The sequence below is a fragment of the Sminthopsis crassicaudata genome, chromosome 2, assembly GCF_048593235.1.
Source record: "Sminthopsis crassicaudata isolate SCR6 chromosome 2, ASM4859323v1, whole genome shotgun sequence".
NCBI lineage: Eukaryota > Metazoa > Chordata > Mammalia > Dasyuromorphia > Dasyuridae > Sminthopsis > Sminthopsis crassicaudata.
This window is the reverse complement of record NC_133618.1, coordinates 629,759,131-629,822,509: the sequence shown is the minus strand read 5'-3', so window position 1 is coordinate 629,822,509 and position 63,379 is coordinate 629,759,131. Positions and strand designations below refer to the sequence as shown.

At 35.7% G+C, this 63,379-nt stretch overlaps 1 protein-coding gene across 2 annotated transcripts; it reads left to right on the top strand.

Moving 5' to 3' along the window:
• Window positions 1–18,426: 18,426 nt before the first annotated feature.
• On the top strand, window positions 18,427–58,868 carry LOC141558751 (cytochrome P450 2C23-like). Of its 2 annotated transcripts, XM_074296428.1 has the most exons (9): window positions 18,427–18,937; window positions 35,462–35,624; window positions 35,947–36,096; window positions 36,424–36,584; window positions 40,705–40,881; window positions 54,427–54,568; window positions 56,084–56,271; window positions 57,633–57,774; window positions 58,249–58,868. In XM_074296428.1, the coding sequence occupies exons 1-9, from the start codon at window positions 18,758–18,760 to the stop codon at window positions 58,428–58,430; spliced, it is 1,485 nt and encodes a 494-aa protein (XP_074152529.1). In that variant the 5' UTR covers window positions 18,427–18,757; the 3' UTR covers window positions 58,431–58,868. The 2 variants fall into 2 exon arrangements, with proteins under 2 accessions (XP_074152529.1, XP_074152530.1); XM_074296429.1 differs by lacking the exon at window positions 35,947–36,096 and having other exon boundaries at window positions 18,736–18,937.
• Window positions 58,869–63,379: the final 4,511 nt, after the last annotated feature.

Genomic DNA, 63,379 nt, shown 5'->3' with positions numbered 1-63,379 from the left:
AGTTCTCTATATATTTTGGAAATGAGACCTTTGTCAGAACCTTTACTTTTAAAAATATTTTCCCAATTTGTTACTTCCCTTCTAATCTTATTTGCATTAGTATTGTTTGTACAGAAACTTTTTAGTTTGATGTAATCAAAATCTTCTATTTTGTGATCAATAATGATCTCTAGTTCTTCTCTGGTCATAAATTCCTTCCTCCTCCACAGGTCTGAGAGGTAGACTATTTTCTGTTTCTCTAATCTATTTATGATCTCATTATTTATGCCTAAATCATGGACCCATTTTGATCTTATCTTGGTATATGGTGTTAAGTGTGGATCCATGTCTAATTTCTGCCATATTAATTTCCAGTTTTCCCAACAGTTTTTTCCAAATAATGAATTTTTATCCCTAATGTTGGTATCTTTGGGTTTGTCAAAGATTAGATTGCTATAGATGTAGCCTTTTTTGTCCTTTGTATCTAATCTGTTCCACTGATCTACCGGTCTATTTCTTAGCCAATACCAAATGGTTTTGGTGACTGCTGCTATATAATATAGCTTTAGATCAGGTACACTTAGACCACCTTCCTCTGAGTTTTTTTTTTCCATTAGTTCCCTTGCAATTCTCGACCTTTTATTCTTCCATATGAATTTTGTTGTTATTTTTTCTAGGTCAGTAAAATAGTTTCTTGGGAGTCTGATTGGTATAGCACTAATAAATAGATTAGTTTGGGGAATATTGTCATCTTTATTATATTCGTTCGGCCTATCCAAGAGCACTGAATGTCTTTCCAATTATTTAAATCTGACTTTATTTTTGTAGCAAGTGTTTTGTAATTTTGCTCATATAATTCCTGACTTTCCTTTGGTAGATATATTCCCAAAATTTTATACTATCAACAGTTATTTTGAATGGAATTTCTCTTTGTATCTCTTGCTGTTGGATTTTGTTGGTAATATATAAAAATGCTGAGGATTTATGTGGATTTATTTTGAATCCTGCCACTTTGCTAAAATTCTGAATTATTTCTAATAGCTTTTTAGCAGAGTCTTTGGGGTTCTCTAAGTATACCATCATGTCATCTGCAAAGAGTGATAGTTTGATTTCCTCATTTCCTACTCTAATTCCTTGAATCTCTTTCTCGGCTCTTATTGCTGAGGCTAGCATTTCTAGTACTATATTGAATAGTAATGGTGATAGTGGGCAACCTTGTTTCATTCCTGATCTTACTGGGAAAGGTTGCAGTTTATTTCTATTGCATATTATGCTTACTGACGGTCTTAAATATATGCTCCTGATTATTCTAAGGAATAGTCCATTTATTCCTATACTCTCAAGAGTTTTTAGTAGGAATGGATGTTGGATTTTGTCAAATGCTTTTTCTGCATCTATTGAGATGATTATATGGTTTTTATTAATTTGATTATTAATATGGTCAATTATATTAATAGTTTTCCTAATATTAAACCAGCCCTGCATTCCTGGAATAAATCCTACTTGATCATAGTGTATTATCCTGGAGATGATTTTCTGAAGTCTTTTTGCTAATATCTTATTTAAGATTTTAGCATCAATATTCATTAAGGAAATTGGTCTATAATTTTCTTTCTCAGTTTTCGATCGACCTGGTTTAGGTATCAGTACCATGTCTGTGTCATAAAAGGAGTTTGGCAGGACTCCTTCATCCCCTATTTTTTCAAATAACTTATATAACATTGGGGCTAGTTGTTCTTTAAATGTTTGGTAGAATTCACGTGTAAATCCATCTGGTCCTGGGGATTTTTTCTTAGGGAGTTGATTAATAGCTTGTTCTATTTCTTTTTCTGAAATGGGACTATTTAAGCAATTTATCTCCTCCTCTGTTAATCTAGGGAGCCTATATTTTTGGAGGAAGTCATCCATTTCACTTAAGTTATCAAATTTATTGGCATAAAGTTGGGCAAAGTAACTCCTTATTATTTCTCTAATTTCCTCTTCATTGGTGGAAAGATCCCCCTTTTCATTTGTAAGACTAACAATTTGATTTTCCTCTTTCTTTTTTCTGATCAGATTTACCAAAGGTTTATCTATTTTAGTGGCTTTTTCATAAAACCAACTCTTGGTTTTATTTATTAATTCAATAGTTTTTTTACTTTCAATATTATTGATTTCTCCTTTTAATTTTTGTATTTCAAGTTTAATTTTTGGTTGGGGATTTTTAATTTGGTCTTTTTCTAGCTTTTTAAGCTGCAAGCCCAATTTGTTAATCTTCTCTTTCTCTATTTTCTTCAAATAAGCCTCTAAAGATATAAAATTTCCCCTTATTACTGCTTTAGCTGCCTCCCACAGATTTTGGTATGATGTCTCATCATTGTCATTATCTTGGGTGAAATCATTAATTGTTTCTATAATTTGCTGTTTCACCCAGTCATTCTTTAAGATGAGATTGTTCATTTTCCAATTACTTTTTGGTCTAATTACCCCTAACTTTTTACTGAATGTAGCTTTTATTGCATTGTGATCTGAGGAGAAGGCATTTATTATTTCTGCCTTCCTACATTTAATTTTGAGATCTTTATGTCCTAATATATGGTCTATTTTTGTATAGGATCCATGAACTGCTGAGAAGAAAGTATATTCCTTTCTATTGCCATTCAGTTTTCTCCAAAGGTCTATCATACCTAGTTTTTTTATGTTCTATTTACTTTTTTAATTTCTTTCTTATTTGTTTTGTGGTTTGATTTGTCTAAATCTGAGAGTGCAAGGTTGAGATCTCCCACTATTATAGTTTTACTGTCTATTTCTTCTTGCAATTCTCTTAACTTTTCCTTTAGAAAGTTAGATGCTATACCACTTGGTGCATATATGCTTAGTATTGATATGGCTTCATTATTTATGCTACCTTTCAGCAGGATATAGTTTCCTTCCTTATCTTTTTTAACTAGATCAACTTCTGCTTTTGCTTGATCTGAGATAAGGATAGCTATCCCTGCTTTTTTGGCTTTACCTGAAGCATAATAGGCTCTGCTCCAACCTTTTACCTTTACTCTGTATGTATCTCCCTGCTTTAAGTGTGTTTCCTGTAGACAATATATTGTAGGGTTCTGATTTTTGATCCAGTCTGCTATCCGTCTCCGTTTGATAGGAGCGTTCATCCCATTCACATTTACAGTTAAAATTACTAATTCTGTATTTCCTGCCATTATATTATCCCCAGATTATGCTTTTTCCCTTGACCCCCCTGAACCCCTTCCCCGATATTTAATTTATAGACCCCCCTTTGTGACGCTCAGCCCTCCCTTTTTTTAGTATCCCTCTCCCTCCCTCCAAGTCCCTTCACTTATTCTCCTTTTCCTTTTCCCTTTTCCTCTCCCCCCTTTTAATGAGGTGAGAGAAAATTCTCTGAAAAACAAATATGTCAATTATTTCCTCTTTGAGCCTCTTCTGATGAGAGTAAGATTTACACAATGATTCTCCTCCTCACTAAATTCCCTCAGATATGGTGTATTTTCTATGCCTCTTCCTGGGATGTAGTTTCCCTCTTTTTATCATTCCTTCCCCTTTTTCTGAAACGACAGGAATATACCACATTTAAATGTAAGTACATATGGAATCAATAAAAAATAAATACACTGAGTTTGGGATGGGATACTAACAGTAAGAAAAATAAGGCAGGGCTGCTTGAAGGAGATAGCAGCCAAGCATGGGAGAATATTAGGGCTGCTAAGAGTTGAGGAAAGAGCATTCTAGTATTGGGGTCAGAGTGAATAAAGCCAGAAAGGCAAATAATGGAATATTGGGTATAGGAAACAACAAGCAGGCCAGTTTGGCTGTAGCATAGAGGTTGTGAGAGGAATGAAGGTGAGAAAGACTAGAAAAGAGAGGCTGGAACCAGATTTTTGAAGGTCTTTATATGTCAAACAGATTAGTTTGTGCTTTGTTTTGGAGCCCTGAAATTTCCTGATCATGTGAGTGATCCAGTAAGTCTTGTACTTTATGCATAACAACTTTGCATATTTCTGAAAAATGGATTGAAGGGCTTGATTCTTGGAGAACTGTTAGTAGAGAATTGTCATTATCCAAAAGGGAGATGAAAGTGATCTGAATTAGGGTGGCTGTGATGTCAATATAATTAAAAAAAAGAGTTCACAATAATGCCATAATGAGGAAACAGCACATTTATTTTCTGCTTTTCCCTCTTCTCTTCTCTCCTCCTTCACCTCCACATTGTCATGAATAATTTGGGAAGTTCAGATCCTATTCAGCACTGGTTAGCACTCCCAAAATTATTTTCCTTCTAGGGGATATTTAATTCATTGGATTATTCTACAAATGAAGGAAAAACATAAGTTTTCATCAAGTATCTACTAAGTACTAAATACCTTACAAATATCTTATTTGACCATAGGAGGCAGATGTTATTATTATACCCATCTTACAGTTGAAGAAATGGAAGCAGAAAGAAATGAAAGGAAATGTTTAGGCTTACACTTCTATAAAGTTGTCTTTCTGATTTCAGAATCAGTACTCAATTCATATCATCCTTTAGCTTCCTTTATCAGTCTGATTGGAACTATGTAAAACTGGAAGATAGTTAACTTCTGAAGTCCTCATGGCAACTTTGTAAATTTTCATAAAAAAGGGAGAATATGAGATATTGTAAGTACTTTATTTTGTTTTCTGAATTCATTTGTGGGGTTGGGGGAGGCTTCTGTAAGTTTTTCAATTTTCTCTAGGAACAGAATTCAGGCTATCCTCTTCCTGATTAATTAATCAAAATTTGTTTTGATTTGAAGTACTGTTAAGGGAAATAATTATAGCTAGAATTTATGACAATAGCTAGTATTTATATAATGTTTTAAAGTTAACAACTTGCTTTAGAAACATAGTATTTTATCTTTATAACTACCCTGGGAGAAAAATAAAATTGTCCCCATTTTGCAAATGAGGAAACTGGGACAGACACTGATGATATAACTTATCCAGAGTTACACAGCTAGGTTGTAAAGTTGGCTTTGAACTTTTTGACTCAAAGTTTTGCTCTGCACCACATTTCTCCTGATTAGAATTGATTTCGTTTGGATTTGTTTGCATATTACCTCCCCATTAGATTGTAATGTCTTTGACTCAGCAAAGTGCCTGGCACATAATAGATACTTGGTAAACATTTAGCAATTGATTATGATCATCATTCTAAAATATACTATCCTTTTCCAAATAGGGAAGCCTAGATCAGCAACTCATCACCTAGCAAAGCAGAACTCTCCCAATCTCAAATAAAGGAAGTCTCAGACTAAACAAAGCCCAGTTATTAGAATATCAATGATTTCTTTTTTTTTCATATTTTTTGGGTTTTTTAAAATTAATTTTATAATTATAATTTTTTTTTGACAGTACATGTGCATGGGTATTTTTGTTTTTACAACATTATCCCTTGTATTTATTTTAACAAATTTTCTCCTCACTCCTTTTACTCCCTCCCCTAGATGACAGGCAATCCCATACAAATTAAATGTGTTACAGTATATCCTAGATACAATATATGTATGTAAAACCAAATTTCTTGTTGCAAGGTAAGAATTGGATTCCAAAGGTATAAGTAACCTGGATAGAAAGACAATACTGCAAACATTTTACACTCAATTCCCAGTATTACTTTTCTGGATGTAGCTGTTTCTGTCCATCATTGATCAACTGGAACTGAATTAGATCTTCTTTATGTTGAAGATATCCACTTCAATCAGAATATATCTTCATATAATATCGTTGTTGAAGTGTATAGTGATCTCCTGGTTCTGCTCATTTCACTTAGTATCAGTTCATTTAACTCTCTCCAAGCCTCTCTGTAATCATCCTGCTGGTCATTTCTTACAGAGCAATAATATTCCATAACATTCATACACCATAATTTAGCCAATCATTCTCCAATTGATGGGCATTCATTCATTTTCCAGTTTTTAGCCACTACAAAAAGAGCTGCCACAAACATTTTGGCACATACAGGTCCCTTTCCCTTCTTTAGTATTTCTTTGGGATATAAGCCCAGTAGTAGCACTGCTGGATCAAAGAGTATGCACAGTTTGATAACTTTTTGGGCATAATTCCAGATTGTTCTCCAGAATGGCTGGATTCTTTCACAACTCCACCAACAATGCATCAGTGTCCCAATTTTCCCATATCCCCTCCAACATTGGCTAGGATGCCACTAAGTGTCCATTAATGGATCCATAAATTTCTAGTTTTGCAGAATCTTCTACAGTTTAGGGCTCAACAACCAAGATCACCTTCATTCTACAACTGAACATAGTATATCAATCTGCCAAGGAACTATGATTGTATTCATGAAATCCCAGAGCTGCTCAGAATACAGCTCACCATAATTCATTTGTGATAGTTACCTAATCTCCTTGGGCATCATGTGACTCGCCTGTGGCCACATAGTGTTATAGCATGCTAAGCAGAATTCAGACCTATATTACTGAGACTCCGAGTCTCAGTATTCTATCCACTATATCACATTGCCATCTCTTCCTATGGCTCACACCTTCTGCATCCACACTTTTCTCTTGATTTCATCCCTCCCCCTTTCCCCAGATCCTCACTCCATCTCTTTCATCATTTTCTTTCTTTCAGCCTGTTGATCCAAGAGAGAAGTTGCTCCATTTTAAATTGACCTCCATGCCAACCTTACTTGTTGCCTTGCCCTATGGAGACATGTATTATTCCTGCCACTTGCCTTCTCTGTTTCTACAGGCTTGCTACTGAGAATAGAATCCTTCTCTGACTCCCACCTTCCCTCTCTACAGCATCTATTCTAAGGTGTTTTTTTTCCTACTGATACCTCTCACATCATCTCCAGTCTTTTACCAGAAAACTGAACTCAGTATTTCACTGAAAAAATTTGAGGTTATTTAATTTTCTTTGCTCAAAAATAATGGTTTTGCTGATATTAAAGGGTCTATTAATAAAAAATTCTGTGGCTTTAATCTGTCTTTATCTTTTGACTTCTTTGAAATATTTGATATTATTGGCCATAATCTCCTTCTGACTCATAGTTCTCTCTGGATTTTCTTGACCCTCTATCTCTCTTCTAGATCTCTTTCTCCTCATCCCTGCCTTCCCATTGTGGTAAAGATCACTTGAAACAGAAGTCTATGCTCTAGGAACAAGTTTAGAATGTTATGACCAGTAAGGGTGAGAGATGAGTGGGAACAGTAGCCATGAAAATACTACTTTAGCGGTGTTAGTTATGTCATAGAAACACTAGAGCCATCATTCACAATTCTGATATAAGAGACAGAAGTGCTTTGAATTGACCAGGAAATTACATTTTAATGAGAAGACAAGTCCTTGGGAAACTGCAAAAGACATTATTGGAGTAGGCAAGAGATAGAGATCAAAATGGAGAATAATAAAAAGTGATTAAGTTATTCCTAAACATTGACATCTATTCCAGATCTTATAGTTTTAGGCCATGTTATTTGGGCTGCTAAGAGGTTAAATGATTTCCCTAGGGTCACATAGAGGAAACATGAACCCAAGTCTCTCATGACCAAGGTCAGCTGTGAGTTCATTATATTATGCTGCCATACTCCTTTTCAGTTTCCCTTGTTGGGTCTTCATCCAGGTTATCCCTACCAACCATAGGTACCCCCCAAAATTATATTACAAGCATTCTTCTTTTTTCTCTATATACTTTTTTTGGCCGAAGGACCAAGGAAGAAGGGCCATGGATAAATAAAAATGTCTGTGACAGTTTCATAATAAGGACAGTTTCACAATACCCACTACTTATTGTATATATTTCAATCTGGATGTCCTATAGACATTTCAAATTTAACATGTCCATAACTTTCCTTAAACCTTCCCTCCTGAACTTCCTTTTAATGTTGAGATCAGCACCATCTTTTTAGATAACCAGATTTTCAATCCCAGTTCCCCCTCTCCTATTAATCCCCAATAACCAATTGTTTCAATCTTCATGACATTTGTTATACATCTTCTCTCTACTCACACAGCTACCACTCTGCTTCAGGCCTTTGTTAGCTAATGTCTGTCATTATACAATATCCTTCTAATTGGTTACCCTGACTTATCTTTCTCCCCACTTCAATCCAAGTTGTCAAGTCCCACTGACAAATAGATTTCCTAAATTACAAGTTTGATCATGTGTATAAAGAACCCTAATTTAAATATAAAATGTTCTGTTTGACTTTTAAGATCCATCACTATCTCACGACTTTTAAGATACTGTGCTAAGTGCTGAAGATACTATCTCACGTTTTTCTATATTTCCAATCTTCTCATTTTTCCCCTTGTAAGTTCTTTTAGGGTAGATAGAAATTGTATTTTATTTACTTTTGTATCTTCAGCACTTAGCACAGTACCTAGCAGGTAGGATTTTAGCTAGGACCTCAAGAAAGAAAAAAAAAAAACAATAGATGGAGATGAGAAAGGAGAACATTGTGCTATAACCAGAAAAGTTGCCTGGAGCTGAGATAGTGTCAGCTTTGTTGAAAATCAGTGTCACTAGATGAAAAAAATATGTGTTAAGGGAATATGGTATAAGAAGACTGGAAAGTCAGGAGAAGCTAGATTTCAATGGGTTTTGAATGGCAAACAGATTAGTCTGTATTTAATCATAGACATCATAGGAAGCTAATGAAATTCATTGAGTGGTGTGTGTGTGTGTGTGTGTGTGTGTGTGTGTGTGTGTGTGTGACCTGATTAGACCAACATTTTAGGAAAATTACTTTAGGAAAATCTCTCCCATTGAGTGGAGGATGGATTGAAGAGGGGAGAGAGTTGAGGCAGGCAGAACCAACAGCAATCTACATGCAACTTTCCAGGTATGAAGTGCTGAAGGCCTGCCTCTGCATGATGGGAATGTCAGAGGAGAGAAAGGGATGTGTATGAGGCAAGTTACAAAGGTGAGGTGGAGTAGAGGCAGCATTCCCCGAGGAACACTTCAACGTGCCCCTCTTAACAACTTAAAAATAATGTATCAAATTGAATTCTGGAATAGCAAAGCTGAGAAAAACTTGAACTGATGCAGAATAAACAGATGAGAAAAACTGTATGAATAGTGAATGTGACATATCTACTAAATGGAGAAAATTCATGGTGTATAAAAGACTTCAGAGAAATTATAAATTGACAAAGTATTGAAGTGTCATGTACTGATGGGGAGGTGGAGGCATTCCAGGTACCAGAAGACAATCTATATTTGCCCCAAACCACTAAATCTTCAACTATTTGTCCATCTCTTCTCTATAAAAAACATTTCCTTGATCAACTATGGCTTCCTTGATGATATAATACCCATAGATCACCACAACCTGCTGAGTTCCCATTTAAAGAGTATAGATAGGGCCATAATTTCTAGCCAGCAGTGAAAAGAATATCAATAAATAGGATGAGGTTCAATGTGAAACTTTGGAAATTTGGAATTTACCCCCACAACTGCTTCATAATATATATCATTGCTAATGGAGATATCATTCATAGAGCCCTTAAATCCCATTCATGACTTAGTGCTCTAAATAACTTTGAGTTCTGATTCAGTTTGAAACCTTTCTGTCTCCACTTATAAACCCACATCTAGAATCCAAACCCTAAATGTATCTCCTTAATCGGTGAGAATGATGCAGTCATGTTCTTCAAATCTAATTGCAAATTATTTCCAAGAAATGGAATAGGAGTTGGATCTGAAGGGAGCTTCTTGCTTTTGAATACTTGGTTCCATAATATCATGGACATTTATATGAATATATTTATTTGTTCATAAGAGAATAAGCAGAAAATGAATTCTAAGTATAAAAGGCATAAGCTGTTGGACAGCAAAGTACTCTTTTCATTACTTTTAGGTTTCTCTTTGGGAATCCCTATCATTATAAAGCACAGTATTTTTCTCAAGTAAATCATGCTTCATGCTGATATAATGTAAAGATATCTAGCTCAGGTGTCTCTCCTCCTTGAAACTTATTTGGGTTCCAATAATTACACATGCTTTCTCTCTTCTTTAATTACTTTCCACTTGAGTGCCTATGGTTGTATCCCTTTGGTAGAACATAAGCTCCTGGAGGACAGGAACTATTACCTCTCAAGAAAAAAATTGTTTTATTCCCCATAGATTTCTCTCATGCCTGGAACAATGAATGTCTGGCACATAGTAGATACTCAGTTAGGTTTCATTAGTTGAATGATTTATTTTTGTCATTATATCTCCAGAGCCAAGTATGATGCATTATGCATAGTTCATTTTTAGTCATATTGTTGAATTTCTTCTGCTGCTACCAGTTTTGACAAAAAAAAAAAATCAATGTAGTCCTGATATCATTGCTAATGGAGATATCACTCATAGAGTCCTTAAATATCATCCATGACTTAGTGCTCTAAATCACTTTGAGTTATGATTGAGTTTGAAACACTTGTGTCTCTCCTTACAACCCCACAGGTAGGATCCAAGCCCCCAATACAGCCCCTTTATTTGTGAGCAGGATGCAGTCATGCTCTTCAAATCCAATCACAAAATGTTGCCAAGAAAGGGAATAGCAGTTGTACCTAGTGGGAGCTTCTTGCTTTTGAAAACTTGGTTCCACAAAGACAAGAATATCAGGAAAAGGAGTTCATTACCATCTTATTGCCTAATCTCCTAAACATGGTTTAATTGATTTCTTAAGCTATCCTTGTTCTTTTTCCAACTTGAAGAGTATTCTTGAGATAGAATGGGGCAATAAAATAGACACTGACATGCCCTGTGTTCTTTCTGTCTTGTTAAGTAGTGGTCTACTTGTTTTAGATGCCCTCCCCACTATCTATCCGATTCTAATTCTTCTGATTCAGACCTTTGATCTGAACATTCCATCATTTTTACATCCCTGAATGTTTTTTTTTTTTTTTTGAGCTTTAGTCTTCCTAACCCTGAACTTTGATATTAGTTCCTTTTCTAGGCTAGTATCAATATTTGATCAATTTCTGACCATGCTTGATGTCCTCATATATTAATGACACTTCAAGCAGAACAGGAATAATCCATCTCTCTCACAGACATCCATGAATTACCTGCCCCATTCTAGCTTACAGAATAACAAGAAATCAAGGCTGTGACCATAGCTACTGTTATTCTTTCTGGTCTTTATACTTGCACATTTCTTTCTTTCTTTCTTTTTTTTTATTTGTGTTCATGTCAGGTGCATCTCATTAGAATTTATGCCTTGCCTTATCTTTGCCTTGCTCATAGATCTCTAAGATTCCAAATTAACATAAAATGTCCTCAATGGCCAGCGTACAGAAATCAATTTAAGAATGATTCTGTGCAACTAATTAGAATTCACTTATCACTATCTTGTCCCTTTACAGAAAATTTTTACCTGTAAAGTTTATCTAAAGGTGCTTTTCTGTGAAAATCTCTTCCTCTGTTGGGACAAAAGAGATTTTGAGAGTTTCAGAAAGAAAATAAAGAAATAGGATTCCTGTCCAAAAGTATGCTAGAGCCAACTCAATCCACCTCAAGAGACATGGTTGTTACATTCTAAATGTGACTGTTTATACCTTGGACTTCTGACAAACACCACAAATCATAGCTTCATTTATTATTTTAAATGTGATGCAGAAAAAACTATTAATAGTGCAAATTCAACTTATAAATGTGACAAATACTTGTTTTTTGGGGGAAGTTGGCTGTTAAACATTTACCAGTTCATCCCTGAATTCTGCATCCATAGAGGATTTCTGCCTGAACTATGAACTCACATCAAACTTAAGATGAATTTGTTTTTCTGTGTTTATAGGAGACATGGGTCCTGGTGAAATTGCATGGACTCTCTTGAACTTGACATGGACTTTTGAACAGATTTAAATTTCTTTAAAACTTATCTGTGTACCTAACCCAGCACTGTTATTACTCAATTCTTGCTAACTAGTTTCCCACTGATGGAAGATGCTTGGTGCATGGACAAGAAAATTATTCTGGAATTCTGGAGAGAGAGAACTTATTTTAAATGAACCTTTTGATCATTATTATCAGGGAGATACATGCTCATGAACAGCCAGAAGGATTCCATTTGATTGATCTCCAGGGGTTAAACTAGTTTGGAGATAAAATGGCACTGGATATATTATATTCTTAAACTTTATAGAGTGTATTGAAGAAGATACAATTCTACTTCAATTTATATACTGAGGTTCAGTTTGGAGTCAATGATGAGAAGAGCTACATAAATATGAGATCTTTTTTAATTAATTGTTTTTATTTACCAGATATATGCATGGGTAATTTTACAACATTGACAATTGCCAAATATTTTGTTCTAATTTTCCCCTCCTCCCCCCACCCAGATAGCAGGTTGACCAATACATGTTAAATATGTTATAGTATAAATTAAATACAATATATGTATACATGTCCAAACAGTTGTTTTGCTGTACAAAAAGAATCAGACTTTGAAATAGTGTACAATTAGCCTGTGAAGGAAATCCAAAATGTGGGCAGACAAAAATAGAGGGATTGGGAATTCTATGTAGTGCTTCATAGTCATCTCCCAGAGTTCTTTCACTGGGTGTCGCTGGTTCAGTTCATTACTGCTCTATTGGAACTGATTTGGTTCATCTCTTTGTTGAAGAGGGCCATGTCCATCAGAATTGATCATCCTATATGATCAACCCATTGTTGTTGAAGTATATAATGATCTCCTGGTCCTACTCATTTCACTCACATCAGTTCATGTAAGTCTCTCCAGGCCTTTCTGAAATCATCCTGCTGGTCGTTTCTTACAGAACAATAATATTCCATAATATTCATATAGCACAATTTATTCATTCATTCTCCAATTGATAGGCATCCACTCTGTTTCCAATTTCTGGCCACTACAAAGAGGGCTGCCACAAACATTCTTTCACATACAGGTCCCTTTCCCTTCTTCAAGATCTCTTTGGAGCATAAACCCAGTAGTAATACTGCTGGGTCACAGGGTATGCACAGTTTGATAACTTTTTGAGCATAGTTCCAAATCATTCTCCAGAATGGCTGGATGTACTCACCATTCCACCAAAAATATATCAGTGTCCCTGTTTTCCCACATCCCCTCCAACATTGTGCATTATCTTTCCCAGTCATTCTAGCCAATCTGACAGGTGTATAGTGGTATCTCAGAGTTGTCTTGATTTGCATTTCTCTGATTAATAATGACTTGGAGCATCTTTTCATATGGCTAGAAATAGTTTCAATTTCTTCATTTGAGAATTTTCTATTCATATCCTTTGACCATTTATCAATTGGAGAATGGCTTGATTTCTTATAAATTAGAGTGAATTCCCTATATATTTTGGAAACGAGGCCTTTATAGGAACCTTTGACTGTAAAAATGTTTTCCCAGTTTATTGTTTCCCTTCTAATCTTATCTGCATTAGTTTTGTTTGTACAAAAACTTTTCAATTTGATATAATCAAAGTTTTCCACTTTGTGATGAATAATGATCTCTAGTTCTTCTTTGGACATAAATTCATTTCTCTTCCACAGGCCTGAGAGGTAAACTATCCTATATTTCTCTAATTTATTTATAATCTCATTCTTTATGAGTCATGAACCCATTTTGACATGATGTACGGTGTTGTGTGGGTCAATGCCTAGTTTCTGCCATATTAATTTCCAATTTTCCCGGAAATTTTTGTCAAACATTGAGTTCTTATCCCAAAAGCTGGGGTCCTTGGGTTTGTCAAACAATATGAGATCTTTATATAGATTTTAAACTCATACAGAGTCATAATTATAGTACTTTATTGAGTAAAATGCATCTCCTTTGATCATTATAAGTCTCCAATGAAACCAGCAGTGAACATAATGAGGGGAGTTGGTACTTAGGGAAGGTACTTATTTTTGGAATCAGGGGATCTGTTTTCAAATCCAATTTTGCTACTATTTAGGGAACCTTGGTCAAGTCACTTGTCCCAACTAGGGCTTCATCTCCTCATAATTCAAATGAAGTCAGTAGACTCAATAATTTTCATGCTTCCATCCAGCTCTAGATCTCTGATCTCTGACTCTCTTTAACACTTTACAATTTACCAAAATCTTTACAGACTTCATTTTCCTTAATCCTTTTGAGAATAAATTGGGTGACATAGACAAATATTGCTGACCTTGTTTAAATGCAAAAACCTAGATATTGAGTGGTTTAGTGACTTATACAAATATATGTATATGTATTTGGCAATATATTTACACAATTTGTAATTTGTATACACAAACATAGGGATTTGTAGGGCAGGATTCAATCACATCTTTTTAAATTCCATATAAAGGTTCTCTGCCATCATGGTTAGAGTATGACCCACATGAAGATCCAACAAAGGAAACTCAAAAGGGATCATCAGACAGATAAGGGAAACACCTCAGGAAGCAGCCCAATATAGTGAAGCCAGGAAAAACTTGGCTTCAAGTTTTATGCATCCTTTTAATGCATCTTTTCCATGTGACCCTGAAAAATCAATTAGCCTCTCTGCATCTTAAGAAACTTGAAATAAAACTATAAGGTGCAGACCAGATGTGAAATTTAAATATTTTATTATTTCCAATTACTTTTAATGACATTTATTTCAATTCAATTCAAAAATTGAATTGCAGCTTCTCTTCTCCCCTACCCAAAGATGGAAAACAATTTAATACAGGTTATACATGTGCAATAATATAAAGCATATTTTCTTATTAGTCTTGTGGTAATTGAAAACACAGATTAAAAAAAAAACAAACAAGAAATATAAAAAAGTTTTAAAAATATGCTTTGGGGGGGCAGCTAGATGGCACAGTGGATAGAGCACCAGCCCTGAAGTCAGGAGGAACTGAGTTCAAATCTGGTGACAGGCACTTAAAATTTACTAGCTGTGTGACCCTGGGAAAGTCATTAACTCTTATTGCTTCAGCAAAAAAAAAAATGCTTTTGGTCTGCATAAAATTACTTCTTTCTCTGGAAGGAGATGATATGTTTTCATCGTGAATCTTTTGGAATTTTGTTGGATCATTTTTTTTTTTGAGAAAAATTAATTACAATTAATCACTGTAGAGTATTGCCTTTATTGTGTCATATATTTCACTTGTTCTTATCATTTCATTTAAAATCAGTTCATGTAAATCATTCCAGGTTTTTTGAAGAGCATCCTGCTTTTCATTTCTTATAACACAATAGTATTCTATCATGATCATAAATCACAACTTGTTCAGCCTTTCCCCAATTGCTAGGCATGTCCCCAATTTCCAGTTCTTTGACACCACAAAAAGAGTCATTATAAATATTTTTGTACAAATAGATCCTTTTCCCTTTTTTAATCTCTTTGGGATACAGACCTAGTAGAATTATTACTGAGTAGGCAAAGAGTTTTAGTCTTTCATATATAGTTATAAATTACTCTTTAGGATGATTGGATCAGTTATGAACTGCACCCATGATTCATTATGGTCTCAATTTTCCCATGTGTCTTCAACATTTATTGACCAATATGACAGATATGATGTATTCCTCAGGGGTGAATTTTGCATTTTCTAATCAATAGTGATATAAAAAAATTTATATGACTATATATAGCTTTGAATGCTTCAACTGAAAACTTGATATTCATATTCTTTGACCATTTATCAATTGGGGATTGATTTTTATTTCTATAAATTCGACTCACATTTTTATATATTTGAGAAATGAGGTCTTTATCAGAAACACTTTCTGCAAAAATTTCCCTCAAATTTCTACTTTTCTTCTAATTTTGCATTATATTCATTTTCCAAGATTTTGATTTTTAATTTAATAAAATAAAAATATGAATTTGCTATCTTATAAAGCTCTCTGTTTCTTGTTTCGTCATTTCTGCCAAACAATTTTTTCCAGTATTTCCATCAGTTTTTTTTTTTTTTTTGGTCAAATTGTGAGTTCCTCTCCCCAAAGCTTGGATATTTTAGTTTATAAAACACTAGATTATTGTGGTCATTTACCATTGTGTATTGTGTACTTAGGATCCGATTCATCACTGTATTTCTTAACCAGGACTATGTTGTTTTCTTGAATACCACTCTGTAATACAGATTGAAATTTGGTATTATTAGGTGTCCTTTCTTAACATGTTTTCATCAGTTCCCTTGATATTCTTGTCTTTTATCTACCTCTAATCTGCACTACTAACATGTCCTGATTGGACATATATAAGGCTGAATGACCAATAACGCTTCACTAGAATGTTCTACTGCTGTTCCGATGGCAACTCTGTGTAAATTTTCATCACCTGTTGTGCATTCTATGTTTTCTGAATTGGCTTGTGGGTTTTTGAGTCTTTTGTATATCTTCTTAATTTTTCTGTGAGTCAAAATACAGTTTTGGAATCTTCCATTCACTGCAATTAAGTACTCTGGGTTTAGTGAGCATTTGCAATAATAGTTGTATAATTCTTTGATGTGCTTTACAAATATCATCTCATCTCCACAACAACAAATGCTATTTTAGCATTTTGTAAATGTGGAAACTGACACAGGTAAAGGGAAGAATTTTGAGATGGCAGTGCTACAAACTATTTATCAATTTGTATTCCTCTGACAACAATGATAATGATGATCAGAAGGTTTATTGAAAACTTATTCTATAATCCACATTATGTTTTTTCTGTCCTTGCATCATGCATCTTCCATCTGTGTGAAACTAATTAGCAGGCATTAAATAATAACCATGTTGAATTAGATACACAGATAAGTTGTAAAGAAATTCAAATTTGTCCAGAAATTCGTGTCAACTTCAAAAGAGAAATCACCAGGATTTATGTCTTCTATAAACAAAAAAAGAAGTTCATTTCAGTTTGAGTGAGTCCATAGTTCAGGCAGGATCTCAGCTCTGCCTGTTATTCATTGGGTGTATGGCCTTGTGTAAATACCTTCAGATCTTTGCTCAAATTTCCAAATTTTTAAAATGCGTGGGGAGGAGACACAGGGGTTCACTGTTTGAAAACAAGAACTTTTAATTCAACACTGTCAGTAATCAGGGAAGGAAAATGAGATCTAGGGATAGGAAGGAATTTGACCAAGATCAGAATAGTAACAGGGGGATAGCATTTCTGCTATTATTCTCAAATTACTTAACCACCGTTTGGTGTTAAATTGAGATAAAAATAGCACCTAATTAGATGGGTGGATGTGAGCATTAAATGAGACAGAGCTCATGAAGCTTTTTAAGCAAAGAAGCTGGACACAGTGTCAAATTTATTGTTATTATTATTATACACATCAAGAGTCCTTTCATTGTATCAATAAAGGAAAAGGTAGTTCTTGTTTAAGTATTCTTCCATAGAGGCAGGATGTAGGATGGTAATTGTTTAACAGCCAACTTCCTAGAGAAGCTACAATATTACATTTGATCTACACTACTAACATTTTCTTTGCTACCTTTTAAGATCTTAAAATAAAACAATAAATCAGACTATGATTCTGGTATCTATCAGATGTCCAAGGTGTACATGGTCACATCTAGAATTTAATAACAAGTTCCTTTGGTATGGAAAGAGTTACTTCTAGCACACCTTTGGGCAAGAATTTTATTTCTTTATGTTTTTATTTTCTTTCTGAACCTGTCAATTTGTTCCAAAAGAGCAAAAAGATTTTGTAAAATAGCACATTTAGACAAACTTTCCATGCAATAGTCTTTTTGTGAATGGAAGACAAAGAGTAATCAGTGAATGGTGATTAGCTGAGATCCTACCTCTCTGTCCACTGATCATTGATGACACACGAAGCTATCTTTGGAAAGTTAAAGATATGTGAGCAATTCAAACATAGGGCAAGACATACATTCTGATGTGATGCTCAGAGTCCTGCAAATGAGATGAAAACAGAGATCATTAATAGAGAAATAGGTTCCATACCAATTGAAATGAGAAGACTAGAAAAAAATTAAAAGTATCTATAGTCACAATCAACCTGAGGTCTGTGTTTTTCTCCAAGCTAGGATAGAGAGGTCTGAGAGAGATGGGTTTATGCTCTGCATGACATGTCATTTGTAGATGAGAGCATATATCATGGATGGACAGAGGGAGAGTCCTATCAAGGATGGATACTAGAAAAGACATTAATCTGAAAGATCAGGGTCAGGAAGACTAAAAGCTCAGACGACATTGAGGGATGAAAAAATGTTGGGGACACCAAAGGTTTGATCAAGAAGAATAAGAAAGGAATAAATATGGACCAGGACCACTAAGGCTATGGGATCAGTGCTTAAACAGATAGAAAGGAGATACTTATTTAGTTGCCCCTTTCTTTCTCAAGCAGAATGTTCTTAAAGGTGGAGAAAGAGCAAGCATGTCAATTAAGCCTAGTGTAGTTTAGGAGATAAGAAGATATCACCTGACCTCTAATATGACATCAAGTTTGCAGAATTTTGGAATCTGGATCCTTGATCCACCTCCTCTAAGACTGAATTTGGATATTTGCTTTTTCCTTAGTTCAACAAAGCCCCATAAGCCCACAGAAATTTGATTGTTGATAGCCTAGGAACCTCCAAAAGATGAGACAAAATCCTTCCCTGTTCCAATGTTCCCTGTGTGATTTAAGTACCAGGTTTGGGCTAGGAACAGATTCCAAAGCAATAATTATCTAGATGTTTCCTTAATCACCTCTTGGTGGCTTGGTTAATGGAAAACTAATTGTAATGCCTGCAAAACTATCCCGTTATTGGCTGGACATTCCCACCCCTTGTTTTCTATCAATGATTATAAAAATCTAATACTTGAGCTGATACCTCTTAGAGCTGTAGGACCGTCTCTCAGGGCAATGGATCCTTGGGGACTCACCACTTCTGTCCTCCTGACTTGTGTTCTTTTGCTGATCTTCTTATCTCAATGGAGCCAGGGACTTAAAAAGGGAAAGCTCCCACCAGGTCCTACTCCTCTTCCATTTCTTGGCAACCTCCTGCAATTGGATTTGAAGAACATAACTGCATCATTCTCACAGGTAAAGGGGCTGGATTTGGGATTTGACTTCCAGGTGATTGGGTTGTGGAGGGAGACACAAAGGCTTCACATGTATCTCATGTAGGTTTAAAGTCCTAGCTCATGAATGCTCTGAGTGAGCTCTCCATTAACAATGATGGTAGGCATTAATTGATTGTTTTGTCAAAATGTTGGTAGCAGCAGAAGAAATTCAATATTTACTATGTGTAATTCATTACACTATATATACAAAAGTAAAAATTAATCACTCCATTAATGAGAACTTCTTTGGCACCTACTATATGCCAGGCACTGTGATAGGAGAGAAACTTATGGAGAATAAAACAATCTCTCCATAAAAGACAAGAGTTCCTGTCTTCCAGAAACTTATGTTCTCCATGAGGGATACAACAAATTCATAGACAAGTAAGTGGAAGGTAATTAGAGGACAGAAAAGCTGTCCTCTCATAATCTCATAATCTGGAACTCCAAAAAGTTTCAAGTAGGAGAGAACACCTGAACTAGACCTTGAAGGAAGTAGCAAATTCTTATTGAAAGAGAGAGTGGGAATGAATTCCAGGTATGGGAGACAGTCTGGATGAAGAGAAGGAGTTGGGAGATAATGAATATAGGAATATAGAATAAATCTGCACACTTTAGTTGGAGCCATCTGTGGAGACATTTAAGTGCCAAGTCAGGGAGGCAATAAGGAGCTCCTGCAGGCTTTTGAATGGAGGAATGTAGTCAGAAATGTATCATGAGAATACTAAGTTGTTAGCTATGTAGATTATTCATTTCAGAGGTGAAATATTAGAAGAAAGGGATTGATCTTGGAGGCCAATGAAAGTATGGATAAAAATATTATTTATGAAGTGTCTACGATTTGCTCAGCAATGTGCAGACAACAGAATAAAAGATTTCAGCTGGAAAAACCTTGTGCTTTTTAAAGCACATTAACAAAACACATGGTAAATCAGCACATTTAAAGTCAATGCTACTGATACAAATCATATCTTTAGCACCAGCCTTAAAGTCAGGAGGACCTGAGTTCAAATATAGTCTCAGACACTTAATACTTTCTAGCTCTGCGACCTTAGGTAAGTCACTTGATGCCAATTGTTTCAGCAAAACAAAACAAAACATGTGTGTGTGTGTGTGTGTGTGTGTGTGTGTGTGTGTGTGTGTATTCTGATATGAAGCATGTGACAGTGACACTGTTTTTCTTTTCTAAGTGTTCAATAGCTAAGGATTCAGCATTTACAGAAGTTGTCAGGGTTTTCCTTCCAGGATTAATGTGAGAAAGGTGGGATCAAGTAGCAATAGTTATATGAAAGGCTGGGTTGCCCAATCCTGGGAATTTTGGAATTATGTTCCTGGTAGAATCAATTGTTTAATAGCTGGTAGTGGTTGTGGTGAGAAAGGTGGGTCCCTTCTCCCTAATGATTCCTCCTCATTTTAAGGATGCCTGTTTGGCCTGTGCTGAACACAAATTCAGTAGTCTTGGGGCAGGAGTCATTGACATGAAAGGATCAATCAGAAAGGCTCTTGAGTAACAGTTCTGGACTGTATCCATTTCCAAAGGAACCTGATGATGATTTGATTTTCCTGTCATATTCCATCTTCTCTTTCTCATGGTGTGACTTATTGGTTTAACGAGTTTGGATGCCTGTCTCACCAATCTATTACAATAGTCTAAACAAGGTAGGGGTCAGCAAATGTGTCAGGAAGCAAGATGGAATAGATGTGGGGCACCTAAAGATAGAATCTATCAGACTTGACCATAGATTATTGTAAGTAAATATGATATAAGTAAGAATTAAGTCAAATATAAATACATGACTTTAATTCAGGGTTAATGGAATTATATTCAAGAGAAGTCTACCTTTTGGGTTCTCAAGGGAAATGGGTAAGTTTGGAGAAAAAAAGTAGTTTTATGGGACAACTAGTTAGTTGAATTATGGATGTATTGTTTGCAATGCCAATAGAACATCCATTTTGAGTACTTTTAAGCCACTGGTTTATGTGGAGCTCTAAATGATAAAGTCTAGTAATAGAAATGAGAGAGTCTTCTGCTTAGAAATAATCACTGAGGCCATAGGTGCTGGGATAATCTACTTAGAATTTATTTGGAGGTTCATGAGATCTTCAAGTGAGTAGAGAGAAAATAGAGCCCATAAAATGAATCTTTGTAGTCAGGAGAGGTATGATGATCCAAAAGACATGTAGCAGAAGAAACAGAAGAGACAAGTGTCATGGAAACCAAGAAGAAAAAAGCCTCCAAATATTTCTTAATTGTCCAAGCTTTTACTTCTTCCTCCATTTTTGGAGGGATATTTTGACACTTGTTTCATTATTTCTTGATGTCTTATAGAGCCCTTAGCTTCAAATAATTTCAAACTAAATGTTAAAAAAAGAAAAAAATACTTTGTAAAATAAAGGCAAATGAAATTTATATCAAAAGATGTTTGATCCCATCGAGGAAGGGACACAGTGATTATAGTGAGTCATCCTATCTTCATCAAGCACAGAAAATTCCAGGTTAACTTCATGTCCTTAGACAAAGTTAGGAAAGTGACACCTCAACTGCACAAATTTCTCAACTACATAGGATATAGAATGTGGGGAAATCCTTTACATAGGAATAAAAAGAAGATGCAATATTTGTTGGTGGAACCATAGTTTATGCTTCAAAAATATCTCCATTGCAAATGTATATGAGAATATAGATCTCCTCCTTCTCTTCTTTCTCCTGTTCCTGTTCCTCTTCTTTTTTTTTTCAGAAACTTTTTAACCTGAAGGACCAGATAGTAAATATTTTAGTCTTTGCAAGTAAAAAAACAAGGACATTATGTAGGTACTAATGTAAAAAGCAAAAAAAAAAAAAAATTCCACAAGTTTTTATTGATGGAATTAAAAATACAATAATGCTAATTGAGTAAGAATGTTTTTGTAATTCCATAGACAAGCTCAAGCTCAAACTAAAAAAGGGACATAGGTGAACAGGACAGTTTTGATGCAATCATATTATTTCATATAGATTGAAAGAGAGAGACAGACAGACAGAGAGAGACAGAAACAGAGAGAGTGAGTCTATGTGGAAGTGTGCTCAAGGAAACACATTTAGTAAGGGGAAACTCACATTCTAAAAAAAAAGATTCTTAGCGAGTTTTAAAGTTTTTATTTCCTCAAGAATTGTGGAGTTTTCTTGGCAAGAGAGCCTGGAGAAGTCATCCCATGCATTCAAAGACAGAGTGGATAAAGAAATCAAATCATTGAGAAACAAGATTAGTGAGCTGGAAAAGGTAAACAACTCCAAGGAAAACAGGATTAGTGAGCTGGAAAAGGTAAACAACTCCAAGGAAAACAGGATTAGAGAGCTGGAAAAAGAAATCAGCTCTCTAAAAAATACAATGGAAAAAAATTCCATAGAAGATAAAAACTCAATTGGACAATTACAAAAAGATATAAAAAAAGTGAGTGAAGAAAATACATCATTGAAAATTAGACTGGAACAAGTAGAAATGAATGACTCAAGGAGAAACCAAGAGGGAGTCAAGCAAAACCAGAGAAATGAGACAATTGAAAAGACTGTCAAGTACCTTACCAGAAAGACAACAGACCTGGAAAACAGATCCAGGAGAGACAATTTGAGAATAATCGGACTCCCTGAAAAATGGGAGGAAAAAAAGAGCTTGGACACCATTTTCGAGGAAATTATCAAAGAGAACTGCCCAGACGTTTTGGAAACAGAGGGTAAAATAGACATTGAGAAAATTCATCGATCACCTACTGAAAGGGACCCTAAAATCAAAACGCCAAGAAATATAGTGGCCAAGTTCAAGAACCATCAGACAAAGGAAAAGATATTGGAAGCTGCTAGAAAAAAACAATTCAGATATGGAGGATCCACAATAAGGATAACACAGGATCTAGCAGCGTCCACATTAAAAGAACGCAGGGCCTGGAACATGATATTCCGAAAGGCTAAGGAACTTGGTATGCAGCCAAGAGTGACTTACCCAGCAAGAATGAGCATCATTTTCCAGGGAAAAAGATGGACATTTAACGAAATAAATGAATTCCATCTATTTTTGATGAAAAAACCAGACCTACATAAAAGGTTTGATCTTCAAATACAGAACTCAAGAGACTTCTAAAAAAGGTAAAAAGAATCTTGAGAACTATACTTCTGTCAAAAAAATATGTAAAGAACATATGTACAATTTGTCTTAGAAACTAGAGGTGGAAAGGAGATTATATCATAAAAAAGTATAAAGTGGTGGTACTACATCTCATGAAGAGGCAAAGGTAACCTATTATATCTGAGAGAAAGAAAGGAGGGAGATGAACATAGCGTGTATCAATAGACATATTCGATTTATGGTGAAACTTCTTCCACTTCATTGAAAAGTGAAAGGGAAGGAGTAAGCTAAGGGGAAGGGAATACAGTAATTTCGAGGAAAAGGGATAAAATAAGGGGAGGATCTTTAAGGTGGGGGAGGGATCCTAAAAAGGGAGGGCTGTGAAAAGCAAGTGGTGTTTACCAGTTTAATACTGGATAGGAGGGTAAAAGGGAAGGAAAGGGGAAAAGCATAAGCAGGGGTTAATAGGATGGCAAGCAATATAGAATTAGTCCTTCTAACCATAAATGTGAATGGGGCAAACTGCCTCATAAAGAGGAAGCAGTTAGCAGACTGGATTAAAAGTCAGAATCCTACTATATGTTGTTTACAGGAAACACACCTGAAACAGGATGAGACATTCAAACTAAAAGTAAAAGGGTGGAGCAGAATCTATTATGCTTCAGGCAAAACCAAAAAAGCAGGAGTAGCCATCCTCATCTCAGATCAAGCAAAAACAAAAATTGATCTAATTAAAAGAGATAAGGAAGGGCATTATATCCTGCTAAAGGGAAGCATCAATAGTGAAGCCGTATCAATATTAAACATGTATGCACCAAGTGGTGCAGCATCTAAATTCTTAAAAGAGAAATTAAGAGAGCTGCAAGAGGAAATAGATAGCAAAACTATAATAGCGGGAGATCTCAACCTTGCACTATCAGAATTAGATAAATCAAACCACAAAATAAATAAGAAAGAAGTCAAAGAGGTAAATAGAATACTAGAAAAGTTTGATATGATAGATCTTTGGCGAAAGCTAAATGGAGACAGAAAGGAATATACTTTCTTCTCAGCAGTTCATGGAACCTATACAAAAATTGATCATATACTAGGGCATAAAAACCTCAAAATCAAATGCAGTAAGGCAGAAATAGTAAATGCATCCTTTTCAGACCATAATGCAATCAAAATAACATTTAATAAAAAGACAGGGGAAAATAGACCAAAAAATAATTGGAAACTAAATAATCTTATACTAAAGAATGATTGGGTAAAACAGCAAATCATAGACATAATTAATAACTTCACCCAAGAAAATGACAATAATGAGACATCATACCAAAATGTGTGGGATACAGCCAAAGCAGTAATTAGGGGAAGTTTTATATCTCTACAGGCCTACTTGCATAAAATAGAGAAAGAGAGGGCCAACGAATTGGGTTTACAACTAAAATTGCTAGAAAAGGAACAAATTAAAAACCCCCAGACAAACACAAAACTTGAAATTCAAAAAATAAAAGGTGAGATTAATAAAATTGAAAGTAAAAAAACTATTGAATTAATTAATAAAACTAAGAGTTGGTTTTATGAAAAAACCAACAAAATAGACAAACCCTTAGTAAACCTGATTAAAAAAAGGAAAGAGAAAAAGCAAATTGATAGTCTTGAAAATGAAAAGGGTGAACTCACCACTAATGAAGAGGAAATTAGAACAATAGTTAGGAGCTACTTTGCTCAACTTTATGCCGATAAATTTGATAACTTAAATGAAATGGAAGAATACCTTCAAAAATATAGCTTGCCCAGATTAACAGAGGAAGAAGTAAGTAGTCTAAATAGTCCCATCTCAGAAAAAGAAATAGACCAAGCTATTAACCAACTTCCTAAGAAAAAGTCCCCAGGACCAGATGGATTTACAGGTGAATTCTACCAAACATTTAAAGAACAACTAACTCCAATGCTATGTAAACTATTTGAAAAAATAGGGATTGAAGGAGTCCTACCAAATTCCTTCTATGACACAGACATGGTACTGATACTTAAACCAGGTAGATCGAAAACTGAGAAAGAAAACTATAGACCAATTTCCTTAATGAATATTGATGCTAAAATCTTAAATAAGATATTAGCAAATAGACTTCAGAAAATCATCCCCAGAATAATACACTATGACCAAGTGGGATTTATACCAGGAATGCAGGGCTGGTTTAATATTAGGAAAACTATTAGTATAATTGACCATATTAATAATCAAATTAATAAAAACCATATGATCATCTCAATAGATGCAGAAAAGGCATTTGATAAAATCCAACATCCATTCCTACTAAAAACGCTTGAGAGTATAGGAATAAATGGACTATTCCTTAAAATAATAAGGAGCATATATTTAAAACCTTCAGTAAACATCATATGTAATGGTGATAAACTAGAACCTTTCCCTGTTAGATCAGGAGTGAAACAAGGTTGCCCACTATCACCATTACTATTCAATATAGTACTAGAAACTCTAGCCTTGGCAATAAGAGCCGAGAAAGAGATCCAAGGAATTAGAGTAGGAAATGAAGAAATCAAATTGTCACTTTTCGCAGATGACATGATGGTATACTTAGAGAACCCCAAAGACTCTGCTAAAAAGCTATTAGAAATAATTCAGAATTTTAGCAAAGTCGCAGGATACAAAATAAATCCACATAAATCCTCAGGATTTTTATACATTACCAACACAATCCAACAGCAAGAGATACAAAGAGAAATTCCATTCAAAATAACAGTCGATAGTATCAAATATTTGGGAATATATCTACCAAAGGAGAGTCAGGAATTATATGAGCAAAATTACAAAACACTTGCCACAAAAATAAAGTCAGATTTAAATAATTGGAAAGACATTCAATGTTCTTGGATAGGCCGAGCGAATATAATAAAGATGACAATACTCCCCAAACTAATCTATTTATTTAGTGCTATACCAATCAGACTCCCAAGAAACTATTTTAATGACCTAGAAAAAATAACAACAAAATTCATATGGAAGAATAAAACGTCGAGAATTGCAAGGGAACTAATGAAAAAAAAGTCAGAGGAAGGTGGTCTAAGTGTACCTGATTTAAAGCTATATTATAAAGCAACAGTCACCAAAACCATTTGGTATTGGCTAAGAAATAGACTAGTTGATCAGTGGCATAGGTTAGGTTCACAGGACAAGATAGTGAATAAAAATAGCAATCTAATCTTTGACAAACCCAAAGATCCCAAATTTTGGGATAAGAATTCATTATTTGACAAAAACTGCTGGGAAAAATGGAAATTAGTATGGCAGAAACTAGGCATGGACCCACATTTAACACCACATACTAAGATTAGATCAAAATGGGTCCAAGATTTAGGCATAAAGAACGAAATCATAAATAAATTGGAGGAACATGGGATGGTTTACCTCTCAGACTTGTGGAGGAGGAAGGAGTTTGTGTCCAAGGGAGAACTAGAGACCATTATTGATCACAAAATAGAACATTTTGATTACACCAAATTAAAAAGTTTCTGCACAAACAAAACTAATGCAAACAAGATTAGAAGGGAAGTAACAAATTGGGAAAAAATTTTTACAGTTAAAGGTTCTGATAAAGGCCTCATCTCCAAAATATACAGAGAATTGACTTTAATCTATAAGAAATCAAGCCATTCTCCAATTGATAAATGGTCAAAGGATATGAACAGACAATTTTCAGATGATGAAATTAAAACTATTTCCACTCATATGAAAGAGTGTTCCAAATCACTATTGATCAGAGAAATGCAAATTAAGACAACTCTGAGGTATCATTACACACCTGTCAGATTGGCTAAGATGACAGGAACAAATAACGATGAATGTTGGAGGGGCTGTGGGAAAACTGGGACACTGATGCATTGTTGGTGGAGTTGTGAAAGAATCCAACCATTCTGGAGAGCAATCTGGAATTATGCCCAAAAAGTTATCAAAATGTGCATACCCTTTGACCCAGCCATACTACTACTGGGCTTATACCCCAAGGAACTACTAGAGAAGGGAAAGGGTCCTGTATGTGCCAAAATGTTTGTGGCAGCCCTTTTCATAGTGGCTAGAAGCTGGAAGATGAATGGATGTCCATCAATTGGAGAATGGTTGGGTAAACTATGGTATATGAATGTTATGGAATATTATTGTTCTATAAGAAATGACCAACAGGAGAAATATAGAGAGGCTTGGAGAGACTTACATCAACTGATGCTGAGTGAAACGAGCAGAACCAGAAGATCATTATACGCTTCAACAATGATACTGTACGAGGATGTATGCTGATGGAAGTGGATTTCTTCAACATAGAGAAGAACTAATCCAATTCCAATTGATTAATGATGGAAAGAACCAGCTACATCCAGAAAAGGAACAATGGGAAATGAATGTAAACTGTTATTTTTACCTTCTGAATCCAATTCTTCCTGTGCAACAAAAAATTCGGTTCTACACACATATATTGTATCTAAATTATACTGTAATATATTTAACATATATAAGACTGCTTGCCATCTGGGGGAGGGGTTTGGGGGAGGAAGGGAAAAAATCTGAATAGAAGTAAGTGCAAGGGATAATGTTGTAAAAAATTACCCATGCATATGTACTGTCAAAAAATGTTATAATTATAAAATAAAATAAAAATAAAAAAAAAAAAAAAAAAAAAAAAAAAAAGAATTGTGGAGTTTTTCTGGTGGACTCCTTGTATAGCCTTGAAACTGCCTTTCTTTATCAAGTCATGTTCGTGAGTCAAGAGATAGACACTACCATCAATATTCCAATAATGCGTCTAGGATACTTATGGAAAGTTCCAATTTTTTTTAATACTTTTAGGAGTTCAAGAGATCATTTTTCTGATCCAGGAAGTAAGAGAGGGAAACTGTAACCATTGCTTACCAAAGACTCTTCTAACTCCAAGGAAATACTTCCCAAGGCTTGGATATATACTACATACATACATACATACATACATATACATATACATATACATATACATATACATATACATATACATATACATATGAGAGGGAGGAGAGAGAGAGAGATTCAATGTGGAAGTGGGCTCAAAAAAACATTTGGAAAGGTCACATTCACATTCTAAAAAAGGTATCATTATGCAAGTTTATTCTCTCTCTTTTTTAAAAATTAAAACTTTATATACAAAACATATGCATTGATAATTTTTCAACATTAACCATTGTTAATTTCCCCCTCTTTCCCCCATGCCATCTCCTAGATGGCAGGTAGTTCAATACATGTAAAATATATTAAAGTATATGCTAAATCCAATATATGAATACATATTTATATAGTTTTCTTGCTGCAGAAGAAAAATCGAAACAAGAAGGAAAAAAAAAAACCTGAGAAAGAAATCAAAATGCAAGCAAACAACAACAGAAAGAGTGAAAAATTTCATGTTGCAGTCCACACTCAGTTTCCACAATCCTCTATCTGGGTGTAGATGGCTTTCTTTATCACTGAACAATTGGAATTGGTTTGAATCATCTCATTGTTGAAGAGAGCCACGTCCATCAGATTTGATTATTGTATAGTGTCATTGTTGCCATGTATAATGATCTCCTGGTTCTGTTCATTTCCCTCAGCATCAGTTCATGTAAGTCTCTTCAGGCCTCTCTGAAATCATCCTCTGGTCATTTCTTACAGAACAATAATATTCCATAATATTCATAAACCATAATTTATTCAGCCATTCTCCAATTGATGGGCATCCATTCAGTTTCCAGTTTCTTGCCACTACAAAAAGGACTGCCACAAACATTTTTGCCTATGTGGGTCCCTTTCCTTCCTTTAAGATTTCCTTGGGATTTAAGCCCAGTAGTAACACTTCTGGGTCAAAGGGTATGCACAGTTTCATAACTTTTTGAGCATATTTCCAGATTGCTCTCCAGAATGGTTGGATGCATTCACAGTTCTACAAACAATGCATCAGTGTCCCAATTTTCCCACATCTTTGCCAACATTCCACATTATCTTTCCCTATCATTCTAGTCAATCTGATAGGTATGTAGTGGTATCTCAGAGTTGTCTTAATTTGCATTTCTCTGATTAATAATGACTTGGAGCATCTTTTCAATTTCTTCATCTGAAAATTGTCTGTTCATATACTTTGACCATTTATCAATTGGAGAATGGCTTGATTTCTTATAAATTAGAGTCAATTCTCTATATATTTTGGAAATGAGACCTTTATCAGAACCTTTGACTGTAAAAACGTTTTCTCAGTTTATTGCTTCCCTTCTAATCTTTTCTGCATTTGTTTTGCTTGTACAAAAGCTTTCCAATTTGATATAATCAAAATTTTCTATTTTGTGATAAATAATGATCTGTAGTTCTCCTTTGGTCACAAATTCCTTCTTCCTCCACAGATCTGAGAGGTAAACTAGCCTATGTTCTCCTAATTTATTTATAATCTCATTCTTTATGCCTATATCATGAACCTATTTTGATCTTATCTTGGTGTGTATAATGTTAAGTGTGAGTCAATGCCTAGTTTCTGCCATACTAATTTCCAATTTCCCCAGAAGTTTTTGTCAAATAGTGAATTCCTATCCCAAAAGTTGTGGTCTTTGGGTTCTTCAAACACTAGATTGCTATAATTATTGCTATAACCTAACCTATTGCACTGATCAACTAGTCTATTTCTTAGCCAGTACCAAATTCTTTTGATGACCATTACTTTATACTGTAGTTTTAGAATTGATAAAACTAGGCTACCTTCATTTGCTTTTTTCCCATTAATTCCCTTGAAATCCTTGACCTTTTGTTCTTCCAGATGAATTTTGTTGTTATTTTTCTAGATCAGTAAAATAGTTTCTTGGGAATTTGATTGGTAGCGCTAAATAAATAGATTGATTTAGATAGTATTGTCATCTTCATTATATTCGCTCAAAGTGCCCAAAAGCACTTGATATTTTTTCAATTGTTTAGACCTGACTTTACTTATGTGGAAAGTGTTTTATAATTTTGCTTATATAGTTCCAAGTTCCCTTGGCAGATAAATTCCCAAATATTTTTTTATTATCAACAAATATTTTAAATGGAATTTCTCTTTGTATCTCTTGCTGTTGGATTTTGTTGGTGATGTATAAGAATGCTGATGATTTATGTGGATTTCTTTTGTATCTTGCAACTTTGCTAAAGTTGTGGATTATTCCTAATAGTTTTTGGTTGATTTTCTAAGATTATCTAAGTATACCATCATATCATTTTCAAAGACTGATAATTTGGTTGCCACATTACCTACTGTAATTCCTTTAATCTCTTTTTCTTCTCTTATTGACAAGGCTAACATTTCTAATACAAAATTAAATAGTAATGGTGATAATGGTGGGCAACTTTGTTTTACCCCTGATCTTATTGGGAATGGTTCCAGTTTATCCCCATTATGTATGATGGTTGCTGATGGTTTTAAATAGATGCTACTGACTATTTTAAGCAAAAGTCCATTTATTACTATACTCTATAATGTTTTTTAACAGGAATGGATGTTGGATTTTATAAAATGTTTCTCTACATCTATTGAGGTAATCATATGGTTTTTCTTAATTTGGTTATTGAGATAGTCAATTATGCTAATAGTTTTCCTAATATTGAACCAGCCCTTCATTCCTGGTATAAATCTTACTTGCTCATAGTGTTTTACCTGGAGGATGTAATTTCTTTGCTAATATTTCTGTAAGGGTCCTTTAAATGGGCAGCCACAGGGCAACAGGAGATTGAGTGGCCCTGAAGTAATCTCTGTGGATATAGGACTGCCCTGTGGGTGGGATCCTGGTCATATTGAGATAGCTTCATAATGGGTGACGGCTCTCTCAATGGTTGGCTGTGTGTGGCCTCACAGGCCCTTTATAAGCCCACTGCAGACAGCAAGTCATTCTCTTTAACCTGGGTCCCTAGCCAGGGGTAGCCAAGCCAAGCTGATGGATAGCCGAGAGAAGTAAGAAGTTTGGTAGTGAACACATGGGTCTTCAGACCAGGTGTTCACTAGTGAGCTAACAAGTCAGGGCATTATGTGAGTAGGTATAATAAAGGCCTTTAAGATTACACGTGGCTGTTCTTGAGTGTGTTACTGGTTATTAAACTATAGATTCAAGAAATTGTGGCCAGAGATCTTTGAAGGACTCAGAGGAGGCGAGCCGGGTAGAGTTGGCACTGCAAAGGTCAGTGGTTGAAGGTACTCTGTTGGGCCTAGGACAGACTGGTAATAGTAACTGCCAGGAGGAGATGTTACATATTTCACTTAAGATTTTTGCATCAATATTCATTAGGGATATTGGTCTATATTTCTCTGTTTTCATCCTACCTGGTTTAGGTATAAGTACCATGTCTATGTCATAAAATGAATTTGGTAGGAGTCCTTAGTATTGGAGTTAATTGTTCTTTAAAGGTTTTGTAGAATACACATGTAAATCCATCTGGCCATAGAGATTATTTTCTTAGAGAGTTGATTAATAGCTTGTTTTATTGCTTTTTCTAAAATGTGACTATTTATTTATTTCCTCATCTGTTAATTTGGGCAATCTATATTTTTGCAGATATTCCTCCATTTCACATTGATTATCAAATTTATTGGCATAAAGTTGGATAAAGTAACTCCTAATTATTGCTCTTATTTCCTCTTTAATGGTGGAAAATTCTCCCTTTTTATTATTGAGACTAACAATTAGATTTTCCTATTTCCTTTTTCTAATCAAATTAACTAAAGATTAGACTAATTAATTAATAGATATATTTTGTTGTTTTTTCATAAAACCAACTCTTAGTTTTATTTATTAATTCAATAGTTTTTACTTTCAATTTTATTAATCTCTCCTTTTATGTTTAGAATTTCAAATTTGGTATTTGATTTGGGGTTTTAATTTGCTCTTTTTCTAGTTTTTTAGTTTGAATCCAAGCCCATTTCATTGACCTTCTATTTCTCTATTTTATGCAAATAAGCACCTAAAGATATAAAATTTCGCCTTATTACCGCTTTGGCTGCATCCCACAAATTTTGGTTTGTTGTCCCATTGTTGTCATTCTCTTGGATGAAATTATAAATTGTATCTATGATTTGCTGTTTCACCCATTCATTCTTTAGGTTCTAACTGCTTGTTGGTTTATTTTCCTTGGCCTTTTATTGAATGTAATTTTTATTGCATCATGATCTGAAAAAAAAAAATCATTTACTATTTCTGCCTTTCTGCATTTGATTTTGAGGTCCTTATTTCCTAACATATGGTCAGTTTTTGTATAGGTTCCATGAACTGCCAAGAATAAAGTGCATTCTCTCTGTCTCCATTCAATTATCTTCTGCTGATAATTTATTACACTCCCGATATTTGTGAATTCTGCCAGTCCAGAGCTAATTCAGAGATTGCATTTCGTAATTAATTAAGAGTAGTAGAAGGCCAGAAAGAAATGTGTGTCCTCTCCACCATCTTGTCTCCATACTAGAAGTCCCCATTATGAAAGTTTTTAAGTTTTTGTTTGCCTCAAGCATTGCACAGTTTTTCTGCTGGACTCCTTGTTGAGCCTTGAAGCTGCCTTTTTTTTTTTTTAATCAAGTCATGTCCATGAGTCAAGAGGTAGACACTGCCATCATTATTCCTATAATGTTGCTATGATGCTTATAGAAAATTCCAATAATTTTTATATCTTCAGAAGTTCAAGAGGTCATCTTCTGAGCAAGGAAGTAAAGGAAGGAAATTATAAGTAGAACCTCCTAATTCCAAGGAAATACCTCGCAAGGGCTTGGATGAAAGTTTTTACCATTAATTTGATGTTAAAATTAAACAGATGTTCAAATCAGATCTTCAAATTCTTAACTGGCTTCTGATTTTCCAGAGAATTTATGGGGTTTTACAGTAAAATGGTGAAAAGAAGTGGAAGCATTGTATGTTGACAGGTTTTTTTTTTTTCCTCTCACGTGTTAAATCCTAAGAAAGGTTGTGTGCTACAGTGGATGGAACACTAGGCCTAGTGTCAGAAATCCTCAGTATTTTGCTACTTTGGGAATTTTGCCACCATCCCTTTACATCACTGAGTTCTAGCACCTTCTTTTGTGAAATAAGATGACTTCCAAGGTTTCTTCTCTCTTTAGATATGTTGCTATAGTTTGAGCTACCCATGCCTCCCTCCACTTTCTCCCCATTTTTGGGTAACAGTTGTCTCTACTCAAATTTCCCTACATAAAAGGGATATAATTTTGAATCTTCAATTCTGATATCAGTAATTTTTCCAACTGTTAGTGCCTTCACATAAGAAAAAAGGCAATGTTGAATTATCTATTTTCCCCTTGGTGAGTCACCATTCCATAACTATCACCTCACCTTATCTGTTCTCCTGGGTCTTTTCTGTAAGATCCACAAGTCTAACATTTTTAGGACTAGATGTTAGCTTAGGCTTTTTTATATAAAAAGTGTACATATTTGTTTTTTTTTAAACATTGTTTTCTAAATGGTATAGCTTTCGTAGCCTTTCTCACTCTATTTCCCTTACACTTAATTCCAGATTAGTGTCAGATATTCACAAGGAAGATTCCTTCTTTCTATTATCTTTCTCTGAAGCGATCCAAATTTATGACAATATGAGATTCTAGACCTGTGGAAATATATTTTGATCATGGCTGTAGGAAAGATTTTACTGATTTTTAGAACCCATGAATAAATTTTATTCACTTCGACCTCCCACAAATTTATCCCCTGGTGTTAGAGAGGGTCAAAGAGCACCCAACCTGAAGTGGGGGAGCAGTCTGGCTTAGCAGTGGGATAGTATGATAGTACAATGATCCAAGAAGCTGACTCAGAATAACTCAGCTCACTAATAGATCACCCAATAACTTATGATTTGTGAACCTTTTTTGAGGATAAATTCCAAAAGGTTCCAGAGTTGTAAGTTGTCCTAAGTACATATTTCCTTACATATATGTCTCACTGCAATGGCACGGTAATTTTGTGTTTATTCTCTTCTTGTAGAACTCAAAGAATTTTAGCAGCCACCCCTTTGAGGCTCCAAACTTCTGATTTAGATACAGAATGGAGAAATGAACCACCAATAGATGAATGAGACAATTTGCAAACTAAGCTTATCAAAATGTGTTGAAAATAAATGTAAAGTAATATATGTGGAGGGCAAGGCATTAACAATTGGGGAAAAGCTTAGGTAAAACCTGCAAAGAAAGTGTCATTTGAACTAAGCTTTGTGAAGATTAGGAATTATGAGAGGCAAGGAAGAAATGGATCCTAGGCATAAGAACTACAAAAGCCTTGTAGCAAGTTGTTGTTGTGTGAGAAACATCAAGAGTACCACTTAGCCTAAACCATGAAACAGATGAAGAAGAATAAGGACACTGAACAGGTGGGTTCTAGCTGGGTTGTAAAAGATTTTAAATGTTTATAAAAGTTACATTTTATCCCAAATGTAACAGGGAACCACTGAGGTTTGTTAATTATGAGATCAAGCCTATTCTTGTATACCTTAGCCATAAATAAGGAAATTTGGATGATTTTCAGTGTAAGAATAAAGAATTTATTTTATTTTGTGGTATAGAATTCCTAAGTATGCCCAAGGATGATATTAGTCCAAGATGTATAGATCTGTGAGCTATGGACATAGAAATTATGAGATGACCAAGCATAAGAGTACAGAAAGAGAAGAGAAGATGGCCCAGAACAATACTATGGGTCAAACTAATGGATGTGTAGTTAAATATGGACTATAATCCAGTAAAGGAGATTGATAAGTGGAAATGAGAAAGGGAAAGGGAATGGGAAAGGATACAGACAGAGAGAGAGAAAGAGGGACAGGGAGGCAAAGAAAGAAGGATTACAGAAGCCCAGAGAGAAGAGAGTAAACAGAAAAGAAGGCAGTCAAAAGACTAAAATGTTGTAAAGAGGTGTAGAAGAATGTGAATTGAGGTAAGGCTACCAAATTTGGCTAAACTGAGACCTTTAGTAACTGGAGAGGTAAGTTGGAAGTGAGTGTTGACTGAAAAATTACATAACTATTTCAGAAAGGAGAGGAGAGACAACAATAGTAGACAGCTTTTGTTAGGATGTTCCATAGGTCAACTACCCAAAATCAAACGCAGGTCTTTTTACAACATTTTTACTCAAGATAGGTACCAATGGAGCAAACTCTACCTGAAAAAATTTCTTTGCCATTAAATGACGGGGATTTCCAAAAAGCAAGCTAAAAAAGAATGAGAATACCACTTTCTTATCCCACAGTCTATGTCTTTTTACATTTTATATTTTATATTTAAGATTCATTTGCAACATATTGTCCCATGAATGTATAGGTACACGTATATACACATGCATATGGAACATCATGAGGAAGTTGTGAGGGTATATTCCAACTCTCTTTCTTGGCATTCTTTTCACAGCTGGCTGAAAAATATGGCCCTATCTATACTCTTTATTTTGGAAGTCAGCGTGTTGTGGTACTATATGGTTATAAAATTGTGAAAAAAGCTCTAATTGACCAAGGAGATGGTTTTGTAGACAGAGGAAGTGTTCCAATATTTGATGATGTAATAAAAAAAAAAGGTAAGTTTAGTTTATTTGAAAGAGTGATTGAAAAGCAAAAGGATATGTTAGAGTAATATCTTTGGCTCTGAAATGAAATATTCTTTTCTCAGTAGAATGGAATACTTCAATCCTGAGCATAGATATTGGTTTCATTTTTAATGTTCTGTTTTCAGCACCTAAGACAAAGCCTTCATGTGGCAGAAGCATTGCATTTTGTTTTAAATTGCAAAAATTAAATTTGATCAATAAATTAGGCCAAAATCCCATGACCACCATGTACACTGTGCTCTGTACCACCTTCAGTATTAGAATAACCAATGTCCTGTTCTCTTATGTCTAGGAATTATTTTCAATAATGGAGAGAGTTGGAAACAAAACCGTAGATTTTCCCTTATGACCCTAAGGAACTTTGGGATGGGGAAAAGAAGCATTGAAGAAAGAGTTCAAGAAGAAGCCCAATGTCTGGTGGAGGAACTCAGGAAAACAAAGGGTTGGCTTTCTTTTCTTTCCCCCTGGGGATATGAGGTCCAATTACCCATCCCCAGGCTTTGGCAATCGTTCTATAAGGTGGTTTTAGATCACTGAGAAGGTAATCACTGTGCTGGGCCAGAAAACTCCCTTCTCTCTTCTCATACTCTAATATCACAAGTTAATTTAGTTTTCTATAAGAGTAAAGGAAATTGTTCAGGAGAACATCTTCTAACCTCAGAAGAAATAAACATGGCATGGGCAGAAGAAATGTTCAGTTTCTACATAATTGGAACATTTTTGTTAAACTTGTTTTTTTTTTCTTTTTGTTCACTTTTTTCTATGTTAGGTCAGCCCTCTGATCCCACCTTCATCCTTAGCTGTGCCCCATGCAATGTGATCTGTTCTATCCTCTTCCATGATCGATTCAAGTACAATGATGAGAAATTTCTATATCTGATGAAATTATTAAATGAAAACTTTCAGCTCCTTAATTCACGATGGACACAGGTAAGACCAAAGATGTCTACACATTTTGTGGCTGTTTGCTTGGTTTCAGCAACAGGACCAATGTTCCATAGAGTCTCAATTCTTAACAAGGTCTCCAACACACAGGAACACACACACTTCATATATTATGCACTCAAGGACAATAACATCATGTAATATCTTTGGCGCTGAAATGAGATATTCTTTTCCAAGTATTCTCTGAATCACTCCTAGGTACAAATATTTAAGATACAGAGAGAATTGTCTTATTAGATCTTAGGATATTCCAAGCATGATGATGCTCATAGATGTGGGCAAGTAAAATAATTAACAACAAAGAGCTTATCCAAACCATTGTGAATGATTAAGGAAGTCAGCCGGCCGAAGCTTAGGCAAATAACCTATAGATTAAAGGAGTGTTATGGCTTAGTATCTACACTGGATGGGCATGTAGAATTAAAGCTGTCATTCACTGAAACCAGAAGTAAGGATCCTCATTGTGATGTGGGTTAAAGATTCCTTTTTAATTCCCAGCCCCCATGAATCCCAATGAGAAATATCAGGTCTTTTCCAGCCCCTACAGAATCTGAGCTAACTTGGGCTGTCCCAGTCCCCACTCTAATGATCTACTCAGGTTTTCCCAACCCCCTCTCCAAAACAGATCCTTATCTAAAAACCCATTGAATTCTATTCAATTCTAACCCTGGACGAAACCAGCCAGGAGCCTGGGACTCCACCCACCTTCAAGATTACCAAAAGCCCCCATTATAAATAGGGGAACCCTGGAACCCACTCTTTGCAGGAGCCCCAAACATGGCATCTTTACACGGGCCATGTTAAGGGTCCCAATCTGCCCAGCGCCAGCCCTGGCCCTGGCGTCTTTCTACCTTTACCCTTACTTCCAAACCCCAAATAAACCTCTTTTATTAATCTAGCTTTTCAGGTCTGTAAATTCCTTTACAGAGGACTTGTGTGCTTCTACTAGACCTCATTCAACTCTGTATCCTTGTGCCAAATCCAAAGGGGTTGCAGGAGAGCTCTATTTAACTCCCTGTACTCCGAACCTGCCACTAGACCTCAATTAACCCTAATTTCATCTAGGTACCCCTTTCCTAACTCTCATCAATTGCTCCTCCTTCTACCCACTAAAGGTGCCTCTTCCTTTGACTTCAAATGCTGAGCTTCTCTAATATTTTTCTGGTCTCTAATTAGTTGCCCCTCTCCCCAGTCCTAATCACCAGTCCTACTAGAATTTAGCTGCATTATTCTTTACTAATGTCCCATTACTGGAGGACAAGAAAGCATTGTCTCCTATCTAGGTTTCTCTCTTTGCTCCATTCAGTCAAAGAAATTAGATTGTTACCACCAGAGATTCAATGGCTTCTGACTTCCCTAGTTCTGTTATATCAGTTCTGTTGTATCTTATCCCGAAATTTGTTCTGTCCAATTAGGATAAGATGTTAGTTTGCTGATGGCTGGTAGAAATTCTCCCTTTTTTCAAACCAATACCAAGTTTTTCTTGAATGGATGCCTTCAACACACACACACACTGCTATTTTACTGTAAAGATTATATGAAAAATTGGTCCCAAATGGCATTCTCAAAAAAAGTAGAGAAGTCCTGATTTTTCCTCACAAATATTTCAAACTGTATTTAAACAAAGGTAAATGTCATACATTAGAAGGATTGTAGGAAAACAAGCATATTGACAAACTGTTGGTGTAGCTGTGACACCTGAAAAGTAATTGAGATCTATCATTCTCTTGACAAGTGGGTGGATACGGCCCAAGGCAACACACACTGCCTAGCTTAGCTGGAGGGAGTGGAACTCAGCTCCAGGAAGTCCCAGAGAAGCGGAACCTTTGAACTAGGGACCGTGGTTTCTGGCAGACACTTCCAGTTTGAGCACAGGGGCTTCTCACGTCACCTGCTGCAGACATCCACTCCCCACCCGGACACATAGGCTGAGCTTCTTGCTGTCTTCACTATTCTACGCCCTCAAAGCACAGCAGTGCTAATCACCTCTGAGGCGCTTCCAGGGAGGGGGTGGGGAACTCTCTCCCAGAGCTCTCTCTTAGCGCGGGCGCAGGGGCCGCTGCATCCATCCGGTCTGGGAGGAAGCTGGTAAAGAAGTAAATAATTTCCTACCCCAGGGACAGACCCCAAAACATTTTTTAAGTATGAGCAAAAAAGCTAGAAAAACTATAGATTCCTTCTATACAGAGAAAGAGCGGGTACCCAACCCCGAGGAAGTTAACAGCAAAGATTCAGAAGATAACAACCTAAAGGGGAACGATTCCTGCCCCCCATCACATAACTCTCTCCTAGAAGAAGCTCTTAAGAAATTGAGGGAGATCGAAGAAAAATGGGGCAAGGAAAGGGAAGTTATGATAGAGAATAACAACGTCCTGAAATTGGAGTTGGAAAAAATAAAGAATTCACAGGAGATGCAGGGAAACAAAATTAGTGAATTAGAAAAGGTTAAAAAAACACAGGAAAGTAGGATTTCTGAATTGGAAAAGATAAAAAAGTCTCAAGAAAATAGAATTTCTGAATTGGAAAAAGAAAATAATTCTCAAAAAAAAAAAAATTAGGGAAATGGAAAAAAATTCAATAGAGCAAAATAATTCATTTAAAAACGAAATTGGGCATTTACAAAAAGAACTAAAAACTGTGAAAGAAGAAAATAACTCCTTAAAAGTCAGGATGGAACAAATAGAAATGAATGATTCACAGAGAACCCAAGAATCAGTCAAACAAAACAAAAAAAATGAGAAGCTGGAGAACAACGTCAAATACTTACTGGGAAAATCTATAGACCTGGAAAATAGATCTAGGAGAGATAATCTGCGGATTATTGGACTTCCAGAAAACTATGACCAAAAAAAGAGCCTAGATTCTATTTTACAGGAAATTATCAAAGAGAACTGTCCAGAGATAATAGAAACAGAAGGGAAAGTAGATGTGGAAAGAATTCATCGAACTCCTTCTGAAATAGACCCTAAAAAAAGAACACCACGGAATATTGTGGCTAAGCTGCAGAATTACCACACAAAGGAGAAAATCCTGCAAGCAGCTAGAAAAAAACAATTTAAATACCAAGGTGCCACAATAAGGGTCACCCAAGATCTGGCTGCCTCCACATTAAAAGATAGAAGGGCCTGGAACCTGATATTCCGTAAGGCAAAAGATCAAGGACTGCAACCAAGAATGAACTACCCAGCTAAGTTTAGCATCTTTTTCCACGGAAGAAGATGGTCATTCAATGAAACAGAGGAATTCTATATGTTTCTAAGAAAAAAACCAGACTTAAACAAAAAATTTGATCTACATCCACAAGACTGAAGAGAAACAGAAAAAGGTACACAGAACCCTTGAGAACTGTAACTCTGTTGTGGGTATATAAAAAATACTCAAGAGATCTATCATTCTCAAATTAGTAAATCATATCTGTTCTATGAACCAGCAATATCATTATTTAGCCTGTATGACAATAAAATAAAAAAAAAAAAATCAAAAAAAGGAAGAAAGTGTGTAAAACTGAAAGTTTTATGCAAAAAAAAAATTGACAGGTTTTTTGGGCGCTTCAAAGTATTGGAAACTAAGGGGCTTTCATTAATTGGGAATAGCTGAATAAATTCTGGTATATGAATATAATAGAATTTTATATTTTGAGAAATTATGAAAAGCACAGCTGTACACATAGGAAGAAATTATGCATGGATGCCAAAAAAGTCAATAGAATCAATTTGTACAATGATAAAAACAATGGAAAGATAAATTTGATGCAAGGCTAATGTACTTTGATTGATATAAGAACACACCATGATTCCAGAGGAATCACAATGAAACATGCTACCTTTCTTTTGACAGAGAGATGATGGACTCAAGATATAGAATGTGAAATATGTTTCTGGCTATCTCTAAGATGGGGATTTATTTTGCTTGACTATGTATACAGGTTTCAAGGAATTTATTTTTCTTTTTTTCCTCCAATATGTGGGGAACATAAAAGAAAAAACATTTTTTTGTCAATAAAAATGAATAGAATAGAATAGTTTATAAATAGAAATACAATGTTGTTTATGACCAAAAACTCACATATTTTTGCTTGTTTTTTTTTTTTTTTTGGGGGGGGTAGCTCTACAACTTTTTACCGGGATTCAGAGTGTACCTCCCTGGAAAGCATAAAAGACTTCTTAAAAACGTGGAAGAATTGAAACATTTCATTTTGGAAAGAGTGAAGGAGCATCAAAAAATGCTAGACCCCACCAATCCTCAAGACTTCATTGACTGCTACCTCTCCAAAATGCAGCAGGTAGGATGCATGGGGGAAGCACCTTATTCATTCAACATTACTCATATTCCAAGATTCTTTCAGGCCACAGTCTTCAAACTATGTGGGACAGTGTCTATCATAAAAAAAAAAAAAATCCCAGACTCTCAGAGTAAGAAAAAGCAAAAAGACTTTATTATGATCTCATGAGAAAAGGAATCTCTACCTGACAAGATGTTTGTCAGCAAAGGGAGTACAAAGCATAAACTGCAAAACACTAGAATAAATACCCTGAATGCAGAACCGTCCCCCCAAGACCCTACCCATTCCCCAGCCTGGCCTTTTCCCATTGTTTGGGAATACTTTACTAAGTGCTGAAGACACAAAAAGGGCAAAAGATAGTCCCAACATACAATTAAATGAAAGACACAATATACATAACAAAGCAAGCTCTAAATAGGAGAAATGAGTTGACTTTAGATCCCAGTCAACTTTAGATACTTCCTAGCTATGTAGTCCTGGGCAAGTTTTATCACCACTGACTCCCTCAGTTTCTAGTGAGGATAAGATGATATGTTTGTAAAGCATATTGTTAACTTTAAAATAAAGATAGCAGATGGCTCAGTGAATTGAACATTGGGCCTGGAATTCAAATCCATCTCCAATACTTACAAGTTGTTAAGTCATTTAACCTCATTGCCTAAACATAGCTCCACTGGAGAAGGAAAGACCAACCACCCCAGTGTCTTTGCCCAAAAAAGATGAAATGGCTTTCAGAAAGATCAGATATCGTTGGGGATGTGCAGGCTTTTGATATGAGACAAGGCGCGGGTGAAGTAAAAGAATTTACTAAATTATAAGTAAAATTAGAAGTTTAAGTTTATTATAAATCATCAAGAGATCTCAAATGGAGCAGAACTCTTGGGTGGAATTAGAGTTCTGTCCGTTCTGCAGTTCTGCCCATTCTTCCCACCGTCATATATATGATTTGAGACAATACAAAGCTATTGGGTTTGAATAGGCTTCTGTAAGGATATAGAAAGTTTGATTAGTGATAGTTCAAATTGTATAGAGCTTAAGTGGAGGTACTTAAGGTGAATTCAGTTCTATTGATAGTTAAGTAGGGGTACTTAACTACTTAGCTTTAGTTCAGCTCCATAGAAAACTTGGGTGGTGTCTGCTAAACTCTATAGAAAGGTAAATTAGTGGTACTTAACAGAGGTGGGGTTGGTCTGGCTTCTAAGTCACTATAACGTGGGAAATGACTCTTTTGGGGGTTTTCAGACTCAGTTTCCCTTGTCAGATTCCCATCAATATGACTGAACAGCAACAGATCACAAACCTGAAAGCATATAAATGCTAGCTACTATTATAAATGCTAGTTATAACTGATGAGAGTTAGGAAAGGGGGAACTCCTTTTGGATCGGCGCAAGGATAGTCCAGTGACAGCACAAGAATCCCCTGTTAAGGAACTTACAGGCCCGACAACGTAGATTGATAAAAAAGGTTTATTTGGGGTTTGGAAGTAAGGGTAAAGGTAGAAAGACGCCAGGCCAGAGGTGGTCGCCGGGCGGACAGGAACCCTTACATGGCTGGAAACCATGTTTGGGGGGGCTCCTGCAAAGAGACTGGGCCCCAGAGCTCCCTTTTTATAATCTTGAAGGTGGGTGGAGTCCCAGGCTCCTGACTGGTTTTCAGCCAGGGTCAGCATTGAATAGAATTCAATGAGTTTTTTAGATTTGGAAGAAACTGTTTGTGGGGCTGGGGAGAACCTAAGTTAACTCAGATCCGGTGGGGACTGGGGAAAGCCCCGATATTATTGGAATTCAAAAGGATGCTTTTTGACCAGGATTTGTGAATCAAATGTCAGCCATGAGGGTTGGGGAATCAGAAAGGTATCTTAAGGGGACCTCAATGCCCATCATAACTAGCTGCCACAAAAACACTTATAATTAATTATTTTTAGGAATAGGATGGTCTTTAGCTTACTCCACAGAAAAATGAAAAAGATAGGAAAGCCTCCCAGAAATGTGCAAATAAATTCAGAAAACAAATAAAGCACTTATAGGATCCTATTCTTTCCTCTGATGATAAAAATGTTCTCATATTTTCCAGGACATCAGTCCAACATTTTATTTAATCATCAAACTATCTTCCCATCCTACATAAGTCTGCTCAGACTGGTAGAGGATATCATGGATAAAGTATTGAGCCTGAACACAGAAAGACTTGTGTTCAAATATGGACTAAGATACTTTATAGCAGTATAATCCTGACTAAGTACTTAATATCTGTCTGCCTCTATTCCTTCAACTCTAAAATGAAAATAACAATACCCTTGACTTCCCAGAGTCATTGTAAAGTCAAGTGATATATTTGTACAGAACATGGCACATAACATGTTGTCCCTGATAAATGCTTATTTCCTTCATTCCTTCATAATCTCACCCAATGGACTAAACTTCCTCTAGAAGGAACAATCATTTGGGGAGTGTTGAGCAAGCAATGCTTTTTCCCACTGGATGTGAGTGGTCCAATAATACATGCCATTGGGGAAGGGGAGGGTAGTAGAGAAGAGTAGAAAGTAAATGTCTTCTAGCCTTCCCTCCCCAATCTTCCAGTCATGGGCAGTAATCATTAATTCTCTTCTACTCTTTATTCATGCCACAGTCATCCTATTTCAGTTTAGCATCATCTCTCACTTGGAAAATGACAATTCCCTTTTACTAGTTTTCCAGGCATCAAGATTCTCAGTTCATTCTTTAAAAATCTGCAAATTTAACATCCATTAAGTGTGAGATTCATTGAATCCTTCCCATGAGCAAGAAGCTTTAGGGCTTTCAGATACAATGCAAGTTCATATGTTTGGCTTTTAACATGCTTCACTATGTAGCTGCATTCTTTCTCTTTAGACTGGCGATGCATTTCCCCCCTCACAGCCTCTCTGCTCCAGCCAAACTGGCCCACTTGTTGTTTCCTATAAAAAGATGTCCATTTTCCCTCTTTTGCCTTTATGCAGTTTGGCTCCCTTGCCTGGAATTCTCTCATTCTCCTTCCTCAAAACTTAGCAGCCACAATATTCTACACTTATCTGCTAACTTCTTCAAGGAGCCTTTCCTTACTCCTCCCATTGTTCCTGTCCTACCAGAAATCTCTGTGTATTTATTTTGTATAGATCCCACATATACTTATCTCTAAATGTGTTCTATACCTCCAGCAGGATGTAAACTTTGTCTTATTTTTGTCCTTTGCCTTTATATCACCACTATGAAGTATTGTCCCTCACATATAATGGAAATATCTTATATATTTGTCAACTGAGTGATGATACGGATAAACATGTTAAACAGCACAGAATTAAACATATTTTATTGAAATGTTCACTAGAAACTTTATTCCAGGTTGAAACCAAGACTCCTTTTAACTCTCTTCCCTAGTATTCCCTAATATCATGCTACTTTGTTGTTTACAATTTTTTCAATGGATCAATTGACATAAAAGCATAAGAGTATTGATTCCATTGCTTAATCTTTCTCATTAACATATTACTTTATGATTGTCTAGTTTGAAGTTTTCCAAGTCAAATATCTGACTTACTTTGAGACTCTTTTAAGGAAATCCCTGGAAACCCTCTTTTTCCCCTTCTAAGACACTCTCTTTTCAAAATCAAATGTCTATTTCCGTCCACTCAACAAAGATGAGATAAAATCCTCGTTCTCACATAATCATAATCAAGATGAATAAATTTCCATATAAAATAAATATCCAAAAATATGTATCTTGTTTTTGAATACTGGTCGAACACTTGTCTCTCTCTCTGAAGGCAGGTAGCATTCTTCATCAGCAGTATTTATGATTGATATTTGAATTGATAAGTTGATTATTCTTTCAAAAATTTTCATTTTTACAACATTAATATATATAAACCAGTCTTATTTCATATATGATCAAGCTCATATTTACAGGATTACTTATTTATGACTATAACTCAACCTACTTTTGTTGGGATAAGGGAGCCATCTGCCAGTGGCTGCTGGAGATCTAACTCAGACCTGTAGAATGTATCTCTTCATGTGAGAGGATGATATTGATACAAGGAGATTGAGAGGCAGTTCCATTCTCTGACCTCTCCCCTTTTCTCTCTTTTCTCCAATTTATTTCATTCCCAGTCCACAAGGAACATCTGCATTAGTTTTGTTTTTTTTTTTTTAATTAATTTTAATTATAAATTTTTTTTGACAGGACATATGCATGAGTAATTTTTTTTAAATAACATTATCCCTTGTATTCATTTTTCCAAATTTTCCCCTCTCTCCTACTCCCTCTCCTAGATGACAGGCAATCCCATACATATTACATGTGTTACAGTATAACCTAGATACAATATATGTGTGTAAATCCAATTTTCTTGTTGCACGTCAAGAATTGGATTCTGAAGGTATAAGTAACCTGGGTAGAAAGACAGTAGGGCTAACAATTTACATTCAATTCCCAGTGTTCCTTCTCTGGGTGTAGTTGTTTCTGTCCATCACTGATCAACTGGAAGAGAGTTGGATCTTCTTTATGTTGAAGTTATCCAATTCCATCAGAATATATCTTCATACAGTATTGTTGCTGAAGTGTATAGTGATCATCTGGTTCTGCTCATTTCACTCAGCATCAGTTCATGTAAGTCTCTCCAAATCTCTCTGTATTCATCCTGCTGGTCATTTCTTACAGAGCAATAATATTCCATAACATTCATATACCATAATTTACCCAACCATTCTCCAATTGATGGACATCCATTCATCTTCCAGTTTCTAGCCACTACAAAAAGAGCTGCCACAAACATTTTGGCACATACAGGTCACTTTCCCCTCTTTGGTATTTCTTTGGGATATAAACCCAGTAGTAGCACTGCTGGATCAAAGGATATGTACAGTTTGATAACTTTTTTGGGCATAGTTCCAAATTGCTCTCCAGAATGGCCAGATTCTTTCATAACTCCACCAACAATGCATTAGTGTCCCAGTTTTCCCACATCCCCTCCAACATTCATCATTATTTGTTCCTGTCATCTTAACCAATCTGACAGGTGTGTGATATCTCAGAGTTGTCTTAATTTACATTTCTCTGATCAATAATGATTTGGAACACTCTTTCATATAAGTGGATATAGTTTCAATTTCATCATCTCAGAATTGTCTGGAACATCTGCATTAGTAAAAGTTGCTTTACAACTCCTTTAAGTATTATGATTCACAGATGTGGAGGCTCTGGGACTAGCCTTGGTCTTAGTGGAGAAGTGAAGAAGGCAGGAGACCCATGAGGCAGGTCAAAGATGGAGTATCTCTTTCTTTCTTGATCTGAAGAGTCAAACTCTCCAATCACAGGGTATGCTTCTATCTTCAAATCAGATGTATCTTGTCCTTCATCTTTAGCTTTAATTAATGCCTTGTGTAATCATGTCATTGGGGGTGAACAAAGCTGCTGCATGGGTTGTGCTAATGGTGTCACTGCCCCTTCTACTTCTCCTCCTTCCTCTACCCAAGAAGGTGAAATTGAGGTGGGAGGGTCAGGAGATGGGAAATGCCCTAAGAGCGCCTGCTGAGAAGCACAACATTCCTTAAGTTCATCAACATTGTACAATTTTCTTTTTTATTATTATTATTTTGTTTTCTTTTTTTTATTAATTTTACGATTATAACATTTTTTGACAGTACATATGCATAGGTAATTTTTTACAACATTATCCCTCGTACTCCCTTCTGTTCTGAATTTTCCCCTCCTTCCCTCCACTCCCTCCCCTAGATGGCAGGCATTCCCATACATATTAAATATGTTATAGTATATCCTAAGTACAATATATATGTACAGAACAAAATATTTTTATTGTCGTTGTTATTGCAAAGGAAGAATTGGATTGGGAAGGTAAAAATAACCTGGGGAGAAAAACAAAAAAATTGCTAACAGTTTGCACTCATTTCCCAGTGTTCCTTCTCTGGGTGTAGCTGATTCTGTCCATCATTGATCAATTGGATTTGGATTAGCTCTTCTCTATGTTGAAGATATCCACTTCCATCAGAATACATCTTCATATAGTATTGTTGTTGAAGTGTATAATGACCTCCTAGTTCTGCTCGTTTCACTCAGCATCAGTTGATGTAAGTCTCTCCAAGCCTCTCTGTATTCCTCCTGTTGGTCATTTCTTATAGAACAATAATATTCTATAACATTCACATACCATAATTTATCCAGCCATTCTCCAATTGATGGACATCCTTTCATTTTCCAGTTTCTAGCCACTACAAAAAGGGCTGCCACAAACATTTTGTCACATACAGGTCCATTTCCCCTCTTTGGTATTTCTTTGGGATATAAGCCCAGTATTAGCACTGCTGGATCAAAGGATATGCACAGTTTGATAATTTTTGGGGGGCATAATTCCAGATTGCTCTCGAGAATGGTTGGATTTTTTCATAACTCCACCAACAATGCATCAGTGTCCCAGTTTTCCCACATCCCCTCCAACATTCATCATTATTTGTTCCTGTCATCTTAGCCAATCTGACAGGTGTGTAGTGGTATCTCAAAGTTGTCTTAATTTGCATTTCTCTGATCAATAGTGATTTGGAATATGAGTGGAAATAGTTTCAATTTCATCATCTGAAAATTGTCTGTTCATATCCTTTGACCACTTATCAATTGGAGAATGGCTTGATTTCTTATACATTAGAGTCAATTCTCTATATATTTTGGAGATGAGACCTTTATCAGAACCTTTAACTATAAAAATATTTTCCCAAGTTGTTACTTCCCTTCTAATCTTGTTTGCATTAGTTTTGTTTGTACAAAAGCTTCTTAATTTGATGTAATCAAAATTTTCTATTTTGTGATCAATTATGATCTCTAGTTCTCCTTTGGTCACAAATTCCTTCCTCCTCCACAAGTCTAAGAGGTAAACTATCCTATGTTCCTCCAATTTATTTACGAACTCGTTCTTTATGCCTAAATCATGAACCCATTTTGTGTTAAGTGTGGGTCCATGCCTAGTTTCTGCCATAGTAATTTCCAGTTTTCCCAGCAGTTTTTGTCAAATAATGAATTCTTACCCCAAAAGTTGGGATCTTTGGGTTTGTCAAACACTAGATTGCTATTTTTATTCACTATCTTGTCCTATGAAGGTAACCTATTCCACAGATCAACTAGTCTATTTCTTAGTCAATATCAAATGGTTTTGGTGACTGCTGCTTTATAATATAGTTCTAGATCAGGTATAGCTAGGCCACCTTCATTTGATTTTTTTTTCATTACTTCCCTAGAAATTCTTGATCTTTTGTTCTTCCATATGAATTTTGTTGTTATTTTTTTCTAGGTCATTAAAATCGTTTCTTGGGAGTCTAATTGGTATAGCACTAAATAAATAGATTAGTTTAGGGAATATTGTCATCTTGATTATATTCACTTGCCCTATCCAAGAACACTTAATGTCTTTCCAATTATTTAAATCTGAGTTTATTTTTGTGGCAAGTGTTTTGTAATTTTGCTCATATAATTCCTGACTTTCCTTTGGTAGATATATTCCCAAAATTTTATACTATCAACAGTTATTTTGAATGGAATTTCTCTTTGTATCTCTTGCTGTTGGATTTTGTTGGTAATATATAAATGCGGAGGATTTATGTGGATTTATTTTGTATCCTGCAACTTTGCTAAAGTTCTGAGTTATTTCTAATAGCTTTTTAGCAGAGTCTTTAGGGTTCTCTAAGTATACCATCATGTCATCTGCAAAGAGTGATAGTTTGATTTCCTCATTACCTACTCTAATTCCTTTAATCTCTTTCTCAGCACTTATTGCTGAGGCTAGCGTTTCTAGTACAATATTGAATAGTAATGGTGATAGTGGGCAACCTTGTTTCACTCCTGATCTTACTGGGAAAGGTTCCAGTTTATCGCCATTACATATGATGTTTACTGACGGTTTTAAATATATGCTCCTGATTATTTTAAGGAATAGTCCATTTATTCCTATACTCTCAAGTGTTTTTAATAGGAATGGATGTTGGATTTTATCAAATGCTTTTTCTGCATCTATTGAGATGATCATATGTTTTTTATTAATTTGATTATTAATATGGTCAATTATACTAATAGTTTTCCTAATATTAAACCAGCCCTGCATTCCTGGTATAAATACTACTTGATTATAGTGTATCATCCTGGGGATGATTTTCTGAAGTCTTTTTACTAATATCTTATTTAAGATTTTAGCATCAAATATTCATTAAGGAAATTGGTCTATAGTTTTCTTTCTTAGTTTTCAATCTACCTGGTTTAGGTATTAGTACCATGTCTGTGTCATAAAAGGAGTCTGGCAGGACTCCTTCATCCCCTATTTTTTCAAATAGTTTATATAACATTGGGGCTAGTTGTTCTTTAAATGTTTGGTAGAATTCACGTGTAAATCCATCTGGTCCTGGGGATTTTTTCTTAGGGAGTTGATTAATAGCTTTGCTCTATTTCTTTTTCTGAAATGGGACTATTTAAGCAATTTGTCTCCTCCTCTGTTAATCTAGGAAGCCTATATTTTTGGAGGAAGTCATCCATTTCACTTAAGTTATCAAATTTATTGGCATAAAGTTGGGCAAAGTAGCTCCTAACTATTGTTCTAATTTTCTCTTCATTAGTGGCAAGTTCTCCCTTTTAATTTTTAAGACTATCAATTTACTTTTCCTCTTTCCTTATTTTAATCAGATTTACTAAGGATTTGTCTATTTTGCTGGTTTTTTCATAGAACCAACTCTTAGTTTTATTAATTAATTCAATAGTTGTTTTTTTTTTTTTTTTTTTTTTACTTTCAATTTTATTAATCTTACCTTTTATTTTTAGAATTTCAAGTTTCATGTTTGTCTGGAGGTTTTTAATTTGTTTCTTTTCTAGCATTTTTAGTTGTAAGCCCAATTCATTGATCTTCTCTTTCTCTATTTTATGTAAGTAGGCCTCTAGAGAAATAAATTTCCCCTTATTCTGCTTTGGCTGTAGCCCACACATTTTGGTATGATGTCTCATTATTGTCATTTTCTTGGGTGAAGTTATTAATCTCTATGATTTGATGTTTCACCCAGTCATTCTTTAGTATGAGATTATTTAGTTTCCAATTATTTTTTGGTCTATTTTCCCCTGGCTTTTTATTGAATGTAATTTTCATGGCATCGTGGTCTGAAAAGGATGCATTTACTATTTCTGCCTTACTGCATTTGATTTTGAGGTTTTTATGTCCTAATATATGATCAATTTTTGTATAGGTTCCATGAACTGCTGAGAAGAAAGTGTACTCCTTTCTGTCTCCATTTAGCTTTCGCCAAAGATCTATCATGTCAAACTTTTCTAGTATTCTATTTACCTCTTTGACTTCTTTCTTATTTATTTTGTGGTTTGATTTATCTGAGAGTGCAAGGTTGAGATCTCCCACTATTATAGTTTTGCTCTCTATTTCTTCTTGGAGCTCTCTTAATTTCTCTTTTAAGAATTTAGATGCTGCACCACTTGGTGCATATATGTTTAATATTGATACTGCTTCATTAACTATGCTACCCTTTAGCAAGGTATAATGCCCTTCCTTATCTCTTTTAATTGGATCAATTTTTGTTTTTGCTTGATCTGAGATGAGGATGGCTAACCCCTGCTTTTTTGGCTTTACCTGAAGCATAGTAGATTCTGCTCCAACCTTTTACTTTTATTCTGTTTGTATCACCCTGTTTCAGGTGTGTTTCCTGTAAATAACATATAGTAGGATTCTGGCTTTTAATCCAGTCTGCTAACTGCTTCCTCTTTATGGGGGAGTTTACCCCATTCACATTTATGGTTAGAATGACTAATTCTATATTGCTTGCCATCCTGTTAACCCCTGCTTATGCTTTTCTCCTTTCCTTCCCTCTTACCCCCCTACCCAGTATTAAACTTGTGAACACCACTTGCTTTTCACAGCCCTCCCTTTTTAGTATCCCTCCCCCACCTTAAAATTCCTCCCCCTATTTTACCCCTTTTCCTCACAATTTCTGTATTCCCTTCCCCTTAGCTTACTCCTTCCCTCCCACTTTTCAATGAAGTTGAAGGAGTTTCACCATAAATCTAATATGTCTATTGATACACACTATGTTTATCCCCCTCCTTTGTTTCTGTCAGATATAATAGGTTACCTTTGCCTCTTCATGAAATGTAGTACCCCCACTTTACCCTTTTTTATGATATAATTTCCTTACCACTTCTAGTTTCTAGGACAAATTATACATGTGTTCTTTACATATCTTTATGGCAGAAATATTGTTTTCAAGATTTCTTTTTACCTTTTTAGAAATCTCTTGAGTTCTGTATTTGAAGATCAAATTTTTTTCTGTAAATCTGTTTTTTTTCATCAAGAATAGATGGAATTCATTTATTTCATTAATTTCCATCTTCTTCCCTGGAAAACAATGCTCATTTTTGCTGCGTAAGTTATTCTTCGCTGCATAGCAAGTTCCTTAGCCTTTCAGAATATCATATTCTAGGTCCTTCATTCCTTTAATGTGGATGCTGCTACATTCTGGGTTATCTTTATTGTAGCTCCTCCATATCTGAATTGCTTTTTTTCTAGCAGCTTCCAATATTTTTTCCTTCATCTGATGGTTCTTGAATTTGGCCACTATATTTCTTGGCATTTTGATTTTACAGTCCCTTTCAGTAGGTGATCGATGAATTTTTTCAATGTTTATTTTCCTGTCTTTTTCTAAAACACGTGGGCAGTTCTCTTTGATAATTTCCTGGAAAATAGTGTCCAGGCTCTTTTTTTCCTCACATTTTTTCAGGGAGTCTGATTATTCTCAAAATGTCTCTCCTGGATCTGTTTTCCAGGTCTGTTGTCTTCCCAATAAGGTACTTGACATTCTTTTCAATTGTTTCGTTTTTCTGGTTTTGCTTCACTACTTCTTGGTTTCTCCTTGAGTCATTCATTTCTACTTGTTCCATTCTAATTTTTAATGATGTATTTTCTTCATTCACTTTTTTATATCTTTTTGTAATTGTCCACTTGAGTTTTTAAGTGAGTTTTTTTCTTCTATGGAATTTTTTTCCATTTCATCAATTTTATTTTTTAGAGAGGTGTTTTCTTTTTCCAACTCACTAATTTTATTTCTCAATGATTTGATCTCTTTATCCACTCTGGATCACTTCTCCAGACTCTGTTGCCAAGCTTCCTTTTGCTTTTCCCATTTCTCTTTTAGCTCTCTTGTCAGAGCCTTTTTGATTTCCTCTAAGAGAGTCTGTGTATTGAGGAGCAGATCGTATCCCCTTTAGGGGATTCCTTTGGAGACAGTCTGCTTTTAGTCTCCTCAGGATTTGAAGTCTGCTCTCTCTCCATACAGAAGCTGTCAATGGTAAAAGCCCTTTAAATTTTTTGTTCATTTTGTCAGGGCAAGAATGGAAGAAAACAAATTGACAAGAGAAACAATTGTTCTGTTTCTGGGCGGGGGGGATGCCCGCCCTACAGACTGCAGGAGACAGCAGCGAGGCACTAACAGGACAGTGATGGCTGCTTGCTGCATTTGTCCTCTGAGTCTCTAAGAAAGGGCTGAGTCATTCTGGGTGGGGGTAGGGATGGCCAGCTTGGAGAGAAGCTAGCTTTCTGGGGTTTTACTCTTTACCTCTGGTGTTTACACCCTCTCTGCCAATACAGAATATCCACACTAGGTTAAAGGTCGTTCCACAGAAATGGCAGAGATCACACCCCCTTCCCCACCCCCCCCCTGAGCTGTGTGAGCTGCCTGCCTAGCTCTCCCTGTTTGCCCTTAGACTGAGCCCAGTCTGTTCATCCCCTCCCCTGAGCAAACACAGACCTTCTCTGGCGAATTTCAAGGATGCCTTCTGTTGGTGATTATTTGTGTTTTTTTTTCCGGTCAAGCTTTAATTGAGAGGCTTGTCATGAAGTAAATTCTGAGAGAAAATGCAGAGCTCAAGAAGCTGTCTGCCTCCACGCTACCATCTTGGCCAGAAGTCTCTACAATTTTCTTTGTGAAACATTTTAATAATAATAGCTATAGTGTTTATCTCACACTTCAATACCTCCAAAATATTTTGTAAATATCATCTCACTTGTGCTTCACACCAATCTCAGGGAGCAGATGCTATTATGGTTTCCATTTTAGAGATGAGAAAATGAGGTCATACAAAAATGAAATAATTGGCTCAGAAGTTTGCAGCTAAATTTAAACTCAGGTTTTCCTAACTCCAAATCCAGTACTCCATCCATTGTGCTATATAGCTAGCTCTAGTGTATTATGCCTTTATTTCTGAGAGTCCTATAATGCTTACTGCAATGATTTCTGTTTTATCAGAGATGTTTAAATAGTTGTTCTTGATTACATTATCTAGATTAATATTTTAATATGGTCTAAATTATTTGCTAATTTCTCCATTTCATTCCAGTTGAACTGAGTAGAAATTGACTTCTAACTTTGTCTCAGCCTAAAAAAAATACAATATGGGAGCTTCATTTATATTTCAGGTAACCTAATATTAGGCCTTCTCCTATTTGATCCATTCTATCTTCCACCCCTTTCCAATTGTGTGTGATCTTTAAAAAAAATCATCTGATTTTTTCTCGGCCTCTATTTTCTTTGTTATAAAATTACTATGACCTCCAAGGATTCTTCCAAACTTTAAATCTAATAAACATGCATATTTCATAGAATTTCATAGCCTTTGTGAGTTGGAAAGGACCTCTGCAGCCATGTAATTTAAAATCTGAAACATTAGAATACTTTTGCTTCCCCACTGACAGGTTAAGGATGCATAATAATGCTTTGAAGTTACAGAGACACATTTCATTTCTACATGAAAGGGATAATGTCCAAGGCTGAATGAAATTTTTCATTAAATAACAAGTTTCTCATCTGAGAAAGAATTCAAGGTGAAGCTGGATGACTACTTAAGAGAGATTGTAAAAAGGAAATTTCTGATCACTCACAAGATAACTGGATGAAATTCACTTTCCTTACAGCATTTGAAATTCTATATTCTCTACAATAAATTTCACATTTTGACAAACTGAAATTTCTTCTGCTGCTTCTTGTTTTATTAAGTTGCTGTCTTGTTTGGGAGTGAAAATAAAAGTATGAGAGGTCTCTTATTAGTTCATTAGGTTTTGCATAAAGGACTTGATCAGGTCCTTTCCCTACCTTACATGTTATTGAGATTGAGTAGAGAACTGGAAAGGATCCAACTCTATCCTGTTACCTAGAAGGAAGCTCAGAGGAATGCAGTGTCTTTCCCATGGCCATATATATGCATCTTAGCTGAGGCTAAATTTGAGTCCAGTTCTTCCTGATTCAAAGTCTTGTGCGCTATCCATTATGTCATATTGTTTGAGGAGAGGAAGGTTCCCTGGAAAGGGCAAACCCATGGCTGGGCAGTGGAAGTCTAAGGACATTAGACAGGTTCTAGTCTCTTGGAGTTGGCAAAAAGGTGTGAGAAGGCTCCTAGGATTTATGTACTCATACATTTTATATGGTTTCTAATAACAGCTTCCCTGCTGTCTCTCTTTATTTCATCTATTTGTAACTCTACTCTAGGAAAAAGATAATCCCCACTCTGAATTTGACTTAGAGAATCTAATAGTAGCTGGAGGAAACTTATTTTCTGCTGGAACAGAGACAACCAGCAGCACTCTAAGATATGGCCTGCTGCTCATTCTGAAGCATCCTGAGGTCCAAGGTAAAGTACAAGAATTGCCATGCTTGCAGACCAGGCTTACTTTCCCAGCCCTGTACTTTGCTCAGGAGTTAATTCCACTTTCAAGTTTGTATGATTTCCACACAGAGCAACAACAGGTCTGACAGTAGCATAGAACATTTGGCTAAGACTTGGCTATTTAAATATATGAAGTTTTGTCAAGGGGAATTCCATTCACTTTAACTAACATGTATAAATTGTTTACTGTACACTTTAGCTCTATGCTTAAGACAAAAAGAGTCAAATGAAAGACCACCTTTCCAAAATGACATATTCTAACAGTGCTGGTACTGTGAGAGCAGAATTAGGAACCAAGGAGATAAATTACAAATTGACTAATGAAAACTTCATTTAGGGAAAGACTTGAAAACTATTAAAGTTCCCCCAAAGCCCATTTAGTTAGTTAGCTGCCCTGGAGGTAATGAGTTCTCCTTTGCTGAAGGTTCTTAAGTAAAACTTCAGTGATCCTTTGTTCATTCCATTAGAAATCCTGTTTCTAATTAGGAGAATTAGATAGTCCAATTAATAGGACACTGGCTCTGGAGTCAGAACCTGACATTTAATACTTACTAGTGTAGGGACCTAGGTAAGCCACTTAACCCCAATTCCTTTTTTTAAAAAATGCAGTTATCTATATCTATAGATAGATGATGGTATAATAGGCTGTCTTATAATCTCTATTATAGTATTAGATATTGCATAATATAATAGAGATAATATAATAACTCTATTATAGATAGGTAACAGCATAACAGGCATGGATGGCCATAGATAAAAATGAATCCTTTCAAATCCTCAAATTCTGTGTCCCAGAAGCTTAGATGTTGAGTCAGGAACTGAAACATATATATATATATATATATATATATATGTATATATATATATATATATATATATATGCATATATATATATATATATACATATATATATATATACACACATATATATATATACATATATATATATTTATAGTGAATGAGTTAAAATCAAGATGAAAATGTCTTTTCCAGCATTATTGAACTAAAGACATATGCATTCATTGAGAATATTAAATGGTATTAATGTAAAAGAAGGTTTACAAATCACTTCACATATTATTTCATCTGATGTCCTCTAAGGGAGATGCAGCTATTTTCTCTATTGTACAGATCACAAAAAATAGATTTTGAGGTCTAAGGAACCTTGGAAGACACATAATTTATGACCCTCATTTTCAGATGAGGGAAAGTCAAGCTTAGAAAGGCTTAATGACATGGCTGAATTGACACAGATGATGTATAAAAAGGAATACAAACATAGTTCTTCCTGATTCCTATGCACTGAGCCACAGGGAATTACCCCATTGCTGCTGCTAAAGCCTGAGGAGAAACAGAACCCTGAACCCCTCTGAGAATCATTGCAGATCATATGATCAGGCAGACACTCCACACAAGCTCTGTTGGACATTCTGAGAAGATCTGGGAGTCCAGTGACTATTTCTGTCTTTTTTCCTGCAGCAAAAATTCATGAGGAAATTGATCGTGTAATTGGACATAATCGAGCTCCATCCATAAAGGACAGACAAGATATGCCCTATATGGATGCTGTGGTACATGAAGTGCAAAGATTTGCTAACCTCCTCCCTCTCAACCTGTCTCATTCAGTGACTCAGGACATCCAGTTGCAACAATATTTCCTCCCCAAGGTCAGTAATCATGGGGGAATGGATCTAGTGTTGGAAGACATCTCAAATATAATCTGATTCAGTGATCTCATTTTAGACATGAGAAAATCAAGTCCCATTCTTATAGGAAGTCTTCTGTTAGATATAGCTAACTTAGATACAGTGCTGAATGAAGAATGAGAAAAAGGTATTTCTTAATTTGTTTCTTCCTGCTTCTCATTCTCCACAGCAACAGCTCAGAAAGCAAATTTGCAGAAAAAATAATGGAAAGATTGCTCAAAATAATTTCCATTTTCTTCATTTCTTCTTACTAGACAGTGAAGTGGATTGGGGAAATGTTATTTGTCCCATTGTGCAGGTGGACACACTGAGTTTCAAGTCAGATGAATTGCCTATGGTCATTTAAAAATGATGGAGTAAAGATTAAATCCTAGATGTAAATTCCCAAATGCTCCTTTTCGGGATTACTAAAAACATTGATTGAGTAAATTTGAATTACATTGACCTTTCCTAGCATTGGATCAACAGAATTATTCTCCCTCAAAGAAAGAAGGGAGCATTCCAGCTACTTTCACATTTAAAATACCCCACTGAGTGCATTGTTGAGTTGAAATCCTCAGGTTTCAGGAAGAATCTCCTGTGTAAGGATTGCTGGGCCACATTCTGCTGACACCAGACAAGAATTGAAGTTGTTTGAGTATTGAGGACCTTGACTTCTCTTGGAGAAAGCACAAATTAGCACAGAAAGTTCCCATCAAATTATCAATTCTCTCCTTCAGATCCAAGTTTTGATTTGATTGACAGAATGATTTTCTGTTAAAGAAACTCCTTGGCAGGAAATCTGGTCTGTTCCTACTTTCTTTCATCATTGTCAGGGACACAGGCATTTCTCTCTTTTTTGCCCAGAGTTGCACAGGCATTAGGTGTATACACAGTGCATAGATCATGGAAATGAGGGGAGAGGGAGCACAAAGAATTCAATGTCTTAATCAAGGCTTCCTTGGTGGTACCCAAAGTCAATCTGTGAGGAAAACTAGCGATTCTCAAAGGATGAAGTGAACAAGGTGTGCCTTCTAGCAATGGGCCATAACTATTATAAAGACATGAAGAGCAGAGAGGGAGCATTGCAGATGGGAAATAGCAGTTGGACCAGTTTAGGCAAGAATCCCAAGGAAGGTATGATGGAGACAATAACGCAGATATCAATGTGAAAAGCTAGACTAGAACCTGTGCAAATTCTCAATAGCTAGATATCCCAATTGACACTATACAAGAAGAGTATGCATTTTGTACTAGAGGCAAGAGGGAGCTATTGATGTTCCTTGGGATTGACATAACAAGAATATTCCTGGTTATAATTGACTCGAATTTCTTCCCTTTAGGGCACAACAATCTTCCCACTTCTCTTCCCAATCTTGTTTGACAGCAAAGAGTTTCCCAATCCTGAACGGTTTGACCCTCAACACTTCCTGGATAAGAATGGGAAATTCAAAAAAAGTGACTACTTCATGGCTTTTTCCATTGGTAAAAAGAAACCCTTCTCATCTGCACCTCTCACTCTAAGGAGAATCCTGTTCCCTCTCTAACCCTCCTCTGATTTAGCTTCCTCCCAGTGGTCCTTCTGAGGACAGCCCACTATGGCATGTGACATACTTTGTTTTCTAGTCTTCCTATGCCCTGGCTTCTTCTGCCAGTTCTTACCATATGAACTGAGCCTTATGGCTGCTCACTTATCTTCTTCTTTATGGAACTATGACTCCACTGCATGATCTTCTGCACAAGGGCTTAATGGTGTGAAGAGGGAATTCTTTTTGGCCCCTAGTGAAAGCTAATGATTGAAATAGATGTCACAATAATAGATTTCACCATTTCTGCACATCTACATCCTTCTGTTTTACTTTCCCCCCACAAAGGTCTAGGTCCAATGAGTCTGTTTCACTTTGGCTGACACTATGATATCTTGTGAAGGTTTCTATGTATAATTTTATTTCTTTTCAGGAAAAAGGTCTTGTCTTGGAGAGGGCCTGGCAAGAATGGAGTTGTTTTTGTTCTTTACCACAATTCTACAGAACTTCACCCTCAAATTAGTTGGAGATCCAAATGAAATCAGCGACAAGATAAAAAAGGTTGCATTTACCAACCTTCCACCATTTTATAAACTATGCTTTATTCCTCGCTAAAAAAAAAAAAAAAAAAAAAAGAAGACAAAATTTATTTGGAAAACTAGCCAGTTGGTGTTATATTATGGATTCAAAATTCTCATTTTTTTTTTTTTTGCTGGAATCTCCTTGAGGGGAAAAAACTTTCTCTCTTTTTTATTAAAATAAATCTTAATTTCCAAAGACAAGAGAAGTTAGTAGAATACCTTGTATGTCTTTACACATTAGGTGTTGCTTTTAGACATTCATGTGCAACCTTCTCATTAATACCTCCAGCCATGCTCTAATTCATATTCTCAGTTCCAATGTTAGGTTTCAGAGAAAAAAATTGATAAAATATCCTTCCAAAACCCATATTAGTTCATACTTTGCAAATAACCTCAAGATAATCTTATTCTGTATCGTACAGCTTTTCTTTGTGAAATTGGGGTACAATAAAGACGGTTGTGTTGCTAATAACTCTGTGATGTGAAAATGTGTACCTGCACTTGCACACATTGAGGATTCATAATTTCAGAAGCTGCATGGTAACATGAAAAGAGATCTAACCTTTGGGGCAGAGGATCTGAGTCCTTTCCTGTGTGTAATGTTATCAACTTGAGTGACTTTGGAAAGTCACTTCACATGGGCTCAGCATTCCCTACTGACTCCCCATTCATGATCTGTGAAGATAATCAATGCAACTATCTGTGCTTAGTGTACCATTTTCAAGGGTGATATCAAAGGAGAACACACTGATGATAGACTTCTATGGCTAGGATGGTCACTAGGTGACTAAGTTACTGTCCATTGATAGATCCATAAATTTCTAGTTTTGCAGAATCTTCTACAGTTTAGGGCCCAATAACCAAGATCACCTTCATTCTACAACTCAATACAATGCAACAATTTGCCAAGGAGCTCTGATTGTATTCATCAAGTCCCAAAGCAGGTAAAAAAGCAGCTAAACATAATTCAATTGCAAAATCTGTAATACTCACCTAATCTTCTTGGGCATCATGTGATTTGCCTGTGGCCACACAACTTTACAACATGCTATGCAGAATCCAGACCTATGTTTCTGAAACTGAGTTCAGTATTCCATCCACTATTACACATTGCCTCCTTTCCCTATGGCTCACAGTCTCTGCATCCACACTTTTCTCTTGATTTCATCCTTTCACCTTTTCCCAGCTCCTTACTCTATCTCTTTCATCACTTTCTTTCTTTCAGCCTTTTGATCCAAGAGAGAAGATGCTCCATCTTAAATTGACTTCCATGCCAACCTTCCTTGTTCTCCTGCCCTATGGAGATATGTATAATTAACTAAATTCCAACAAGGAATTGCTCCCTCCAATTGCCTTCTCTGTTTCTACAGGCTTGCTACTGAAAACAGAATCCCTTTTTGACTCCCAGCCTTCTTCTCTTCAGCATCCCTATTCTAAGATGGCTTTTTTTCAACTGATACCTCTTACATCATCCCCAGTTTTCTTACCAGAAAACTGAACTCAGTATTTAATGAAAAAATTGACATTATTTAATTTTCTTTCCTCAAAGGTAATGGTTCTTGCTGACATTAATGTGTATTTTAGTAAAAAAAAAAAAATCTGTACCTTTAATCTGTGCCTTTGGCTTCTCTGAAATATTTGACAGTATTCACCATATTCTCCTTCTGAGTCAGCAGTTCTCTTGGATTTTCTTGGCACTCCTCCTCTCTTCTAGATCTCTTCCTCCTCATCCCTGCCTTTGCATTGTGGTGAAGATCACTTGAAACAGAAGTCTATGTTCTAGGAACAAGTTTAGAATTTTATGACCAGTAAGGGTGGGAGATGAGTGGGAGCAGTAGCCATGAAACTACTACTTTAGCTGTGTTAGTTATATCATAGAAATACTCAGAACCATCATTCACAATTCTGATATAAGAGACAGAAGTGCCAAGTGTCTTCAAAGACACTTTGAATTGACCCACGAAATTGCATTTTAATGAGAAGGCAGAGTCCTTGGAAAACTGTAAAAGACACCACTGGAGTAGGCAAGAGATAGAGATCAAACCTAAAAGGAGCCCCAATGTGCTGGAGTCATTTTGTCAAGAGACAGATGGCAGCTCCTAGCTACCCAATTATTCATTTGTTGTTGTGAACTAATCTCTAGGATCCATTACTTCCATACAAATATTCTCACTCTCTCCAAGTTGGAGTCTTGAAATAAAGCCCTCTCTGGCTCACTTTAGCCATAATATTACCACTCTGTTCATGACTATCTCATCCAAGAAGCCAAAACCAATACTGTTACCACTTGTTAGTAATTCTGTGGGGTCACCTTTCTCAATAAAACTAAGAGGCAATTTTTCTCTAGAGCTATGACCCTTCCCAAGTAGTTGCCAGGATAAAGCAAGTGACTGTTTGGAAACTGAAGATATTTTAAAACATCTAAATTTCCTAATGTTCAATTTACCAATCCTCTTTTCTCTTTTTAAGACTCCTATTATGTTCACAAAATTTCTGAGAAAACTGGAGTGCGATATCCCTCTCCTTCCCAGTGTAAGTCATCCAGAATGTTGCATCAAACACTTTAAGTTCCAAAAGATCAATGATCTGAGAATTCAAATTCACATGAGAATGAAATATTAGCTCTTTGCAAAAATGTGGAGAATAATAAAAAGTGATTAAACTATTCCTAAACACTGACATTTATTCTGGATCTTATAGTTTTAGACCATGTTATTTGGGCTAAAAAGAAGTTATGTGACTTCCCTAGTGTCACATAGAGGGGTCTCCCATGACTTAGGCCTACTGTGATTCCATTATATTATGCTGCCCTACTCCTGTTCAGTTTTCTTTGCTGGATCTTCATCCAGGTTATCCCTACCAACCATGAGTACCCCCCAAAATTCTGTTACAAGCCTTCTTCTTTTTTCTCTATATAGTAGGCATTCTTAACTTGAGGCCTAAGGACCAAGGGAGAAGGCTCATGGATAAATTTCAGTGTCTGTGGATTTGGATGAGGACAGTTTCACAATACCAACTACTTACTGAATATATTTCAATCTGAATGTGCTACAGACATCTCAAATTTAACATGTCCATAAGTGACACATCTTTCTCCTCAAATCTCCTCTCCTTCTGAGCTTTCCAAATAATGTCAAGATCAGCATCATCTTTTTAGATACTCAAATTTGCAATCCCAGTATCATTCTTACTCCCCCTCTCCTATTAATCCCTATAGCCAAATGTTTCGATCTTCAAGATTGATATATAGATATATATGTGTGTGTATGTGTGTGTGTGTGAATGTATATATATATATATATATATATATATATATATATATATATATATAATATATATGTGTGTGTGTGTGTGTGTGTGTGTGTGTGTGTATAAATATATATATATACATATATATATCATCTCAACTCACTCAGCTACCACTCTGCTTCAGGTCTTTGTTAGCTCATGTCTGTCATCATACAATAGCTTTCTAATTGGTCATCCTGACTTATCTTTCTCCCTACTTCGATCCATGTTGCCAACTCCCACTGACAAATAGATTTCATAGGTTAAAAGTCTGATCATGTGTATAAAGAACCTCAATTCAAATATAAAATGTTCTGTTTGACTTTTAAGATCCATCACTTCCTCCCCTTTTCCTATATTTCAAATCTTCTCATTTTTCATTCCCCTGTCTATATTCAGTTATTCAGTCAATAAAGATTTCTTAAGCAACTAGTATGTGCCAGGTACTGTGCTAAGTGATGAAGATAAAACAGTAAATAAAAGACAATTCCTGTCTACCCTGAAAGACTTACAAACACACACACACACACACACACACACACACAAACACAAACACAAAGAGTCTATCTTTAGTATAAATAGGAAAAATTGTCATAGGAAACCCCTAGAGCTGAGAGAAATTTGGAAAAGCTTTCTATAGAGGATAGGATTTTAGCTAGAACCTCAATGAAGAAAAAAGACAATAGATGGAGATGAGAAAGAAGAACATTGTGGTATAGCCAGAAAAATTGCCTGAAGCTGAACTAGTGTCATCTTTGTTGAATATCCAGAAAATCAGTGTCACGGGATGAAAGAATATGTGTTAAGGGAGTATGGTATAAGAAGGCTGGAAAGTCAGGAGAAACTAGATTTCTATGGGCATAGAGATTAGACTGTATTTAATCATAGAGGCCATAGGAAGCCACTGAAATTCATTGAGGGGTGTGTGTGTGTGTGTGTGTGTGTGTGTGTGTGTGTGTGTGACCAGATCAGATCAACATTTTAGGAAAATTACTCTAGGAAAATCTCTCCCATTGTGTGGAAGATGGATTGAAAAGGAGAGACAATTGAGGCAGGCAGACCCAAAAGCAATCTACATGCAATTTTCCAGGTATGAAGTGCTGAAGGCCTGCCTCTGCATGATGGGAATGTTAGAGGAGAGAAAGGGATGCGTATGAGGGAGCTTACAAAGATGAGGTGGGGTAGAGGCAGCATTCCCCAAGGAACACTTCAACGTGCCCCTCTTAACAACTTAAAAATAATGTATCAAATTGAATTCTGCAATAGCAAAGCTGAGAAAAACTTGAACTGATTGATGCAGAATAAACAGATGAGGAAAACCATATGAACAGTGAATGTGACATATCTGCTAAATGGAGAAGACTCATGGTGCTGTTAGTAATTTCTGGTGGATGAAAAGACTTCAGAGAAATTATAAATTGGCAAAGTATTGAAGTTTCATGTGCTGAAGGGGAGACGGAAGCATTCCAGGTACTAGAAGACAATTCGTATTTGCACCAAACCACTAAATCTTCAACTATTGGTCCATCTTTTCCTCTGTATAAAAACATCTCCTTGATCAACTAGAACTTCCTTGATGATGTAATACCCATAGAACCTGCTGAGTTCCCATTTAAAGAGTATAGATGGGGCCATAATTTGTAGCCAGCTGTGAAAAGAATATCAATAAATAGGATGAAGTTCAATGTGAAACAT

Bases quoted from the DNA above. Each gene is read 5' to 3' on its own strand.
- LOC141558751 (XM_074296428.1), top strand. From the start codon at position 18,758: ATGGATCCTTGGGGACTCACCACTTCTGTCCTCCTGACTTGTGTTCTT. The intron at 40,882-54,426 runs GTAGGATGCATG...ACTCTACTCTAG, and splicing joins ACCTCTCCAAAATGCAGCAG to GAAAAAGATAATCCCCACTC. The intron at 57,775-58,248 runs GTAAAAAGAAAC...ATTTCTTTTCAG, and splicing joins CTTCATGGCTTTTTCCATTG to GAAAAAGGTCTTGTCTTGGA.